This window comes from Oncorhynchus masou, unplaced genomic scaffold (assembly GCF_036934945.1).
Source record: "Oncorhynchus masou masou isolate Uvic2021 unplaced genomic scaffold, UVic_Omas_1.1 unplaced_scaffold_973, whole genome shotgun sequence".
NCBI classification, from domain to species: Eukaryota; Metazoa; Chordata; class Actinopteri; order Salmoniformes; family Salmonidae; genus Oncorhynchus; species Oncorhynchus masou.
In genome coordinates, this window is record NW_027016239.1 from 88,884 (window position 1) to 160,972 (window position 72,089).

At 42.8% G+C, this 72,089-nt stretch overlaps 2 protein-coding genes and 2 long non-coding RNA genes across 4 annotated transcripts; all 4 read right to left on the minus strand.

The window, feature by feature from the left end:
- Positions 1–8,108: 8,108 nt before the first annotated feature.
- LOC135538488 (uncharacterized) lies at positions 8,109–11,776 on the minus strand. The gene is made up of 4 exons (XR_010455428.1): positions 11,709–11,776; positions 11,044–11,111; positions 10,070–10,192; positions 8,109–9,920 (listed from the first exon to the last, which is right to left on the minus strand). It is a non-coding gene; the product is annotated as an uncharacterized LOC135538488 (long non-coding RNA).
- A 4,504-nt stretch (positions 11,777–16,280) lies between these two features.
- Positions 16,281–21,796, minus strand: LOC135538494 (uncharacterized). The gene is made up of 10 exons (XM_064964383.1): positions 21,742–21,796; positions 21,594–21,654; positions 18,203–18,264; positions 18,051–18,125; positions 17,880–17,918; positions 17,694–17,768; positions 17,311–17,415; positions 17,086–17,220; positions 16,625–16,906; positions 16,281–16,494 (listed from the first exon to the last, which is right to left on the minus strand). The coding sequence occupies exons 3-10, from the start codon at positions 18,254–18,256 to the stop codon at positions 16,348–16,350; spliced, it is 912 nt and encodes a 303-aa protein (XP_064820455.1). The 5' UTR covers positions 18,257–18,264; positions 21,594–21,654; positions 21,742–21,796; the 3' UTR covers positions 16,281–16,347.
- An 11,373-nt stretch (positions 21,797–33,169) lies between these two features.
- LOC135538500 (uncharacterized) lies at positions 33,170–35,170 on the minus strand. The gene is made up of 4 exons (XR_010455435.1): positions 35,103–35,170; positions 34,441–34,508; positions 33,458–33,580; positions 33,170–33,308 (listed from the first exon to the last, which is right to left on the minus strand). It is a non-coding gene; the product is annotated as an uncharacterized LOC135538500 (long non-coding RNA).
- Positions 35,171–61,801: 26,631 nt separating this feature from the next.
- LOC135538486 (uncharacterized) lies at positions 61,802–65,956 on the minus strand. The gene is made up of 8 exons (XM_064964374.1): positions 65,852–65,956; positions 65,151–65,212; positions 64,999–65,073; positions 64,258–64,362; positions 64,033–64,167; positions 63,565–63,849; positions 63,266–63,408; positions 61,802–62,551 (listed from the first exon to the last, which is right to left on the minus strand). The coding sequence occupies exons 2-8, from the start codon at positions 65,202–65,204 to the stop codon at positions 62,506–62,508; spliced, it is 843 nt and encodes a 280-aa protein (XP_064820446.1). The 5' UTR covers positions 65,205–65,212; positions 65,852–65,956; the 3' UTR covers positions 61,802–62,505.
- Positions 65,957–72,089: the final 6,133 nt, after the last annotated feature.

Sequence of the window (72,089 nt, forward strand, 5' to 3'; positions counted from 1 at the left end):
TTATTGGAAATGCACGTTTCAAACAGCAAATTCAAGTACAGATGAGTGTAGCTAAATCAGATACAAGCTAATTTAGTTTAAATGTGATGTATTCCTCCAGTCCCAGTTCATTTCTACTATTTTGACATGCTTCAGACCAGATGCATGCTTTCACAATGGTCCTGAATTTGCTTCAGTGACCAGTAATCTCTTTGGTCTTTCATCTGGCCCCTCAAAACTCTTCACTTTGGCCAAAGGAGACCAGTAAGACCCCCCCAATACCAGTGACACTGCCCTAAGGTTGGTGCTGTCCTTTGGTGAGACTGTGGAGACAGAGGTCTTATCTCTCTGTGGTTACTAAAGATGTCATGGCACTTATGGCATGAGTAGAGGTGTTGACCCTGCTTCTCCTGGCTATATTTCCAAGCCTAAGAATGTGAAAGCGCTTCTAAGCACTATGTAAATCCAACTCATTATCATAAGCCACCTGGGTAGGCAGTATGGGGACCAATATCTTTTTTTTCTTAAGAATGATGCATGTCTCAAAATATAAGAACGAGACCAATATAAGTATTTGCTAATCATAGTTCCTGTCTCTGAAATTACATTTGTGTGTGTTGTAGGAGTAACAAATACTCAAAATCTGTGTGTGTTTTACAACAGACCATATACCACGGGTATGACAAAACATTATTTTTACTGCTCTAATTGCGTTGGTATCCAGTTAATAACAGTATTAAGGCACCTCAGATAGCTGCTCTTTCTCTGCTACCTCATTCTATTTCTATAATTTTCTAGTCTCATATTCCCTGGTTATGTTCCACTTCTCCCTCTATTTCCTCACCTCTTCTTTTCCTCTTTCTTGTCCTCCTTACTTCCTCCAACATTTTCCATCTGTTGCATCTTACCGGCCTTCTTTTGCTTCACTACTTTTTTGGCCTTGCACTTCTTTTTCTTATTGACCTTCCCTTCCCGAATATTTTTGACAAGGAGATAAAGTAATGTAGGCTTATGGGTTATCTTCTCTTGAGCTACTATACCTAGAGCTATACTATACTAGAGAAGGACTTACGGGACTTTTACCACTTGATTACCACAGTGGTAATGACTTTCACCACTTGATCAAGTTGTTTATGCAAAATAGCTATTTGTAAATAAACAGTATAACTTGAAGACATGTAATTGTAAATAAATAATAATTGTTGATTTGCTATACTTAGACTAGGGAGTAATTTATGGCTTCTCTTTACTGTGCACAACGACCAATTAATTATAAAAATGTTTTGGTGCTTTTAAATTTTTTTTTGTGACATCCAATTGGTAGTTACAGTCTGTCCCATCGCTGCAACTCCTCTACGGACTTGAGAAAGGCAATGGTCGAGAGCAATGCGTCCTCCGAAACACAACCCTGCCAAGCCACACTGCTTCTATACACAGAAGCCAGCCGCAGCAAAGTGTTGGGAGGAAACTGGCGCTGCAGAGTGCATCAGTTATTTGGAGTAAGGATACAGATCCTGCCTTGTGATGATGACATTGCAGAGTAAGACAGTGTGTGGGACCAAAAATGTTATGAGCAGAAACAGCCAGGGCAGGGCAAACATGGGTACGCTGACCCCCAAAAGAAAGCCCTTAACCATAAGTGAGTACACTGTGGCCATACCCATAAGGGAGGGGGACACAGGGACAAACCCCTCCACTTGATTCTGGGCAGATGTACCAAACACTACCAGCCCCAGAATTGTGTACAACACCCCTGTGCTGATAGAGAGCAGCTGAAACATGAGGAGGAACCAAACAGTGCCCACACTCTTCTCAATCCCACCACAGAGGAGCACCAGAAGCCCGATGCTGAGGAGTATCTGGGTCACTGTCTTGTGGTGGAAGGGGTATGTGATGAGCTTGTGTCACTCAGCCCCTCCTTGCTAACTTACCATGCCCATTGCCAAAAACTGTAGTTCCAAGACTGAAGGCATCCTTTGATAACCTGAGACATGTATTGACAATAAACAAAACAAATGACATGATAATAACAGGATCAATGCCACTCGTTAGCCTCAACTCAGGAGTAAAACTCTTGAACCTCTGAACTACAGTTGTGGAAAATTCTATTCAAAGACTAAGGCAGGGTTTACTTACTGACTTTATTGTCCCCATGGGGAAATTTTGTTGCAGTGTCATGTACACGTTTAAAGTGGCGTTTAAATACAAAACAAAATTTACAATACAACTTTCATAACAGTTACATACCAATAAAACATTTAAAAAATGACTAGCCTGCTGGCCTTACTGATTCGATAGGAACATCAGCCCGAGCTATTTAGGAGGGATATCACACCTGGCACAAATGATTGTTTTGTTCTGTTTTTCTTGCTGAGGGGTGCCCTGTACCTGTGCCCAGTGGGGAGAAGTTCAAAGCCCGGGTAAAAGGGGTGGCTTGGGTCTAAAATGATTTTGTGAGACTTGCGGAGGGCCCTGAGCTTAAAGATCTCATCCAGGCCTGTCTGTTTGACTCCAAGTACTTTGTTTGCTGTGGTGATAATTCTATATTTAACAATGTAATAAACATATTTAATACAAGCAGCTGCAGAGGAGAGCCACCTGTAATTTCACAGCAAGGATGAAATGGTTACATTTCCCTTATATAGTGGGAGGTGATAATACTATCATATTGTATTCACACAAGTGTTTTCTATAAATCAATAGTTCCGGAACACAATGGCCTTGTGTTAGGAAGCAGACATACCAGTAGTCTATGAAACGCATAACACCACAGTCCAACACAGAACATATTCCTTGAGAAGTTACAACAGCTCACCCCACATTCTTCCACCACATCTTTCAAAACTGATTTTTGATGCTCAGTACATATGTCAAACTAATACCAGTGGATAATCAAGCACAATACAAAAATGTCAGTTACGACACCTGTCCTCCAATATTGCACAACACTTTAACTAAGACAGGGTAGATCGAATGCTAAACCAAAGCAAATGTAATGGATTTCCGCATTTTTATTAAATCACGTTCACAACCAAAGTTATTTGATGCGCAGATCATGAAGTGCACTAAGGCAGTGATGCATTTAAAGACACTGCCACCTGCTGGCTTGTGCCTGAAATGTGATGATCAGACTTCTGAACAGCCCATTTGAGTGAGAAAGATATATTTGACAGTTTAGTAAAAAAAATAAAACTGTTTAATAAAATAAAACGTGTCAGGGACAACGCAATAAAATCAACGAATTCCATTGTGGTCCCTTAGTGCTTGTTACTCAATGTGCAAAATTGTTTTTTTGGGGGCAAGGAATGGTTTCTTTCTATTGATATCCTGTTAGCCTATCTATGTAAAAAAAAACATCCAACCAACCATCGATACAACCATTACTCAGTCAGTAGGAAATATACACATCACTTTCGTTATTCAGCTAGCGACAACCAGTGAGAAGACAATACCACTAGTTAGGCTCCAAACAAGCCTTTCTCTTGCGATGTATTATGTGCAGTCATAAAGCTGTGACGTATTATGACGAAACCAAGCATTAATTCCCTACATACACACTGTTCAGATTTGATTTCATCTGTATAATCTCTTTCTTCACTCAGGTTGTTGCAGGTAACCTTTGGCCTTTTGGTGCACAGCCTTCCCAACCTGTATACAGGGTACCACATACACTCAGAGCTCTGGAAAGAATTAACAAATGCTTCTGTAATCAGCATCTCTACATGTATGGCAGAAATTCCATTCCAGTGTCTGTTGATTTCCAACACAGGCACACCTCATTCTACTGAATGGGGTACTGATTAGGTGATCACCTGAACCAAATCTTATTTAATGAGGAAAAGTATAAAAACCACTGCTGTGGTCATCACTATCCTCTTGCAATAGGACCAGCTGGATGTTTAAATCAGTGCTAGTAGTACCTCAAAAGTAATTGGGAATCAAAAAATAACCATTAACCATGCCAGAAGACTTGAAAAGGAAAATTTTGAGTGAGGAAAAGAAGGGCTTCACTGGCAGAGGGATGCAGGATGCTTCCATCCTTAAAATGTCAAAGACAGCAGTTCATTGGGGTGGCAGGTAGCCTTGTGGTTAAGAGCGTTGGACGAGAAACCAATAGGTTTCAAGATCGAATCCCAGAGTTGATAAGGTAAAAATCTGTCATTCTGCCCCTGAACAAGGCAGTTAACCTACAAAAAAAATGGCAAATGCAGCTGAGGTGAAGTGCACGGTGAGGATGGTTTGAAACAGGCTCCTAGGGGCAGGGCTGAAGTTGTGCAAAGCTCGAAAAAAAGCCCTTCATCAATGAGAAGCAAAGAAGTGCCAGGCTGAGGTTTTCAAAAGACCATAGTAGAGGACTGGAGTAAGGTCATCTTCCCCAATGAGTCCAATTTTCAGCTTTGCCCAACACCTGGTCGTCTAATGGTTAGACGGAGACCTGGAAAGGCCTACAAGCCAGTGTTAAATTTGGTGGAGGATGGAATCGGGCAGATTTATCTTTGTGAAGGACGCATGATTCAAGCCACGTACAAGGTTGTCCTGGAAGAAAACTTGCTTCCTTCTGCTCTGACAATGTTCACCAACTCTGAGGATTGGTTTTTCCAGTAGAACAATGCTCCATGTCACACAGTCAAGTCAATCAAGGTGTGGATGGAGGACCATCAGATCAAGACCCTGTCACGGCCAGCCCAGTCTCCAGACCTGAACCCCATTGAAAACTTCTGGAATGTGATCAAGAGGAAGATGGATGGTCACAAGCCATCAAACAAAGCCAAGCTGCTTGAATTTTTGAGCCAGGATGGCATAAAGTCACCCAACACCAACGTAAAAGACTGGTGGCCAAGACGCATGAAAGCTGTGATTGAAAATCAGGGTTATTCCACCAAATAATGATTTCAGAACTCTTCCTAAGTTAAAATATTAGTATTATTCGAGGTCTGACAACACCGCGTCGGTTTTTGTTATTTTGATCAGCAAATAAATGCTCTAAATGACAATATTTGAATTTGGAATTTGGGAGAAATGCCAGTAGTTTATAGAATAAAACAAAAATGTACATTTTACCCAAACACATACCTATAAATAGTAAACCCAGAGAAACGGATCATTTTGCAGTGGTCTCTTAATGTTATACAAATCTGTGTATATACACACTCACACATATATATATATTATATATATATTCATACAATATTGATGGAAATGTTTCCCCCAGAAAGCAATGGATCGTAATAATGAAAGAATCAAAAGAGCTTTAAGACACAGCCCTTACGTGGTAAATATACAATACATGTCTGTTTTGTCCTGTTTTTGTTATATTATCACCTTTTAAATTGAGTGATGTGTTGACGGATGAATCCAATGAGGGTAAACACCCCTGATTCTGTGATGTGGTCAACCGGCAAGGTGCACAGAAGAACAAAGCCTATAAGTCATTTCGAACTGAAATCAGTAACATATGCACATTAGTTATACATTCTGCAATGAGCAAAGCAGTGTATAATTAATTATTTACTGTTTATAGCCAATCATTGTGAGCTGTGGGCAGGACCAGACATCTAGGGACGGATGGAACATCAATCCAGAGCCTCTCAGCCAGGTCATCTCTGCTGTTCCATTAGACACAACAGTTAGATCAATCTGTTGATTCATATGGCCATTTTGATTGGCTTGGTTGAATTGACAATCATCCATTCGAGATGCTAAAGAATCCTATACTATGGAAGGTCTTTAGCCCCACCCCTAATGTTATGCGAGTTTTCAGTTACCCATGTATTATTCACTACTTGTACAACCATGTTGGATTGCCTACATACTCTATATTTCCTTGAGGGTCAATGCCAGTGTATTCTATGGCTGCCATGAGTACATGCCTTTCTCTGTCTCCTCAGTCTGGAAGGGTGACTCGGATAATAGAGAGAGAATATCATGACGTGATCTCATCCTCCATTTCTGATGACTTTTCCATCTACTCCTCCACTGTGAATCGGAGGAAGAAGAGTTGTACCCTACCGTACATGTCTGTTGAGTGACATCACTGTTAGGAGGATGGTCTCTGACATGTTGACTGATACACAGTGTGATGATGAGGATCATGAAAAGAGGACACCACCGCTGAAAGTTGAGGATGAAAAAGTGACAAGTTTGAAGTGAGGGAAATGGACGAGGATGATGACCTGTCTATCTCCTCTTCCCCACTTACACATTTTTGAGTAACTCTTTCACTGAATGTGGAGAATGGACTATGACCAGCTAGCTCTCTGACACACAGCTTGATGATGGCAATGATGCCTCTACTGAGGACAGTCCAGAGCCTCCAAAGGAACCACAAGGACCACTGAAGGACCATCAACTGGTAGGCATCTTTTAAATTTGTGTGTGTGCGTGTCACATCTCAGTGGTTTGACCCTATATCTGTTGAGAGTATTGTGGCCAAGCCCAACATCCTCCTCCCTGCCTCTGTGAGTGACCTGAAGAAGGTGTCACACCAGATGGAGGTGGTCCCCACTGTCCGGCCCTGCAGGCAGCAGCTGGACAAGAAGACACAGTGGACCAACACCAACGAGGAGAGTCTGAGGAGGATCAAAGAGAACCTGACCTCAATAGAACTCAACCTGGAGGAAGGTCTGAAGACGCACAATGACGGTCAGGACATCAATCAAGAGGCAGAAGAAGAATGAGGGGTGCTGTAGAGGATGGATTGCGAAGTGAATGGGGAGGAGAAAGGAGAGACTGAGGGATGAAGACGTGGCTAGGGAGGTCAAGAGGATGGGCGAGCAGGTGAGGGCACTGATCCAAGTGATGAAGAGAAACTGCAGTGAAGATGATCTTAAGGCAGTAGACCTGGACAGTTGGCTGAATGACTTGGAGGTTGAAAGTGGCATTCAAGAAATGCACTGGAGAGATGGCTGAAATTATAGACAGCATGGCAAAAATACAGACCAGTATAGTCGAGAACAGGCTCCTCAAGTCATAAAAAAATAACAATGTCCAGAGCTTTGTAAGTTACTCCTACTTATTGAGTGTAGTCATGTATCTGCAATGTGTATAGAGTAGTTATAAAGTATATCTACAGATTGTTTTTAACATAGCCCTTTCCTGATATTTTACTTTACTTTCTGGTCCTACAAAGCCCAGGGAAGGTCTCTGGTCCTGTGTCTGGCAAGACTAGCCTCTCTGCTCGTGACCTCAGCACCCTGGACCCTGGCTGAAGCCCTACAGGCCCTGCCCTCTGCTGTGGCCCCTCCCTCCCCAGAGAATGTCCCAAGGCCTCGGACTCCTCTCAGCTCTGTCATTATCACTCCGTCCGCTACAGAGAACTTCCAATACCGCCACATGCCTCACCTGGCCCCCATCACCAACCTGAGCCAGACCGGCAGGAAACGGCTCCAGGAAATGGCAGTAGTGGCCCCACAGGTGGGAGGAAATACAAGAAGGGTATATTGGCCACATGTCCTTCTACAGAATCGCAAAGCTCTAGATTTTGCAGATCAAGAGAAGAGAATCCATAAACTTACAATCCTTTATCTCCTTGTCCAAAGAATTCAGGAAGGGAAGGTCAAAAAGACAAAGGGCAAAGCCAAAAAGTAGTGAAGCAAGAGAAGGCCAGTAAGATACAACAGATGGAAAATGTTGGAGAAAGTAAGGAGGAGGAAAAGAAAGAGGAAAAGAAGAGTCTGAGGAAGATGTGAGGAAATAGAGGAGGGAGAATTGAAACATAACCAGGGAATACTAGACCAGAGAATTAGAGAAATAGAATGAGGTAGCAGAGAAAGAGCATCTATCTGATGTGTACATGGACATATTGTACTTTTCATAATAACAAGTATGTTAATTGTCAAAACTATTTAGTTATCGATTTTACATTCCCTCTCCCAGTCGCAGCTTGATGTTTGTCATGAATATTGCCCTGGAGGCAGAAATTTCTCAAGATATGGCAGATGCAAAGCCAAAATTGGCAAGATTGTAAATATTTGTGGAAAATAATTGTTTTTTATGGACTTAATTTAAGGTAAGGATTAGCAGTGTGGTTAGGGTTAAGGTTAGGTTTAAAATCATATATTACTTTATGCCTGTGCCAGCTTGTGACCACTTTGCAGAACTGCTGACAGGGCAAGATTCATGACAATAAATGCCAAACTGCATCCCAGTCATCCTCTCCCTATCTCTAAAAGGCTGCAGAACATGCAAGCTAGTGATGCGGGGATTGTCTCATAACCCACAGTCCCCAGGCGGGTGGGTTGCAGGCAGGTTCAATAAAGTGACAACAATAGGCTACATAACAAAACCCATAAATGAATAATTATTGTACAATTTACACTAAGTGTACAAAACATTAAGGACACCTGCTATTTCCATGACAGACTGACCAGGTGAATCAAAGTGAAAGCTATGATCCCTTATTGATGTCACTTGTAGATGAAGGGGACAGGACAGGTTAAAGAATGATTTCTAAGCCTGGGGACAATTGAGACATGGATAGTGTATGTGTGCCATTCAGAGGGTGAACAGGCAAGACAAAAGATGTGTCTTTGAACGGAGTATGGTAGTAGGTGCCAGGCACACCGGTTTGTGTCAAGAACTGCAACACTGATGGTTTTTTCACGCTCCGTTCCACCAACCAAAGGACATCCAGCCAACTTGGCAACTGTGGGAAGCATTGGCTTCAACATGGGACTGCATCCCTGTGGAACGCATTCAACACCTTGTAGAATCCATGTTCTGAGGACAAAATGGGGTGGGGGGCTAACTAGATATTAGGAAGGTGTCCTTACTATTTTGTACACTCAGTGTATAACCTATAGGCTACACTGCGCAGTTAGGGGCCGTCTGTAAAGGTACTATCTTTACCAGCATCATAAAAGCTGATATTATTTCATGGGCCTATTGCAACGAAGATTGGCCACTAGAATATTGCCAGTTTATATTCATAACTAAAAGTTCACCTAATTGTATCTTCTGTTATAAAGACCATATTCAAATGAATAAAAACAAAAATAGAAAATGGTTTCCCATCTCAAGAGATTAAACAAAAAAATGACCACAATAAGTGCCTATTAAGTAAAGGCTGACCATAACAGGGTTTCATATGATATTTTTTTGTTATTTTTTTTTCTTTTAACCCCTTTATCTCCCCAATGTTCGTGGTATCCAATTGGTAGTTATAGTCTTGTCTCATTGCCGCAACTCCCTACGGACTCGGGAGAGGCGAAGGTAGAGAGCCATGCGTCCTCCCCGAAACACGACCCTGCCAAGCTACACTGCTTCCTGACAATGCCCGCTTAATCCGGAAGCCAGCCACACCAATGTGTCGGAGGAAACATCATACACTTGTCGACCGTGTCAGCATGCATGCGCCCGGCCCGCCACAGGAGTTGCTACAGCGCAGTGGGACAAGGACATCCCTGCCAGACAAACCCTCTCCTAACCGACGCTGGGACAATTGTGCGCCAACCCAAGGGGAATGGAAGCTTTTGAATTGGACGTTTCAGACAAAAAATACAATTTCTAAAAAATGTCTAGCCCCTTTATCTATTGGTAACAGGGTTGACGTATTATGCTCAACACACTAAGTTTTCCACCACAAAACAAAAACATGAGAAAAGAGCAGAACCAGCTCACGAGCTCAACTAGCACCTGCATTTTGGAGCTATGTCTAAAAAGCGTTTTGTCTTTTACAACTCTCCCATTCACCTGTGTGAACTTCATCTTCGTTGCATGCTAGCCTTTTACCGGCTGCGGAGAGCCTTTTCTGTTTGCATTTTGTTGTGCACCAGGTTTTCATGTCTTTTCATGTTCTGTTTGTGAGAGCTGGCTCTGACCCATAACAGTCAATCCTCTTTGCCGGGAACCTTCTTTAGCACTTTACATTTTCCCAAATGCTTCCAAACTGATGCTTTCTCACAGCTGCTCTTAGTCTTGGGTTGAGAAGTCATTCTCCAAACCTAATCGCAAACAAAGAAAAGATTAAAACACATGACGGTCCAACACAATAGGGGAGGGGGGCATAGGGAAGGTATAGGAGAGGAGATAAAAAGAAAAGACTTCCTCCGTGTCAGGTAAGCAGTCTCGAAGTGTACCCTCACCAACTTACCGGACTGAGTGAGTTCTGAACATCCCTCGCTGTCCTCTGTTCCTGCGTCCAAGTCTTCTTGGGCCTCTTTCTGGTGTCTGTCTTGACTCTTAATACGTTTTCTCAGTTCTTTCCCAGGCTTGCCTGAAAAACACAAAAGGATGGAACATACATAAGAGTAACAACAAATCCACATATTAGCAAGCAACGACATTACATTTTTGTTCAGAACTCACTCAGCCTGGTAAGTTTGACGGTAGACTGCGGATGTTCCCTTGCTTACGAAAGCAGCCGGTGTCTACCGTCACAGAATTACCAGGCTGTGTGAGTTCTGAACACCTGTCACTCGAGCTTTCGCTGTCAGGTTCATACTCACCGATGCAACCGGTGTCACTCAACTGGTGTTTTGTATCATATTTGTATAACAGCTGATGAAACTATGAATAAATGTTATCAGTGTAACTTCCTGAAAGTTGCCGATTGAAAATACAATCTACATAAGACATTCTAAATCAGCAGGTTTTGCATTGGTGGAGTTTTGGCTTGCTTGGTGACATCACCAGGTGGTCTAAGTTAATAGACCAATTAAAAAGAGTTTGGAATCTCTCTGCCAATAACAGCTCATTTTGAGGCTACATTTCCCTCTCATTAGTGGATTGATCCATGTTTAACCATATTGTTTTGAGGCTATATAGTGTTTGTTTACATGTACTTTGTTTACCCACATTGAAGTAAAACAAGCTTATATGCTGAGTTCTGATGGGGTACAACTGTTGAACTAAGCTCATGAAGCATTTATAAGTTATATTCTTCAAGAATCAATGAGTATATATCATTCAATTGCAGGTTCAAAAATGGATTTTGCAACTGCAGATTGCAACTTTAAAATGAAGGAAATGAGGGGGTGGTTGACGGTTGGCTACATACCTTGGCACTAGAGATTCCTGCTTTTAGATTACAATTTTAAAACAATTAATTAACAAATGACAGATTACCTATGACAGCAACAACTGTCTCTCCAAATCAAACCTTCCCTTCACGCACCGCACTGTCTCTGCCAGTCCTGCAGCAAATAAAACATGTTTTCACAAAAAAAAAGAAATGTAATTGGACCATCCGGATATCCATATTGATTAGTGAAATATTCCTAATGCCTTTCCCTAGCTGCCATTTCAAAATACAATCACCTCTAAACAAAATGTCTCACATTGTGACTTGCGCAAATAACTCAGCATGCCACAGGAAAGCAACCGAGCTTGGACCACATTTGCATTACAATGTAGGTACCAGTAGCTAGTTTAACATTACTCCTATGGAGTTATTTAACATTATGCACAACACAACATTCTTCCATTTGAGAACATCTTAGACATCATAGCAAAGATAAACAATGCAATAATAATCCATTCCGAAATGTATTAATGTCTACTCCAGCAACCTTTAGCAGCTAGCTGGCTAATTAACCTATCAGTATAGCCAGGAAAAATGGCTCGCTAGCTAACTGCTAGCAAGCTAACAAAATGCTACAACAGAGCTAATACTTCCATGCGTCTACGAAATGTAGCCCGCTACAGCTACATTGGCCGAGTAATTGTTGAATAATAACGAAGCTAGGTAAATTCGTTTAAAATAATATCGCTAGTAACTGCAAAATACTTACAGCTGAAATACACTGCTGTTTTCTTTATGAGCATGGTGAACTGAGGAAGCCGCATCCACGTGTCGTGTTGTAGGGGAGGGGACAAGTTCCCCAAATAGACCCTGGCTTTGGATCAGATTTGAATTCCCCCCGCTAATGGTCCGTGTTAGGTTTGGGGAGGGGAAGCTGATCCTAGATCTGTATTTAGGGGAAACTTCGCCCCAGCACATGCAAAGAAAGAGAGTTGAGGAGAAGGGGAGGAGAGAGAGCGTCGCTCTCAGGATGGACAGATCATGTTCAAAATATACCAGTAAGAAATTGGTTTCAGAATATAATATATTGCCTTTAGCAGTTCTAATGTCTTCATTTGCCCCATTTCATTAGTCTTGTTGATTGATTGCTGATATCTAGTTTCACAGAAAAGATGGTGTTGATGAAGAGCATCCATCCATGTATAGACATATAGTTCATACTAGTGGTCCTACCCATTACCCACTTCACTCCATTAACCCTAAACTTGCTGCTCACATGGTGGTTAAATGTATTTGACTTTAGGTTAGTTAAGGTTAAGAAGGTAAAGATTGTGTTTTGCTGTGTTGGGAGCACTAGTGGCAATGCTGCCTCACCCAGATCACAAATTACCCTATATAGGTATATATTGTAGCAAGCTTAACCCAACACTTACCAACCACCTTCTGATCTCTTGGTGCAATGAATAAGGTGTTGGCTTGCTTGTCGCTGGAGTCCCAGTTGGAGCTACCCCCAAGTTTGTTGCATAGGTATCAGAAGTAGGATAGTGCCTGTGAAGCCATCAAAGATGTGTGTACACGTGAGAGACTTGCTATAAAGAAGTGTGGCCGGCATGCTCTCCCCAAGGAAGGAGGTCTCAGCTGACTCACGTTCTGTAGCAACTTTAATCCAACACCGAGCGAACACATCGAGAGGTTTGGACATATTGGAGTAGGACTTAAGGTGTTGGCTTGACAGGACCCATTAAATGGACCCATTAAACAATGCCCACGTTAATTTCCCCGTCTCATGTCCTGTCCTTATATTAGTTGTATAAGTAATACAGTGTGCTATACAACAGGAAGCTTATAAGAAATCCCACTATGCCCTCCTACGAACCATCAAACAGGCAAAATGTCAATACAGGACTAAGATCTAATCGTACTACACCGGCTCTGACGCCTGGCCTGTAGGGCTCCTTGCCTTTGTTGAAGTCCGGTTTGATGGTAACCACTCCATTTCCATCTGCTCTTATCGTGCAGACAAGCATTCCTTCTCCTTTTGGCCAAGTCTGAGAAATACAATAATAAAATGCCACTTTTCAATGCCTGAATTGGAATCTACTTCAAAGTTATTACATACAAAGCAATGTAATAAGTGTATAGGCTACATAGTGGTTTTTCCCCTTGTGGTACTCACTTGCCCGCTCGTCCCAGGTTCCCCATGATGTGCAGGTTGGTCTTCACAAAGTCCTCTGAGGGGTCCCAGGTAATCAGCCTGGACTTGGGGATGGTGCGGTCACTGCAGACCAACAGAATACCACAAACACATTTTGCATACAAGGGTATGGTGTAATGTGAACATACCGGTACACTGTTTGTCTTCAAAGCAGTACGACGCATCAATGCTGCTTCAATTACATTCACTTTAATAATAATTCACTTTGGTGAGTAACAGGGACCTACACTGGGCGTCTGTCCTGTCGTCTGTGTCTGACATTGGCCATCCTATGTGCCAGTAAGGTAGGATTGGACATGACCTGCGTCACCATACTCTGGGAATGCTGTCGTGAGTATATCAAAAACAGCTTTAAAACACTAACGTTTCTTTTGGACAGAAAATAGGTAAATGCTTTGTTTTGAATAATGAAATTGTCACGTCTGCTCCAGCTCCCTCTCTTTGGCGCTTGAGGTCGCCAGGCTGCTCATCATTACGCACACCCGTCACCATTTTTATGCGCACCAGCACTTCATCGGACTCACCTGGACTCCATCACGTGATTGATTACCTCCCCTATATCTGTCACTTCCTCAGTTTCATTCCCATGTCTGCATCGATGTTGTTTTGTTTCTCTTGTCCAGACACTGTTCGTCTTTAGTTTCATGTCTATTTATGAATAAATCCTCCCCCTATACTTGCTTCCCGTCTCCGAGCGTCTTTGGTTACAGAACCGTTACAGAAATGGAAATTCTGTTGAAAACCACCCCTTCCAAATTGGTGGAGCAGTCATAATCGGTGTAGGTGAAAATCCTGCAGTTCCATATGCCCCTGGTCCGCTCCTGAGCCATGATCTATGTGTGGTATTGTCTCTCCAGCGGAGTCTGGCATACTGACTCACTCTGGAACAAAACCACTTCATATTGTGCACACACACCTTACTATGCAACATCAAACTATCCTAAACAGCAAATTCTTATTTGTTATAAGGACACTGACTGAACAGCTTCTCCTGCCAGACTACCACAAACTCCTCCTCATCATTTCTGGCTGAAACAAAACCAAGATGTTGTGGTCCATATCTAGTCACCACAAAAATGACATCTACTCAACTAAGAAGCATCTGACATCTTTCTGTTTCAAAACATCTAACATCATCTTCATGTTTCAAAACTGTGTTAACACCTGATTGAGTCTGTGAGTTGAGGGTGGCCAGCTCAATGCCTCCCCTCTCCTGTTGAGTCCAAACCTGCTGCTGAAGGTGTTGGGAGAGGGCTGCTGTGGAGGTGACTCTCTGAATACGAATCCTGTAAACACCATTGTAAATATAAACAAAGTAAACAGGATTCTAGCTAGCTGAATGCCATGTTTTCATGGCAAACTCAGGGATCAGGTCAAGAAATATACTGGGTGTTTATCATCATCTGCTTTGAGAGCTAACGACAGTGTCTTGCTTGTAATGGCAATGCAAGGACTAAAAGCCACACAAACGCCAACTGCAACTTACTTAATTGTAAGGTTTTTGACAGCATATTTATTGGTTCACTACCACCACCTACCGTGGGATACAGTCCAGAGCAACAGAACAAACCCCCCCCCCCCCCCACTGATAACAGGTAAGATAATATCAGTATAATAATATTCCCTTGATGTAAAAGTTTAAGAACCCCTGATGTAATTAATTAAGACAAAAATCTGTCTGACACAAATAACTGCAATTTAGAAATCTTTATTGGAAATGCACGTTTCAAACAGCACAATTCAAGTACAGATGAGTGTAGCTAAATCAGATACATGCTAATTTAGTTTAAATGTGATGTATTCCTCCAGTCCCAGTTCATTTCTACTCTTTTGACATGCTTCAGACCAGATGCATGCTTCACGTCAGTGTACAATGGTCCAACATTTGCATATCACAGTGTTTGAAGCTTTTAAGTTCTGCATCTCTCTGCTGTCTTTCATCTGAATCCATATCCTCCAAGGTCTAAACAGGTGTAGATTTCCATCTCTGTGTGGGAGACCAGATATTGCAAGGAGACCAGTAAGGGGCCCTCAACTCTTCACTTTGGCCAAAGGAGACCGAAGACCCCAATACCAGTGACACTGCCCTAAGGTTGGTGATGTCCTTTGCATGAGACTGTGGAGACAGAGGTCTTATCTCTCTGTGGTTACTAAAGATGTCATGGCACTTATGGCATGAGTAGAGGTGTTGACCCTGCTTCTCCTGGCTATATTTCCAAGGCTAAGCATGTAAATCCAACTCATTATCATAGGCTGTATGGGGATCAATATATATATATATATATTTAATAACGCTGCATGTCTCAAAATATAAGAATGAGACCAATATATGTATTTTGCTAATCATAGTTCTTGTCTCTGAAATTACGTTTGTGTGTGTTGTAGGAATAACCAATACTCAAAATCTGTGTGTGTGTGTGTGTAGAAGTAATAGTTGGCCATTATTTCTTTGAACATCTCAATTTGGACAGCAGCCACTGAAGAAACCTGTCAATCAAAAACCACAGGAGAATTAATAGTATTATAAACTGGGTGGTTCGATCCCTGAATGCTGATTGGCTGAAATCCGTGGTATATTTAAGCAATAAGGCACGCGGGGGTGTGGTATATGGCCAATATACCACAGCTAAGGACTGTTCTTATGCACAACACAACACGGAGTGCCTGGATACAGCCCTAAGCCATGGTATATTGACCATATACCACACACCCCCAAGGTTTCTTATTGCTATTATGAATTGGTGAACAACGTAATGAGAGCAGTAAAATTAAATAATTTGTCATATGGTATACGGTCTGATATACCACGGCTGTCAGCCAATCAGCATTCAGGGCTTGAACCACCCAGTTTATAACAGACCGTATACCACGGGTTTGACAAAATATTTATTTTTACTGCTCTAATTAAGGTGGTAACCAGTTAATAATAGCAATAAGGTACCTTGGGGGTTTGTGGTATATGGCCAATATACCACGGCTAAGGGCTGTATCCAGGCACTCCGTGTTGTGTCGTGCTTAAGAACAGCCCTTAGCCGTGATATATTGGCCATATATCACACCTCCTCGTGCCTTATTGCTTAAGTTTGCACTTACACATCAGATAGCTGCTCTTTCTCTGCTACCTCATTCTATTTCTATAATTCTCTAGTCTAGTATTCCCTGGTTATGTTCCACTTCTCTCTCCTCTATTTCCTCACCTCTTCCTCAGACTCTTCTTTTCCTCTTTCTTGTCCTCCTCCTTACTTTCTCCAACATTTCCCATCTGTTGCATCTTACTGGCCTTCTCTTGCTTCAATTCTTTTTTGGCCTTGCCCTTCTTTTTCTTATTGAACTTCCCTTCCTGAATATTTTGGACAAGCAGATAAATGTAAGTTTATGGGTTTTCTCTTCTCTTGAGCTACTATACCTACAGCTATACTATACTATAGAAGGACTTATGGCCAATATTCCCTTCTTGTATTTCCTCTCACCTGTGGGGCCACTCCAGCCATTTCCTGGAGCAGCTTCCTGCCGGTCTCGCTCAGGTTGGTGATGGGAGCCAGGCGAGGGCAGTGGCGGTATGGGAAGTTCTCTGTTCGGGGCGGAGCGACAGGGTTGAGAGGAGTCCGAGGCCTTGGAACATTTACTGGGTAGGGAGAGCCTACAGCAGAGGGCAGGGCCCGTAGGGTTTCAGCCAGTGTCCAGTGTGCTGAGGTTACAAGAGGAGAGAGGCCATTCTTGACAGATACAGGACCTGAGACCTCCCCTGGGCTCTGTAGGACCAGAAAGTAAAGTAACATATCAGGAAAGTGCTATGTTCAACACAGTCTGTAGAAATATTTTATAACTACTTTATACACATTGCAGATACATGACTACACTCAATAAGTAATTGTCTGCATAATTTCCAATCCCCCATGTATATATAAAATATTTAATATGCAGAACTTACCAGGAAGTCTGACTCATCAAAGGAGTGGAGAGACAGATCATCATCCTTGTCCATATCCCTCACATCAAGCTTTGTCACCTTTCCATTCTCAACTTTCAGCTTTGATGTCCTCCTTTCATGATCCTCATCATCACACTGTGTATCAGAGTCAACTAATCAGAGACCATCCTCCTCCCAGTGATGTCACTCAACAAAGACATGGACGGTAGGGTACAACTCTTTTACCTCAGATTCACAGTCAGTGAAGGAGTAGATGGAAAAGTCATCAGAACTGGAGGATGAGATCACGTCATGATATTTTCTCTCTATTAGCCGAGTCACTCTTCCAGACTGAGGAGACAGAGAAAGGCATGTACTCATGGCAGCCATAGAATACATAGAATATGTAGGCAATCCAACATGGTTGTACAAGTAGTGAGTAATACATGGGTAACTGAAAATGCAATAAATGCAACTCCCATAACATTAGGGGTGGGGCAAAAGATCTTCCATAGTACAGGATTCTTTAGCATCTCGAATGGATAATTGTCAATTCAACCAAGCCAACCAAAATGGCCATATGAATCAACAGATTGGTCTATCTGTTGTATGGGAACAGCAGAGATGACCTGGCTGAGAGGCTCTGGATTGATGCTCCATCCATCCCCAGATGTCTGGTCCTGCCCATAGCTCACAATGATTGGCTGTTAACAGTAAAGAATGAATTCAACACTGCTTTGCTCATATTGGCCTTGAATTGTGTATCAATAAATAATATAAGGACTGTTATGTGGTTGAATTTGAATGTGACTTACAGGCCTTTTGTGGATCTGAGGGGTCTGCACTGAATTAGACTGTCAAGACAGCATTCAATGAAGTTAGATAGGGATATCTGCATTTGCTTTAATTCTGAGAACTGCAGTTTGTACATGCAGAATGCATAACTAATGTGTATGTGTTTTTGTTTCAGGTCAGATATGACTTACAGGCTTTGGCCTTCTGTGCACCTTGCCGGTTGGCCACAACACGGAATCAGGGGTGTTCACCCTAACTGGTTTCAACTGTGAACACAACACTCAATTTAAAATGTGATAATATAACAAAAACAGGACAAAACAAACAAATATTTGATATTTACCACATAAGGGCGGCGTCTTAAAGCTCTTTTGATTCTCTCATCATTACGATCCATCTTTCTTTCTGAGGGAAACATTTCCATCAATTAATAGACACAAAACACATCCTGACTCACACACAGACACACACACACACAAAGATGGCATCCCAAATGGCACCCTATTCCCTATATATGTATATATATGTTGGGAAGGAGGTGCCCCAAAAGGCCAAAGATTACCTGCAACAACCTGAGTGAAGAAAACTATTGAACAGATTAAATCAAATCTGAACACCGTTTATGTAGTGAATTAATGCATGGTTACGTCATTTTGGGTCACAGCTTTATGACTGCGCTTAATACGTCACAAGAAAAACGCTTGTTTGGAGCCGGACTGGTGGTATCATATTTTCACTGGTTGTAGCTCAATAACGAACGTGATGTGCTTTTTATATCTTACTGACTGAGTAATGGTTGTATCGCTGGTTGGTTGGACGTTTTACATAGATAGACCAACATGATATCAATAGGAAGAAACCATTCCTTGACAAATATTTTGTTGTATTATTGTTTTACTTTGAGTAACATTAAGGGACCACAATAGAAACCGTTTACTTTATTGTGTTGTCCCTGGCATGACACGTTTTATTTAATTAAACGGGTTTTATTATTTTATTAAACTGTCCAATCAAATATATCTAACTTTCTATCTAACTCACATGAGCTGTTGAGGACTCCTTGGTCATCACATTTCAGGCACAAGCCAGCAGGTGGAAGGAAGTGTCTTTAAATGCAGCACTGCCTTTAACGCACTTCATGGTCTGCGCAACAGTATCTTTGTGGTTGTGAAAGTGATTAATCCAAATGCGGAAGTTCAGTACATTTGTTTTGGTTTAGCAAGCTAGCTTCTCAAGTCTTGGCTAAAGTGTTGTGCAATATTGGAGGAAAAGTGTCGTTACTGACATTTTGTATTGTGCTTGATTATCCTCTAGTAGTTTGACAAGTTTGTACTGAGCATCAACATGATCACCCGAATAGTTTAGAAAGATGTGGTTCAGAGGTTCAAGAGTTTGACTCCTGAGTTCAGGCTAACAAGTGGCATTGTTGCTGTCATTATAGTATTGTAATGAAACAGACAGGGAGCAGGTCTCGAACCCTCGGACCTTCTAGCCCGAGGTCCGGCGCGCTATCGACTGTGCCGCAAAAGCATGCTCGTGCGACAGAGTCCATTTCCGCGCTTATAAACCCAGGTTCGTTACAGTATCATCAGTTTTGTTCAGTCACTACATATTTCGGTTTATCAGAAGATGTCTAAAGTCTTGGAACTACAGTTTTTGCCAATGGGCATGGTACCTTAGCAAGGAGGGGTTGAGTGACTCAAGAATCATGCCCAGTAGCAAGCTAGCCACTTTGAATGGGTCTGTTGTAACGTTATCTAGCGTGCTACAACGTGTAGCTAACGTTAATGACGTAACATATTGTGCCAGTCGGCTTCAGCAGCAAGCTTGAGCACAACACATCAATGCCGCTGATGTCTGTCAACCCGATAATATCCGTTTAATCCTCTCCTCTTCCAAGCTCATCACATACTCCTTCCACCACCAGACAGAGACCCAGATACTCCTCAGCATTGGGGTTCTGGTGATCCTCTGTGGTGGGATTGAGAAGAGTGTGGGCACTGTTTGGTTCCTCCTCATGTTTCAGCTGCTCTCTATCAACACAGGGGTGTTGTACACAACCGTGGGCCTGGTACTGTTTGGTGCATCTGCCCAGAATCAAGTGGAGGGGTTAGTTCCTGTATCCCCCTCCCTTATGGGTATGGCCACAGTGTACTCACTTATGGTTAAGGGCTTTCTTTTTGGGGTCAGTGTACCCATGTTAGCCCTGGCCTGGCTGTTTCTGGTCATAGTAACACTTTTGGTCCCACACTCTCTTCCTCTGCAACCCCATCATAGCAGGGGGATCTCTATCCTTACTCCAACCTTATTGTGGTTGAAAATAACTGTGATACACTGCAGTATGTCACAGCTTTAAGTGGGCTTAATAGTGTAGTTAAGTGGTAATATGTTTATGTGCGGCGCTGTGGTCTAAGGCACTGCATCTCAGTCTACAGTCCCTGGTTCGAATCCAGGCTGTATCACATTTGGCCGTTATTGGGAATCCCATAGGGCGGTGCACAATTGGCCCAGCTCTGTCCGGGTTTGGCCAGGGTAGGCCATCATTGTAAATAAGAATTTGTTCTTAACTGACTTGCCTAGTTAAATAAAGGTTCAATTAAAATAAATAATATGCTTGAAATGTGTGTTGAGTCCTCATGCTGAACATAAGACCACTCGGGATGTTTTGTTTGGAAAATCTACCATCACTGTGTCACACATTCTGCTTATCTTGCTCTGGTGAAACATACGGAAGGGGCTGGAACCCACTTCTAGACATGTCTGATGCTGGAGCATCAGTCCTAGATAAGAAGATGCCTTTCAGGCTGCTGAGGGACAGCTTTGGTTTTAGAAGTGTTTTCTTTCCCATCCGGTCAGATAAATAGTCCAAACAACCAACCCATCCGCGTCCTCATGGCCCTAAAACACACTTTTGCCTCGTTTTGTATCACCTTTCAATGATACATCTGGGGGGGACAAAAATGTAGTTTCAGAATGGGGGGGGGGGGGGGGGATGTCTCCCTGTCCCCAGTGAAAGTTGTGCCCCTTAACATTGATGTCCTGTATGACCCTACATCAATAGAGAAGGAAGACGGTCCACCCACCCTGAGTACTGAGAAAGCACCTCAAGCATAGCTTTGGGTAACGTCACGAACATGAACACAGCTGCAGCCACAGTCAAGGCCATGGACATAGTCACGGACACAGTCATTGGCAGACATCTGCCTCTCAAACCAGCAGTCACTGGGCTCCAGTGGCTCAACATCTACATTCTCAACATTCTCTCCAGTCTGTCTGTCAATGCCCCCCAGAGTTTCACAGCAAACATGACCGAGTCTGATGGTTCACCCAGGGGCACCAGTGTCTTCATTGACAGATTGATAACATAGAAAACTCATTGAATGACAGAGCTCTCTCATTTGTTATACGTTGAAATGTAATATACTTGGACATGGGGTTTGAGGTAGTGCTTAAAAGGTACACGGTTTCTTCACTGATGCTTTTGGTTTGAAGAGTCAATAAAACTCTGAAAGTTCAGGGTCAAATCAATGCAAGAAGGTTTAGATTGTCAGTTGGATGTAAGACCACTCATTTTGGCTTGTACTTTGTGTTGTTCTACACATACGGTAGACATAGCTCTTGGCACTCTTGATTTATACAACCTTTATAAATCAGGCAATTTATATTACACTGATGTATTCAGTTTTTCTTTCCTTAACTACTTACAGCAATGAAATGAATTAGCATCCACTCACCAGTAAATTAGATCCATTATATGCAGTTTGTTGGGCAATGCATCATTCAACATTGTAAATTCTGGAGCAGGGAGCAGTGGTTGAGGTTTTCAAGTGTGTGGGCTACAAGGGCAGATGATGATGTCATCTTTAGAAACTACATGCATACCATTTCAGTCCTGGCCAACCAAGCTGTTGAGGTAGTCTTTATGACGTACATAACGCTGAAAGGAGGAAAAGAGAGGAGAGGTCATCCTCATAGAAAAGACTCTAACCTGCCTGAAAGACTATAATAATATTTCATCAGTGTACTGTATGTACATGCATAAGGACAAATCTGACATGAGGCCACTTTGGGATACAAAAACATCTTCCAAGTTTTGATTTTGGGATGAACTATAATACAAGTATTGTTACAGTGCACCAACAGTGTCTGACATTGGCCTTCCTATGTGCCAGTAAGGTAGGATAGGACTTGACCTGCGTCACCATACTCTGGGAGTGCTGTAGTGAGGATATCAAAAACAGCTTTAAAACACTAACGTTTCTTTTGGACAGAAAATAGGTAAATGCTTTGTTTTGAATAATGAAATTGTCACGTTTGCTCCAGCTCCCCCTATACTTGCTTCCCGTCTCCCAGAGTCTTTGGTTACAGAACTGTTACAGAAATGGAGATTCTGTTGAAAAACCACCCCTTCCCAATTGGTGTCGCAGTCAGAATCGGTGTAGGTGAAAATCCTGCAGTTCCATCTGCCCCTGGTCCGCTCCTGAGCCATGATCTCTGTGTGGTATTGTCTCTCCAGCGGAGTCTGGCATACTGACTCACTCTGGAACAAAACCACTTCATATTGTGCACACACACACACCTTACTATGCAACAACCTATCTTAAACAGTAAATTCTTATTTGTTATAAGGGCACTGACTGAACAGCTTCTCCTGCCAGCCTACCACTAACTCTCCGGATGAAAACAAAACCAAGATGTTGTGGTCCATATCTAGCCGCCACGAAAATAACATCTACTCAACTAAGAAGCATCTAACATCTTTCTGTTTCAAAACAGTGTTAACACCTGATTGAGACGGAGTTGGGGGTGTCCAGCTCAATGCCTCCCCTCTCCTGTTGAGTCAAAACCTGCTGCTGAAGGTGTTGGGAGAGGGCTGCTGTGGAGGTGACTCTCTGAATACGAATCCTGTAAACACCATTGCAAATATAATCAAAGTAAACAGGATTCTAGCGAGCTAAATGCCATGTTTTCATGGCAAACTCAGGGATCAGGTCAAGAAATATACTGGGTGTTTATCATCGTCTGCTTTGAGAGCTAACCTTAGCTAACGGCAGTGTATTGCTTGTAATGGCAATGCAAGGACTGAAAGCAACACAAACGCCAACTGCAACTTACTTAATTGTAAGGTTTTTGACAGCATCCCGGGAACGATAGACAGCTTCTCCCGTGTCGGCGCTCCAGCCGTCTGCCATGTTGTAACATTGGGAACTTTATTGATGGCGAGCTAACTAGCTAGGTTAGCAACATACACACACACGTGAGCTATGTATACAGCAGCAGGCAATTTTGCCAATTTTGTAGCTAGTATTTTCGCAAGCGTTTGCTCGTTGCATGGGAACAACTGTCTGCCATCCTGGTTGGGTTTCTGGCGAGCAATACAACTATTTATTGGTTCACTACCGCCACCTACCGTGGGATACAGTCCAGAGCAACAGAACAAACCCCCCCCACTGATAACAGGTAAGATAATATCAGTATAATAATATTCCATGACAGTATAATAATCTGTCTGACACAAATAACTGCAATTTAGAAATCTTTATTGGAAATGCACGTTTCAAACAGCACAATTCAAGTACAGATGAGTGTAGCTAAATCAGATACAAGCTAATTTAGTTTAAATGTGATGTATTCCTCCAGTCCCAGTTCATTTCTACTCTTTTGACATGCTTCAGACCAGATGCATGCTTCACTTCACTTCAGTGACCAGTAAGGGGCCCTCAACTCTTCACTTTGGCCAAAGGAGACCGAAGACCCCAATACCAGTGACACTGCCCTAAGGTTGGTGCTGTCCTTTGGTGAGACTGTGGAGACAGAGGTCTTATCTCTCTGTGGTTACTAAAGATGTCATGGCACTTATGGCATGAGTAGAGGTGTTGACCCTGCTTCTCCTGGCTATATTTCCAAGCCTAAGAATGTGAAAGCGCTTCTAAGCACTATGTAAATCCAACTCATTATCATAAGCCACCTGGGTAGGCAGTATGGGGACCAATATCTTTTTTTTCTTAAGAATGATGCATGTCTCAAAATATAAGAACGAGACCAATATAAGTATTTGCTAATCATAGTTCCTGTCTCTGAAATTACATTTGTGTGTGTTGTAGGAGTAACAAATACTCAAAATCTGTGTGTGTGTTTACAACAGACCATATACCACGGGTATGACAAAACATTATTTTTACTGCTCTAATTGCGTTGGTATCCAGTTAATAACAGTATTAAGGCACCTCAGATAGCTGCTCTTTCTCTGCTACCTCATTCTATTTCTATAATTTTCTCGTCTCATATTCCCTGGTTATGTTCCACTTCTCCCTCTATTTCCTCAGACTCTTCTTTTCCTCTTTCTTGTCCTCCTCCTTACTTCCTCCAACATTTTCCATCTGTTGCATCTTACCGGCCTTCTTTTGCTTCACTACTTTTTTGGCCTTGCACTTCTTTTTCTTATTGACCTTCCCTTCCCGAATATTTTTGACAAGGAGATAAAGTAATGTAGGCTTATGGGTTCTCTTCTCTTGAGCTACTATACCTAGAGCTATACTATACTAGAGAAGGACTTACGGGACTTTTACCACTTGATTACCACAGTGGTAATGACTTTCACCACTTGATCAAGTTGTTTATGCAAAATAGCTATTTGTAAATAAACAGTATAACTTGAAGACATGTAATTGTAAATAAATAATAATTGTTGATTTGCTATACTTAGACTAGGGAGTAATTTATGGCTTCTCTTTACTGTGCACAACGACCAATTAATTATAAAAATGTTTTGGTGCTTTTAATTTTTTTTTTGACATCCAATTGGTAGTTACAGTCTGTCCCATCGCTGCAACTCCTCTACGGACTTGAGAAAGGCAAAGGTCGAGAGCAATGCGTCCTCCGAAACACAACCCTGCCAAGCCACACTGCTTCTATACACAGAAGCCAGCCGCAGCAATGTGTTGGGAGGAAACTGGCGCTGCAGAGTGCATCAGTTATTTGGAGTAAGGATACAGATCCTGCCCTGTGATGATGACGTTGTAGAGTAAGACAGCGTGTGGGACCAAAAATGTTATGAGCAGAAACAGCCAGGGCAGGGCAAACATGGGTACACTGACCCCCAAAAGAAAGCCCTTAACCATAAGTGAGTACACTGTGGCCATACCCATAAGGGAGGGGGATACAGGGACAAACCCCTCCACTTGATTCTGGGCAGATGTACCAAACACTACCAGCCCCACGGTTGTGTACAACACCCCTGTGCTGATAGAGAGCAGCTGAAACATGAGTAGGAACCAAACAGTGCCCACACTCTTCTCAATCCCACCACAGAGGAGCACCAGAAGCCCGATGCTGAGGAGTATCTGGGTCACTGTCTTGTGGTGGAAGGGGTATGTGATGAGCTTGTGTCACTCAGCCCCTCCTTGCTAACTTACCATGCACATTGCCAAAAACTGTAGTTCCAAGACTGAAGGCATCCTTTGATAACCTGAGACATGTATTGACAATAAACAAAACAAATGACATGATAATAACAGGATCAATGCCACTCGTTAGCCTCAACTCAGGAGTAAAACTCTTGAACCTCTGAACTACAGTTGTGGAAAATTCTATTCAAAGACTAAGGCAGGGTTTACTTACTGACTTTATTGTCCCCATGGGGAAATTTTGTTGCAGTGTCATGTACACGTTTAAAGTGGCGTTTAAATACAAAACAAAATTTACAATACAACTTTCATAACAGTTACATACCAATAAAACATTTAAAAAATGACTAGCCTGCTGGCCTTACTGATTCGATAGGAACATCAGCCCGAGCTATTTAGGAGGGATATCACACCTGGCACAAATGATTGTTTTGTTCTGTTTTTCTTGCTGAGGGGTGCCCTGTACCTGTGCCCAGTGGGGAGAAGTTCAAAGCCCGGGTAAAAGGGGTGGCTTGGGTCTAAAATGATTTTGTGAGACTTGCGGAGGGCCCTGAGCTTAAAGATCTCATCCAGGCCTGTCTGTTTGACTCCAAGTACTTTGTTTGCTGTGGTGATAATTCTATATTTAACAATGTAATAAACATATTTAATACAAGCAGCTGCAGAGGAGAGCCACCTGTAATTTCACAGCAAGGATGAAATGGTTACATTTCCCTTATATAGTGGGAGGTGATAATACTATCATATTGTATTCACACAAGTGTTTTCTATAAATCAATAGTTCCGGAACACAATGGCCTTGTGTTAGGACGCAGACATACCAGTAGTCTATGAAACGCATAACACCACAGTCCAACACAGAACATATTCCTTGAGAAGTTACAACAGCTCACCCCACATTCTTCCACCACATCTTTCAAAACTGATTTTTGATGCTCAGTACATATGTCAAACTAATACCAGTGGATAATCAAGCACAATACAAAAATGTCAGTTACGACACCTGTCCTCCAATATTGCACAACACTTTAACTAAGACAGGGTAGATCGAATGCTAAACCAAAGCAAATGTAATGGATTTCCGCATTTTTATTAAATCACGTTCACAACCAAAGTTATTTGATGCGCAGATCATGAAGTGCACTAAGGCAGTGATGCATTTAAAGACACTGCCACCTGCTGGCTTGTGCCTGAAATGTGATGATCAGAGTTCTCAACAGCCCATTTGAGTTAGATAGATATATTTGACAGTTTAGTAAAAAAAATAAAACTGTTTAATAAAATAAAACGTGTCAGGGACAACGCAATAAAATCAACGAATTCCATTGTGGTCCCTTAGTGCTTGTTACTCAATGTGCAAAATTGTTTTTTTGGGGGGCAAGGAATGGTTTCTTTCTATTGATGTCCTGTTAGCCTATCTATGTAAAAAAAAACATCCAACCAACCATCGATACAACCATTACTCAGTCAGTAGGAAATATGCACATCACTTTCGTTATTCAGCTAGCGACAACCAGTGAGAAGACAATACCACTAGTTAGGCTCCAAACAAGCCTTTCTCTTGCGATGTATTATGTGCAGTCATAAAGCTGTGACGTATTATGACGAAACCAAGCATTAATTCCCTACATACACACTGTTCAGATTTGATTTCATCTGTATAATCTCTTTCTTCACTCAGGTTGTTGCAGGTAACCTTTGGCCTTTTGGTGCACAGCCTTCCCAACCTGTATACAGGGTACCACATACACTCAGAGCTCTGGAAAGAATTAACAAATGCTTCTGTAATCAGCATCTCTACATGTATGGCAGAAATTCCATTCCAGTGTCTGTTGATTTCCAACACAGGCACACCTCATTCTACTGAATGGGGTACTGATTAGGTGATCACCTGAACCAAATCTTATTTAATGAGGAAAAGTATAAAAACCACTGCTGTGGTCATCACTATCCTCTTGCAATAGGACCAGCTGGATGTTTAAATCAGTGCTAGTAGTACCTCAAAAGTAATTGGGAATCAAAAAATAACCATTAACCATGCCAGAAGACTTGAAAAGGAAAATTTTGAGTGAGGAAAAGAAGGGCTTCACTGGCAGAGGGATGCAGGATGCTTCCATCCTTAAAATGTCAAAGACAGCAGTTCATTGGGGTGGCAGGTAGCCTTGTGGTTAAGAGCGTTGGACGAGAAACCAATAGGTTTCAAGATCGAATCCCAGAGTTGATAAGGTAAAAATCTGTCATTCTGCCCCTGAACAAGGCAGTTAACCTACAAAAAAAATGGCAAATGCAGCTGAGGTGAAGTGCACGGTGAGGATGGTTTGAAACAGGCTCCTAGGGGCAGGGCTGAAGTTGTGCAAAGCTCGAAAAAGCCCTTCATCAATGAGAAGCAAAGAAGTGCCAGGCTGAGGTTTTCAAAAGACCATAGTAGAGGACTGGAGTAAGGTCATCTTCCCCAATGAGTCCAATTTTCAGCTTTGCCCAACACCTGGTCGTCTAATGGTTAGACGGAGACCTGGAAAGGCCTACAAGCCAGTGTTAAATTTGGTGGAGGATGGAATCGGGCAGATTTATCTTTGTGAAGGACGCATGATTCAAGCCACGTACAAGGTTGTCCTGGAAGAAAACTTGCTTCCTTCTGCTCTGACAATGTTCACCAACTCTGAGGATTGGTTTTTCCAGTAGAACAATGCTCCATGTCACACAGTCAAGTCAATCAAGGTGTGGATGGAGGACCACCAGATCAAGACCCTGTCACGGCCAGCCCAGTCTCCAGACCTGAACCCCATTGAAAACTTCTGGAATGTGATCAAGAGGAAGATGGATGGTCACAAGCCATCAAAAAAAGCCAAGCTGCTTGAATTTTTGAGCCAGGATGGCATAAAGTCACCCAACACCAACGTAAAAGACTGGTGGCCAAGACGCATGAAAGCTGTGATTGAAAATCAGGGTTATTCCACCAAATAATGATTTCAGAACTCTTCCTAAGTTAAAATATTAGTATTATTCGAGGTCTGACAACACCGCGTCGGTTTTTGTTATTTTGATCAGCAAATAAATGCTCTAAATGACAATATTTGAATTTGCAATTTGGGAGAAATGCCAGTAGTTTATAGAATAAAACAAAAATGTACATTTTACCCAAACACATACCTATAAATAGTAAACCCAGAGAAACGGATCATTTTGCAGTGGTCTCTTAATGTTATACAAATCTGTGTATATACACACTCACACATATATATATTATATATATATATTCATACAATATTGATGGAAATGTTTCCCCCAGAAAGCAATGGATCGTAATAATGAAAGAATCAAAAGAGCTTTAAGACACAGCCCTTACGTGGTAAATATACAATACATGTCTGTTTTGTCCTGTTTTTGTTATATTATCACCTTTTAAATTGAGTGATGTGTTGACGGATGAATCCAATGAGGGTAAACACCCCTGATTCTGTGATGTGGTCAACCGGCAAGGTGCACAGAAGAACAAAGCCTATAAGTCATTTCGAACTGAAATCAGTAACATATGCACATTAGTTATACATTCTGCAATGAGCAAAGCAGTGTATAATTAATTATTTACTGTTTATAGCCAATCATTGTGAGCTGTGGGCAGGACCAGACATCTAGGGACGGATGGAACATCAATCCAGAGCCTCTCAGCCAGGTCATCTCTGCTGTTCCATTAGACACAACAGTTAGATCAATCTGTTGATTCATATGGCCATTTTGATTGGCTTGGTTGAATTGACAATCATCCATTCGAGATGCTAAAGAATCCTATACTATGGAAGGTCTTTAGCCCCACCCCTAATGTTATGCGAGTTTTCAGTTACCCATGTGACTGCATTTTCAGTTACCCATGTATTATTCACTACTTGTACAACCATGTTGGATTGCCTACATACTCTATATTTCCTTGAGGGTCAATGCCAGTGTATTCTATGGCTGCCATGAGTACATGCCTTTCTCTGTCTCCTCAGTCTGGAAGGGTGACTCGGATAATAGAGAGAGAATATCATGACGTGATCTCATCCTCCATTTCTGATGACTTTTCCATCTACTCCTTCACTGTGAATCGGAGGAAGAAGAGTTGTACCCTACCGTACATGTCTGTTGAGTGACATCACTGTTAGGAGGATGGTCTCTGACATGTTGACTGATACACAGTGTGATGATGAGGATCATGAAAAGAGGACACCACCGCTGAAAGTTGAGGATGAAAAAGTGACAAGTTTGAAGTGAGGGAAATGGACGAGGATGATGACCTGTTTGTCTCCTCCCCCCCACTTACACATTTTTGAGTAACTCTTTCACTGAATGTGGAGAATGGACTATGACCAGCTAGCTCTCTGACACACAGCTTGATGATGGCAATGATGCCTCTACTGAGGACAGTCCAGAGCCTCCAAAGGAACCACAAGGACCACTGAAGGACCATCAACTGGTAGGCATCTTTTAAATTTGTGTGTGTGCGTGTCACATCTCAGTGGTTTGACCCTATATCTGTTGAGAGTATTGTGGCCAAGCCCAACATCCTCCTCCCTGCCTCTGTGAGTGACCTGAAGAAGGTGTCACACCAGATGGAGGTGGTCCCCACTGTCCGGCCCTGCAGGCAGCAGCTGGACAAGAAGACACAGTGGACCAACACCAACGAGGAGAGTCTGAGGAGGATCAAAGAGAACCTGACCTCAATAGAACTCAACCTGGAGGAAGGTCTGAAGACGCACAATGACGGTCAGGACATCAATCAAGAGGCAGAAGAAGAATGAGGGGTGCTGTAGAGGATGGATTGCGAAGTGAATGGGGAGGAGAAAGGAGAGACTGAGGGATGAAGACGTGGCTAGGGAGGTCAAGAGGATGGGCGAGCAGGTGAGGGCACTGATCCAAGTGATGAAGAGAAACTGCAGTGAAGATGATCTTAAGGCAGTAGACCTGGACAGTTGGCTGAATGACTTGGAGGTTGAAAGTGGCATTCAAGAAATGCACTGGAGAGATGGCTGAAATTATAGACAGCATGGCAGAAATACAGACCAGTATAGTCGAGAACAGGCTCCTCAGGTCATAAAAAAATAACAATGTCCAGAGCTTTGTAAGTTACTCCTACTTATTGAGTGTAGTCATGTATCTGCAATGTGTATAGAGTAGTTATAAAGTATATCTACAGATTGTTTTTAACATAGCCTTTTCCTGATATTTTACTTTACTTTCTGGTCCTACAAAGCCCAGGGAAGGTCTCTGGTCCTGTGTCTGGCAAGACTAGCCTCTCTGCTCGTGACCTCAGCACCCTGGACCCTGGCTGAAGCCCTACAGGCCCTGCCCTCTGCTGTGGCCCCTCCCTCCCCAGAGAATGTCCCAAGGCCTCGGACTCCTCTCAGCTCTGTCATTATCACTCCGTCCGCTACAGAGAACTTCCAATACCGCCACATGCCTCACCTGGCCCCCATCACCAACCTGAGCCAGACCGGCAGGAAACGGCTCCAGGAAATGGCAGTAGTGGCCCCACAGGTGGGAGGAAATACAAGAAGGGTATATTGGCCACATGTCCTTCTACAGAATCGCAAAGCTCTAGATTTTGCAGATCAAGAGAAGAGAATCCATAAACTTACAATCCTTTATCTCCTTGTCCAAAGAATTCAGGAAGGGAAGGTCAAAAAGACAAAGGGCAAAGCCAAAAAAGTAGTGAAGCAAGAGAAGGCCAGTAAGATACAACAGATGGAAAATGTTGGAGAAAGTAAGGAGGAGGAAAAGAAAGAGGAAAAGAAGAGTCTGAGGAAGATGTGAGGAAATAGAGGAGGGAGAATTGAAACATAACCAGGGAATACTAGACCAGAGAATTAGAGAAATAGAATGAGGTAGCAGAGAAAGAGCATCTATCTGATGTGTACATGGACATATTGTACTTTTCATAATAACAAGTATGTTAATTGTCAAAACTATTTAGTTATCGATTTTACATTCCCTCTCCCAGTCGCAGCTTGATGTTTGTCATGAATATTGCCCTGGAGGCAGAAATTTCTCAAGATATGGCAGATGCAAAGCCAAAATTGGCAAGATTGTAAATATTTGTGGAAAATAATTGTTTTTTATGGACTTAATTTAAGGTAAGGATTAGCAGTGTGGTTAGGGTTAAGGTTAGGTTTAAAATCATATATTACTTTATGCCTGTGCCAGCTTGTGACCACTTTGCAGAACTGCTGACAGGGCAAGATTCATGACAATAAATGCCAAACTGCATCCCAGTCATCCTCTCCCTATCTCTAAAAGGCTGCAGAACATGCAAGCTAGTGATGCGGGGATTGTCTCATAACCCACAGTCCCCAGGCGGGTGGGTTGCAGGCAGGTTCAATAAAGTGACAACAATAGGCTACATAACAAAACCCATAAATGTATAATTATTGTGCAATTTACACTAAGTGTACAAAACATTAAGGACACCTGCTATTTCCATGACAGACTGACCAGGTGAATCCAAGTGAAAGCTATGATCCCTTATTGATGTCACTTGTAGATGAAGGGGACAGGACAGGTTAAAGAATGATTTCTAAGCCTGGGGACAATTGAGACATGGATAGTGTATGTGTGCCATTCAGAGGGTGAACAGGCAAGACAAAAGATGTGTCTTTGAACGGAGTATGGTAGTAGGTGCCAGGCACACCGGTTTGTGTCAAGAACTGCAACACTGATGGTTTTTTCACGCTCCGTTCCACCAACCAAAGGACATCCAGCCAACTTGGCAACTGTGGGAAGCATTGGCTTCAACATGGGACTGCATCCCTGTGGAACGCATTCAACACCTTGTAGAATCCATGTTCTGAGGACAAAATGGGGTGGGGGGCTAACTAGATATTAGGAAGGTGTCCTTACTATTTTGTACACTCAGTGTATAACCTATAGGCTACACTGCGCAGTTAGGGGCCGTCTGTAAAGGTACTATCTTTACCAGCATCATAAAAGCTGATATTATTTCATGGGCCTATTGCAACGAAGATTGGCCACTAGAATATTGCCAGTTTATATTCATAACTAAAAGTTCACCTAATTGTATCTTCTGTTATAAAGACCATATTCAAATGAATAAAAACAAAAATAGAAAATGGTTTCCCATCTCAAGAGATTAAACAAAAAAATGACCACAATAAGTGCCTATTAAGTAAAGGCTGACCATAACAGGGTTTCATATGATATTTTTTTGTTATTTTTTTCTTTTTTAACCCCTTTATCTCCCCAATGTTCGTGGTATCCAATTGGTAGTTATAGTCTTGTCTCATTGCCGCAACTCCCTACGGACTCGGGAGAGGCGAAGGTAGAGAGCCATGCGTCCTCCCCGAAACACGACCCTGCCAAGCTACACTGCTTCCTGACAATGCCCGCTTAATCCGGAAGCCAGCCACACCAATGTGTCGGAGGAAACATCATACACCTGTCGACCGTGTCAGCATGCATGCGCCCGGCCCGCCACAGGAGTTGCTACAGCGCAGTGGGACAAGGACATCCCTGCCAGACAAACCCTCTCCTAACCGACGCTGGGACAATTGTGCGCCAACCCAAGGGGAATGGAAGCTTTTGAATTGGACGTTTCAGACAAAAAATACAATTTCTAAAAAATGTCTAGCCCCTTTATCTATTGGTAACAGGGTTGACGTATTATGCTCAACACACTAAGTTTTCCACCACAAAACAAAAACATGAGAAAAGAGCAGAACCAGCTCACGAGCTCAACTAGCACCTGCATTTTGGAGCTATGTCTAAAAAGCGTTTTGTCTTTTACAACTCTCCCATTCACCTGTGTGAACTTCATCTTCGTTGCATGCTAGCCTTTTACCGGCTGCGGAGAGCCTTTTCTGTTTGCATTTTGTTGTGCACCAGGTTTTCACGTCTTTCCATGTTCTGTTTGTGAGAGCTGGCTCTGACCCATAACAGTCAATCCTCTTTGCCGGGAACCTTCTTTAGCACTTTACATTTTCCCAAATGCTTCCAAACTGATGCTTTCTCACAGCTGCTCTTAGTCTTGGGTTGAGAAGTCATTCTCCAAACCTAATCGCAAACAAAGAAAAGATTAAAACACATGACGGTCCAACACAATAGGGGAGGGGGGCATAGGGAAGGTATAGGAGAGGAGATAAAAAGAAAAGACTTCCTCCGTGTCAGGTAAGCAGTCTCGAAGTGTACCCTCACCAACTTACCGGACTGAGTGAGTTCTGAACATCCCTCGCTGTCCTCTGTTCCTGCGTCCAAGTCTTCTTGGGCCTCTTTCTGGTGTCTGTCTTGACTCTTAATACGTTTTCTCAGTTCTTTCCCAGGCTTGCCTGAAAAACACAAAAGGATGGAACATACATAAGAGTAACAACAAATCCACATATTAGCAAGCAACGACATTACATTTTTGTTCAGAACTCACTCAGCCTGGTAAGTTTGACGGTAGACTGCGGATGTTCCCTTGCTTACGAAAGCAGCCGGTGTCTACCGTCACAGAATTACCAGGCTGTGTGAGTTCTGAACACCTGTCACTCGAGCTTTCGCTGTCAGGTTCATACTCACCGATGCAACCGGTGTCACTCAACTGGTGTTTTGTATCATATTTGTATAACAGCTGATGAAACTATGAATAAATGTTATCAGTGTAACTTCCTGAAAGTTGCCGATTGAAAATACAATCTACATAAGACATTCTAAATCAGCAGGTTTTGCATTGGTGGAGTTTTGGCTTGCTTGGTGACATCACCAGGTGGTCTAAGTTAATAGACCAATTAAAAAGAGTTTGGAATCTCTCTGCCAATAACAGCTCATTTTGAGGCTACATTTCCCTCTCATTAGTGGATTGATCCATGTTTAACCATATTGTTTTGAGGCTATATAGTGTTTGTTTACATGTACTTTGTTTACCCACATTGAAGTAAAACAAGCTTATATGCTGAGTTCTGATGGGGTACAACTGTTGAACTAAGCTCATGAAGCATTTATAAGTTATATTCTTCAAGAATCAATGAGTATATATCATTCAATTGCAGGTTCAAAAATGGATTTTGCAACTGCAGATTGCAACTTTAAAATGAAGGAAATGAGGGGGTGGTTGACGGTTGGCTACATACCTTGGCACTAGAGATTCCTGCTTTTAGATTACAATTTTAAAACAATTAATTAACAAATGTATAGTATGACAGATTACCTATGACAGCAACAACTGTCTCTCCAAATCAAACCTTCCCTTCACGCACCGCACTGTCTCTGCCAGTCCTGCAGCAAATAAAACATGTTTTCACAAAAAAAAAGAAATGTAATTGGACCATCCGGATATCCATATTGATTAGTGAAATATTCCTGATGCCTTTCCCTAGCTGCCATTTCAAAATACAATCACCTCGAAACAAAATGTCTCACATTGTGACTTGCGCAAATAACTCAGCATGCCACAGGAAAGCAACCGAGCTTGGACCACATTTGCATTACAATGTAGGTACCAGTAGCTAGTTTAACATTACTCCTATGGAGTTATTTAACATTATGCACAACACAACATTCTTCCATTTGAGAACATCTTAGACGTAGCAAAGATAAACAATGCAATAATAATCCATTCCGAAATGTATTAATGTCTACTCCAGCAACCTTTAGCAGCTAGCTGGCTAATTAACCTATCAGTATAGCCAGGAAAAATGGCTCGCTAGCTAACTGCTAGCAAGCTAACAAAATGCTACAACAGAGCTAATACTTCCATGCGTCTACGAAATGTAGCCCGCTACAGCTACATTGGCCGAGTAATTGTTGAATAATAACGAAGCTAGGTAAATTCGTTTAAAATAATATCGCTAGTAACTGCAAAATACTTACAGCTGAAATACACTGCTGTTTTCTTTATGAGCATGGTGAACTGAGGAAGCCGCATCCACGTGTCGTGTTGTAGGGGAGGGGACAAGTTCCCCAAATAGACCCTGGCTTTGGATCAGATTTGAATTCCCCCCGCTAATGGTCCGTGTTAGGTTTGGGGAGGGGAAGCTGATCCTAGATCTGTATTTAGGGGAAACTTCGCCCCAGCACATGCAAAGAAAGAGAGTTGAGGAGAAGGGGAGGAGAGAGAGCGTCGCTCTCAGGATGGACAGATCATGTTCAAAATGTACCAGTAAGAAATTGGTTTCAGAATATAATATATTGCCTTTAGCAGTTCTAATGTCTTCATTTGCCCCATTTCATTAGTCTTGTTGATTGATTGCTGATATCTAGTTTCACAGAAAAGATGGTGTTGATGAAGAGCATCCATCCATGTATAGACATATAGTTCATACTAGTGGTCCTACCCATTACCCACTTCACTCCATTAACCCTAAACTTGCTGCTCACATGGTGGTTAAATGTATTTGACTTTAGGTTAGTTAAGGTTAAGAAGGTAAAGATTGTGTTTTGCTGTGTTGGGAGCACTAGTGGCAATGCTGCCTCATCCAGATCACAAATTACCCTATATAGGTATATATTGTAGCAAGCTTAACCCAACACTTACCAACCACCTTCTGATCTCTTGGTGCAATGAATAAGGTGTTGGCTTGCTTGTCGCTGGAGTCCCAGTTGGAGCTACCCCCAAGTTTGTTGCATAGGTATCAGAAGTAGGATAGTGCCTGTGAAGCCATCAAAGATGTGTGTACACGTGAGAGACTTGCTATAAAGAAGTGTGGCCGGCATGCTCTCCCCAAGGAAGGAGGTCTCAGCTGACTCACGTTCTGTAGCAACTTTAATCCAACACCGAGCGAACACATCGAGAGGTTTGGACATATTGGAGTAGGACTTAAGGTGTTGGCTTGACAGGACCCATTAAATGGACCCATTAAACAATGCCCACGTTAATTTCCCCGTCTCATGTCCTGTCCTTATATTAGTTGTATAAGTAATACAGTGTGCTATACAACAGGAAGCTTATAAGAAATCCCACTATGCCCTCCTACGAACCATCAAACAGGCAAAATGTCAATACAGGACTAAGATCTAATCGTACTACACCGGCTCTGACGCCTGGCCTGTAGGGCTCCTTGCCTTTGTTGAAGTCCGGTTTGATGGTAACCACTCCATTTCCATCTGCTCTTATCGTGCAGACAAGCATTCCTTCTCCTTTTGGCCAAGTCTGAGAAATACAATAATAAAATGCCACTTTTCAATGCCTGAATTGGAATCTACTTCAAAGTTATTACATACAAAGCAATGTAATAAGTGTATAGGCTACATAGTGGTTTTCCCCTTGTGGTACTCACTTGCCCGCTCGTCCCAGGTTCCCCATGATGTGCAGGTTGGTCTTCACAAAGTCCTCTGAGGGGTCCCAGGTAATCAGCCTGGACTTGGGGATGGTGCGGTCACTGCAGACCAACAGAATACCACAAACACATTTTGCATACAAGGGTATGGTGTAATGTGAACATACCGGTACACTGTTTGTCTTCAAAGCAGTACGACGCATCAATGCTGCTTCAATTACATTCACTTTAATAATAATTCACTTTGGTGAGTAACAGGGACCTACACTGGGCGTCTGTCCTGTCGTCTGTGTCTGACATTGGCCATCCTATGTGCCAGTAAGGTAGGATTGGACATGACCTGCGTCACCATACTCTGGGAATGCTGTCGTGAGTATATCAAAAACAGCTTTAAAACACTAACGTTTCTTTTGGACAGAAAATAGGTAAATGCTTTGTTTTGAATAATGAAATTGTCACGTCTGCTCCAGCTCCCTCTCTTTGGCGCTTGAGGTCGCCAGGCTGCTCATCATTACGCACACCCGTCACCATTTTTATGCGCACCAGCACTTCATCGGACTCACCTGGACTCCATCACGTGATTGATTACCTCCCCTATATCTGTCACTTCCTCAGTTTCATTCCCATGTCTGCATCGATGTTGTTTTGTTTCTCTTGTCCAGACACTGTTCGTCTTTAGTTTCATGTCTATTTATGAATAAATCCTCCCCCTATACTTGCTTCCCGTCTCCGAGCGTCTTTGGTTACAGAACCGTTACAGAAATGGAAATTCTGTTGAAAACCACCCCTTCCAAATTGGTGGAGCAGTCATAATCGGTGTAGGTGAAAATCCTGCAGTTCCATATGCCCCTGGTCCGCTCCTGAGCCATGATCTATGTGTGGTATTGTCTCTCCAGCGGAGTCTGGCATACTGACTCACTCTGGAACAAAACCACTTCATATTGTGCACACACACCTTACTATGCAACATCAAACTATCCTAAACAGCAAATTCTTATTTGTTATAAGGACACTGACTGAACAGCTTCTCCTGCCAGACTACCACAAACTCCTCCTCATCATTTCTGGCTGAAACAAAACCAAGATGTTGTGGTCCATATCTAGTCACCACAAAAATGACATCTACTCAACTAAGAAGCATCTGACATCTTTCTGTTTCAAAACATCTAACATCATCTTCATGTTTCAAAACTGTGTTAACACCTGATTGAGTCTGTGAGTTGAGGGTGGCCAGCTCAATGCCTCCCCTCTCCTGTTGAGTCCAAACCTGCTGCTGAAGGTGTTGGGAGAGGGCTGCTGTGGAGGTGACTCTCTGAATACGAATCCTGTAAACACCATTGTAAATATAAACAAAGTAAACAGGATTCTAGCCAGCTGAATGCCATGTTTTCATGGCAAACTCAGGGATCAGGTCAAGAAATATACTGGGTGTTTATCATCATCTGCTTTGAGAGCTAACGACAGTGTCTTGCTTGTAATGGCAATGCAAGGACTAAAAGCCACACAAACGCCAACTGCAACTTACTTAATTGTAAGGTTTTTGACAGCATATTTATTGGTTCACTACCACCACCTACCGTGGGATACAGTCCAGAGCAACAGAACAAATCCCCCCCCCCCACTGATAACAGGTAAGATAATATCAGTATAATAATATTCCCTTGATGTAAAAGTTTAAGAACCCCTGATGTAATTAATTAAGACAAAAATCTGTCTGACACAAATAACTGCAATTTAGAAATCTTTATTGGAAATGCACGTTTCAAACAGCACAATTCAAGTACAGATGAGTGTAGCTAAATCAGATACATGCTAATTTAGTTTAAATGTGATGTATTCCTCCAGTCCCAGTTCATTTCTACTCTTTTGACATGCTTCAGACCAGATGCATGCTTCACGTCAGTGTACAATGGTCCAACATTTGCATATCACAGTGTTTGAAGCTTTTAAGTTCTGCATCTCTCTGCTGTCTTTCATCTGAATCCATATCCTCCAAGGTCTAAACAGGTGTAGATTTCCATCTCTGTGTGGGAGACCAGATATTGCAAGGAGACCAGTAAGGGGCCCTCAACTCTTCACTTTGGCCAAAGGAGACCGAAGACCCCAATACCAGTGACACTGCCCTAAGGTTGGTGATGTCCTTTGCATGAGACTGTGGAGACAGAGGTCTTATCTCTCTGTGGTTACTAAAGATGTCATGGCACTTATGGCATGAGTAGAGGTGTTGACCCTGCTTCTCCTGGCTATATTTCCAAGGCTAAGCATGTAAATCCAACTCATTATCATAGGCTGTATGGGGATCAATATATATATATATATATTTAATAACGCTGCATGTCTCAAAATATAAGAATGAGACCAATATATGTATTTTGCTAATCATAGTTCTTGTCTCTGAAATTACGTTTGTGTGTGTTGTAGGAATAACCAATACTCAAAATCTGTGTGTGTGTGTGTGGTAGAAGTAATAGTTGGCCATTATTTCTTTGAACATCTCAATTTGGACAGCAGCCACTGAAGAAACCTGTCAATCAAAAACCACAGGAGAATTAATAGTATTATAAACTGGGTGGTTCGATCCCTGAATGCTGATTGGCTGAAATCCGTGGTATATTTAAGCAATAAGGCACGCGGGGTGTGGTATATGGCCAATATACCACAGCTAAGGACTGTTCTTATGCACAACACAACACGGAGTGCCTGGATACAGCCCTAAGCCATGGTATATTGACCATATACCACACACCCCCAAGGTTTCTTATTGCTATTATGAATTGGTGAACAACGTAATGAGAGCAGTAAAATTAAATAATTCGTCATATGGTATACGGTCTGATATACCACGGCTGTCAGCCAATCAGCATTCAGGGCTTGAACCACCCAGTTTATAACAGACCGTATACCACGGGTTTGACAAAATATTTATTTTTACTGCTCTAATTAAGGTGGTAACCAGTTAATAATAGCAATAAGGTACCTTGGGGTTTGTGGTATATGGCCAATATACCACGGCTAAGGGCTGTATCCAGGCACTCCGTGTTGTGTCGTGCTTAAGAACAGCCCTTAGCCGTGATATATTGGCCATATATCACACCTCCTCGTGCCTTATTGCTTAAGTTTGCACTTACACATCAGATAGCTGCTCTTTCTCTGCTACCTCATTCTATTTCTCTAATTCTCTAGTCTAGTATTCCCTGGTTATGTTCCACTTCTCTCTCCTCTATTTCCTCACCTCTTCCTCAGACTCTTCTTTTCCTCTTTCTTGTCCTCCTCCTTACTTCCTCCAACATTTTCCATCTGTTGCATCTTACTGGCCTTCTCTTGCTTCAATTCTTTTTTGGCCTTGCCCTTCTTTTTCTTATTGACCTTCCCGAATATTTTTGACAAGGAGATAAAGTAATGTAGGCTTATGGGTTCTCTTCTCTTGAGCTACTATACCTAGAGCTATACTATACTAGAGAAGGACTTACGGGACTTTTACCACTTGATTACCACAGTGGTAATGACTTTCACCACTTGATCAAGTTGTTTATGCAAAATAGGTATTTGTAAATAAACAGTATAACTTGAAGACATGTAATTGTAAATAAATAATAATTGTTGATTTGCTATACTTAGACTAGGGAGTAATTTATGGCTTCTCTTTACTGTGCACAACGACCAATTAATTATAAAAATGTTTTGGTGCTTTTAAATTTTTTTTGGACATCCAATTGGTAGTTACAGTCTGTCCCATCGCTGCAACTCCTCTACGGACTTGAGAAAGGCAAAGGTCGAGAGCAATGCGTCCTCCGAAACACAACCCTGCCAAGCCACACTGCTTCTATACACAGAAGCCAGCCGCAGCAATGTGTTGGGAGGAAACTGGCGCTGCAGAGTGCATCAGTTATTTGGAGTAAGGATACAGATCCTGCCCTGTGATGATGACGTTGCAGAGGAAGACAGTGTGTGGGACCAAAAATGTTATGAGCAGAAACAGCCAGGGCAGGGCAAACATGGGTACACTGACCCCCAAAAGAAAGCCCTTAACCATAAGTGAGTACACTGTGGCCATACCCATAAGGGAGGGGGATACAGGGACAAACCCCTCCACTTGATTCTGGGCAGATGTACCAAACACTACCAGCCCCACGGTTGTGTACAACACCCCTGTGCTGATAGAGAGCAGCTGAAACATGAGTAGGAACCAAACAGTGCCCACACTCTTCTCAATCCCACCACAGAGGAGCACCAGAAGCCCGATGCTGAGGAGTATCTGGGTCACTGTCTTGTGGTGGAAGGGGTATGTGATGAGCTTGTGTCACTCAGCCCCTCCTTGCTAACTTACCATGCACATTGCCAAAAACTGTAGTTCCAAGACTGAAGGCATCCTTTGATAACCTGAGACATGTATTGACAATAAACAAAACAAATGACATGATAATAACAGGATCAATGCCACTCGTTAGCCTCAACTCAGGAGTAAAACTCTTGAACCTCTGAACTACAGTTGTGGAAAATTCTATTCAAAGACTAAGGCAGGGTTTACTTACTGACTTTATTGTCCCCATGGGGAAATTTTGTTGCAGTGTCATGTACACGTTTAAAGTGGCGTTTAAATACAAAACAAAATTTACAATACAACTTTCATAACAGTTACATACCAATAAAACATTTAAAAAATGACTAGCCTGCTGGCCTTACTGATTCGATAGGAACATCAGCCCGAGCTATTTAGGAGGGATATCACACCTGGCACAAATGATTGTTTTGTTCTGTTTTTCTTGCTGAGGGGTGCCCTGTACCTGTGCCCAGTGGGGAGAAGTTCAAAGCCCGGGTAAAAGGGGTGGCTTGGGTCTAAAATGATTTTGTGAGACTTGCGGAGGGCCCTGAGCTTAAAGATCTCATCCAGGCCTGTCTGTTTGACTCCAAGTACTTTGTTTGCTGTGGTGATAATTCTATATTTAACAATGTAATAAACATATTTAATACAAGCAGCTGCAGAGGAGAGCCACCTGTAATTTCACAGCAAGGATGAAATGGTTACATTTCCCTTATATAGTGGGAGGTGATAATACTATCATATTGTATTCACACAAGTGTTTTCTATAAATCAATAGTTCCGGAACACAATGGCCTTGTGTTAGGACGCAGACATACCAGTAGTCTATGAAACGCATAACACCACAGTCCAACACAGAACATATTCCTTGAGAAGTTACAACAGCTCACCCCACATTCTTCCACCACATCTTTCAAAACTGATTTTTGATGCTCAGTACATATGTCAAACTAATACCAGTGGATAATCAAGCACAATACAAAAATGTCAGTTACGACACCTGTCCTCCAATATTGCACAACACTTTAACTAAGACAGGGTAGATCGAATGCTAAACCAAAGCAAATGTAATGGATTTCCGCATTTTTATTAAATCACGTTCACAACCAAAGTTATTTGATGCGCAGATCATGAAGTGCACTAAGGCAGTGATGCATTTAAAGACACTGCCACCTGCTGGCTTGTGCCTGAAATGTGATGATCAGAGTTCTCAACAGCCCATTTGAGTTAGATAGATATATTTGACAGTTTAGTAAAAAAAATAAAACTGTTTAATAAAATAAAACGTGTCAGGGACAACGCAATAAAATCAACGAATTCCATTGTGGTCCCTTAGTGCTTGTTACTCAATGTGCAAAATTGTTTTTTTGGGGGCAAGGAATGGTTTCTTTCTATTGATGTCCTGTTAGCCTATCTATGTAAAAAAAAACATCCAACCAACCATCGATACAACCATTACTCAGTCAGTAGGAAATATGCACATCACTTTCGTTATTCAGCTAGCGACAACCAGTGAGAAGACAATACCACTAGTTAGGCTCCAAACAAGCCTTTCTCTTGCGATGTATTATGTGCAGTCATAAAGCTGTGACGTATTATGACGAAACCAAGCATTAATTCCCTACATACACACTGTTCAGATTTGATTTCATCTGTATAATCTCTTTCTTCACTCAGGTTGTTGCAGGTAACCTTTGGCCTTTTGGTGCACAGCCTTCCCAACCTGTATACAGGGTACCACATACACTCAGAGCTCTGGAAAGAATTAACAAATGCTTCTGTAATCAGCATCTCTACATGTATGGCAGAAATTCCATTCCAGTGTCTGTTGATTTCCAACACAGGCACACCTCATTCTACTGAATGGGGTACTGATTAGGTGATCACCTGAACCAAATCTTATTTAATGAGGAAAAGTATAAAAACCACTGCTGTGGTCATCACTATCCTCTTGCAATAGGACCAGCTGGATGTTTAAATCAGTGCTAGTAGTACCTCAAAAGTAATTGGGAATCAAAAAATAACCATTAACCATGCCAGAAGACTTGAAAAGGAAAATTTTGAGTGAGGAAAAGAAGGGCTTCACTGGCAGAGGGATGCAGGATGCTTCCATCCTTAAAATGTCAAAGACAGCAGTTCATTGGGGTGGCAGGTAGCCTTGTGGTTAAGAGCGTTGGACGAGAAACCAATAGGTTTCAAGATCGAATCCCAGAGTTGATAAGGTAAAAATCTGTCATTCTGCCCCTGAACAAGGCAGTTAACCTACAAAAAAAATGGCAAATGCAGCTGAGGTGAAGTGCACGGTGAGGATGGTTTGAAACAGGCTCCTAGGGGCAGGGCTGAAGTTGTGCAAAGCTCGAAAAAAGCCCTTCATCAATGAGAAGCAAAGAAGTGCCAGGCTGAGGTTTTCAAAAGACCATAGTAGAGGACTGGAGTAAGGTCATCTTCCCCAATGAGTCCAATTTTCAGCTTTGCCCAACACCTGGTCGTCTAATGGTTAGACGGAGACCTGGAAAGGCCTACAAGCCAGTGTTAAATTTGGTGGAGGATGGAATCGGGCAGATTTATCTTTGTGAAGGACGCATGATTCAAGCCACGTACAAGGTTGTCCTGGAAGAAAACTTGCTTCCTTCTGCTCTGACAATGTTCACCAACTCTGAGGATTGGTTTTTCCAGTAGAACAATGCTCCATGTCACACAAGTCAAGTCAATCAAGGTGTGGATGGAGGACCACCAGATCAAGACCCTGTCACGGCCAGCCCAGTCTCCAGACCTGAACCCCATTGAAAACTTCTGGAATGTGATCAAGAGGAAGATGGATGGTCACAAGCCATCAAAAAAAGCCAAGCTGCTTGAATTTTTGAGCCAGGATGGCATAAAGTCACCCAACACCAACGTAAAAGACTGGTGGCCAAGACGCATGAAAGCTGTGATTGAAAATCAGGGTTATTCCACCAAATAATGATTTCAGAACTCTTCCTAAGTTAAAATATTAGTATTATTCGAGGTCTGACAACACCGCGTCGGTTTTTGTTATTTTGATCAGCAAATAAATGCTCTAAATGACAATATTTGAATTTGGAAGAAATGCCAGTAGTTTATAGAATAAAACAAAAATGTACATTTTACCCAAACACATACCTATAAATAGTAAACCCAGAGAAACGGATAATTTTGCAGTGGTCTCTTAATGTTATACAAATCTGTGTATATACACACTCACACATATATATATTATATATATATATTCATACAATATTGATGGAAATGTTTCCCCCAGAAAGCAATGGATCGTAATAATGAGAGAATCAAAAGAGCTTTAAGACACAGCCCTTACGTGGTAAATATACAATACATGTCTGTTTTGTCCTGTTTTTGTTATATTATCACCTTTTAAATTGAGTGATGTGTTGACGGATGAATCCAATGAGGGTAAACACCCCAGATTCTGTGATGTGGTCAACCGGCAAGGTGCACAGAAGAACAAAGCCTATAAGTCATTTTGAACTGAAATCAGTAACATATGCACATTAGTTATACATTCTGCAATGAGCAAAGCAGTGTATAATTAATTATTTACTGTTTATAGCCAATCATTGTGAGCTGTGGGCAGGACCAGACATCTAGGGATGGATGGAACATCAATCCAGAGCCTCTCAGCCAGGTCATCTCTGCTGTTCCATTAGACACAACAGTTAGATCAATCTGTTGATTCATATGGCCATTTTGATTGGCTTGGTTGAATTAACAATCATCCATTCGAGATGCTAAAGAATCCTATACTATGGAAGGTCTTTGGCCCCACCCCTAATGTTATGCGAGTTTTCAGTTACCCATGTGACTGCATTTTCAGTTACCCATGTATTATTCACTACTTGTACAACCATGTTGGATTGCCTACATACTCTACATTTCCTTGAGGGTCAATGCCAGTGTAATATATGGCTGCCATGAGTCCATGCCTTTCTCCATCTCCTCAGTCTGGAAGGGTGACTCGGCTGATAGAGAGAAAATATCATGACGTGATCTTATCCTCCATTTCTGATGACTTTTCCATCTACTCCTTCACTGTGAATCGGAGGAAGAAGAGTTGTACCCTACCGTACATGTCTGTTGAGTGACATCACTGTTAGGAGGATGGTCTCTGACTAGTTGACTGATACACAGTGTGATGATGAGGATCATGAAAAGAGGACACCACCGCTGAAAGTTGAGGATGAAAAAGTGACAAGTTTGAAGTGAGGGAAATGGACGAGGATGATGACCTGTCTGTCTCCTCCCCCCCACTTACACACGCACATTTTTGAGTAACTCTTTCACTGAATGTGGAGAATGGACTATGACCAGCTAGCTCTCTGACACACAGCTTGATGATGGCAATGACGCCTCTACTGAGGACAGTCCAGAGCCTCCAAAGGAACCACAAGGACCACTGAAGGACCATCGACTGGTAGGCATCTTTTAAATGTGTGTGTGTGCGTGTCACATCTCAGTGGTTTGACCCTATATCTGTTGAGAGTATTGTGGCCAAGCCCAACATCATCTTTCCATGCCTCTGTGAGTGACCTGAAGAAGGTGTCACACCAGATGGAGGTGGTCCTCACTGTCCGGCCCTGCAGGCAGCAGCTGGACAAGAAGACACAGTGGACCAACACCAACGAGGAGAGTCTGAGGAGGATCAAAGAGAACCTGACCTCAATAGAACTCAACCTGGAGGAAGGTCTGAAGACGCACAATGACGGTCAGCACATCAATCAAGAGGCAGAAGAAGAATGAGGGGTGCTGTAGAGGATGGATTGCGAAGTGAATGGGGAGGAGAAAGGAGAGACTGAGGGATGAAGACGTGGCTAGGGAGGTCAAGAGGATGGGCGAGCAGGTGAGGGCACTGATCCAAGTGATGAAGAGAAACTGCAGTGAAGGTGATCTTAAGGCAGTAGACCTGGACAGTTGGCTGAATGACTTGGAGGTTGAAAGTGGCATTCAAGAAATGCACTGGAGAGATGGCTGAAATTATAGACAGCATGGCAGAAATACAGACCAGTATAGTCGAGAACAGGCTCCTCAAGTCATAAAAAAATAACAATGTCCAGAGCTTTGTAAGTTACTCCAACTTATTGAGTGTAGTCATGTATCTACAATGTGTATAGAGTAGTTATAAAGTATTTCTACAGATTGATGAAAAACATAGCCTTTTCCTGATATTTTACTTGACTTTCTGGTCCTACAAAGCCCAGGGAAGGTCTCTGGTCCTGTGTCTGGCAAGACTAGCCTCTCTGCTCTTGTGACCTCAGCACCCTGGCTGAAGCCCTACAGGCCCTGCCCTCTGCTGTGGCCCCTCCCTCCCCATAGAATGTCCCAAGGCCTCAGACTCCTCTCAGCTCTGTCATTATCACTCCGTACGTTACAGAGAACATCCAATACCGCCACATGCCTCACCTGGCCCTCATCACCAACCTGAGCCAGACCGGCAGGAAGCGGCTCCAGGAAATGGCAGTAGTGGCCCCACAGGTGGGAGGAAATACAAGAAGGGTATATTGGCCACATGTCCTTCTACAGTATCGCAAAGCTCAAGATTTTGCAGATCAAGAGAAGAGAATCCATAAACTTACAATCCTTTATCTCATTGTCCAAAGAATTCAGGAAGGGAAGGTCAAAAAGACAAAGGGCAAAGCCAAAAAAGTAGTGAAGCAAGAGAAGGCCAGTAAGATACAACAGATGGAAAATGTTGGAGAAAGTCAGGAGGAGGAAAAGAAAGAGGAAAAGAAGAGTCTGAGGAAGAGGTGAGGAAATAGAGGAGGGAGAAGTGGAACATAACCAGGGAATACTAGACTAGAGAATTAGAGAAATAGAATGAGGTAGCAGAGAAAGAGCAGCTATCTGATGTGTACATGGACATATTGTACTTTTCATAATAAAAAGTATGTTAATTGTCAAAACTATTTAGTTATCGATTTTACATTCCCTCTCCCAGTCGCAGCTTGATGTTTGTCATGAATATTGCCCTGGAGGCAGAAATTTCTCAAGATATGGCAGATGCAAAGCCAAAATTGGCTATATTGTAAATATTTGTGGAAAATAATTGTGTTTTATGGACTTAATTTAAGGTAAGGATTAGCAGTGTGGTTAAGGTTAGGTTTAAAATCATATATTACTTTATGCCTGTGCCAGCTTGTGACCACTTTGCAGAACTGCCGCCAGGGCAAGATTCATGACAATAAATGCCAAACTGCATCCCAGTCATCCTCTCCCTATCTCTAAAAGGCTGCAGAACATGCAAGCTAGTGATGCAGGGATTGTCTCATAACCCACAGTCCCCAGGCGGGTGGGTTGCAGGCAGGTTCAATAAAGTGACAACAATAGGCTACATAACAAAATCCATAAATGTATAATTATTGTGCAATTTACACTAAGTGTACAAAACATTAAGGACACCTGCTATTTCCATGACAGACTGACCAGGTGAATCCAAGTGAAAGCTATGATCCCTTATTGATGTCACTTGTAGATGAAGGGGACAAGACAGGTTAAAGAATGATTTCTAAGCCTGGAGACAATTGAGACATGGATAGTGTATGTGTGCCATTCAGAGGGTGAACAGGCAAGACAAAAGATGTAAGTGTCTATGAACGGAGTATGGTAGTAGGTGCCAGGCACACCGGTTTGTGTCAAGAACTGCAACACTGATGGTTTTTTCACGCTCCGTTCCACCAACCAAAGGACATCCAGCCAACTTGGCAACTGTGGGAAGCATTGGCTTCAACATGGGCCTGCATCCCTGTGGAACGCATTCAACACCTTGTAGAATTCATGTTCTGAGGACAAAATGGGGTGGGGGTATAACTAGATATTAGGAAGGTGTCCTTATTATTTTGTACACTCAGTGTATAACCTATAGGCCACACTGCGCAGTTAGGGGCCGTCTGTAAAGGTACTATCTTTACCAGCATCATAAAAGCTGATATTATTTCATGGGCCTATTGCAACGACGATTGGCCACTAGAATATTGCCAGTTTATATTCATAACTAAAAGTTCACCTAATTGTATCTTCTGTTATAAAGACCATATTCAAATGAATTAAAACAAAAATAGAAAATGGTTTCCCATCTCAAGAGATTAAACAAAAAAATGACTACAATAAGTGCCTATTAAGTAAAGGCTGACCATAACAGGGTTTCATATGATATTTTTTTGTATTTTTTTTTCTTTTAACCCCTTTATCTCCCAATGTTCGTGGTATCCAATTGGTAGTTACAGTCTTGTCTCATTGCCGCAACTCCCTACGGACTCGGGAGAGGCGAAGGTAGAGAGCCATGCGTCCTCCCCGAAACACGACCCTGCCAAGCTGCACTGCTTCCTGACAATGCCCGCTTAACCCGGAAGCCAGCCACACCAATATGTCGGAGGAAACACCGTACACCTGTCGACCGTGTCAGCATGCATGCGCACGGCCCGCCACAGGAGTTGCTAGAGCGCAGTGGGACAAGGACATCCCTGCCAGACAAACCCTCTCCTAACCGACGCTGGGACAATTGTGCGCCAACCCAAGGGGAATGGAAGCTTTTGAATTGGACGTTTCAGACAAAAAATGAAATTGCTAAAAAATGTCTAGCCCCTTTATCTATTGGTAACAGGGTTGACGTATTATGCTCAACACACTAAGTTTTCCACCACAAAACAAAAAAATGAAAAAAGAGCAGAACCAGCTCACGAGCTCAACGAGCACAACAAGCACCTGCATTTTGGAGCTATGTCTAAAAAGCGTTTTGTCTTTTACAACTCTCCCATTCACCTGTGTGAACTTCATCTTCGTTGCATGCTAGCCTTTTACCGGCTGCGGAGAGCCTTTTCTGTTTGCATTTTGTTGTGCACCAGGTTTTCATGTCTTTTCATGTTCTGTTTGTGAGAGCTGGCTCTGACCCATAACAGTCAATCCTCTTTGCCGGGAACCTTCTTTAGCACTTTACATTTTCCCAAATTCTTCCAAACTGATGCTTTCTCACAGCTGCTCTTAGTCTTGGGTTGAGAAGTCATTCTCCAAACCTAATCGCAAACAAAGAAAAGATTAAAACACATGATGGTCCAACACAATAGGGGAGGGGGGCATAGGGAAGGTAAGGGAGACGAGATAAAAAGAAAATACTTCCCCAGTGTCAGGTAAGCAGTCTCGAAGTGTACCCTCACCAACTTACCGGACTGAGTGAGTTCTGAACATTCCTCGCTGTCCTCTGTTCCTTCTTGGGCCTCTTTCTGGTGTCTGTCTTGACTCTTTAGTACATTTTCTCAGGTCTTTCCCAGGCTTGCCTGAAAAACACAAAGGGATGGAACATACATAAGAGTAACAACAAATCCACATATTAGCAAGCAACGACATTACATTTTTGTTCAGAACTCACTCAGCCTGGTAAGTTTGACGGTAGACTGCGGATGTTCCCTTGCTTACGAAAGCAGCAGGTGTCTACCGTCACAGAATTACCAGGCTGTGTAAGTTCTGAACACCTGTCACTCGAGCTTTCGCTGTCAGGTTCATACTCACCGATGCAGCCGGTGTCACGCAGCCGGTGTTTTGTATCATATTTGTACAACAGCTGATGAAACTATGAATAAATGTTATCAGTGTAACTTCCTGATAGTTGCTGATTGTATTTACAATCTACATAAGACATTCTAAATCAGCAGGTTTTGTATTGGTGGAGTTTTGGCTTGCTTGGTGACATCGCCAGGTGGTCTAAGGTAATAGACCAATTACAAAGAGTTTGAAATCTCTCTGCCAATAACAGCTTATTTTGAGGCTACATTTCCCTCTCATTAGTGGATTGATCTATGTTTAACAATGTTTTGAGGCTATAGAGTGTTTGTTTACATGTACTTTGTTTACCCACATTGAAGTAAAACAAGCTTATATGATGAGTTCTGATGGGGTACAACTGTTGAACTAAGCTCATGAGGCATTTATAAGTTACATTCTTCAAGAATCAATGGGTATATATCGTTCAATTGCAGGTTCAAAAATGGATTTTGCAACTGCAGATTGCAACTTTAAAATGAAGGAAATGAGGGGGTGGTTGACGGTTGGCTACATACCTTGGCACTAGAGATTCCTGCTTTTAGATTACAATTTTAAAACAATTAATTAATAAATGTATAGTATGACAGATTACCTATGACAGCAACAACTGTCTCTCCAAATCAAACCTTCCCTTCTCGCACCGCACTGTCTCTGCCAGTCCTGCAGCAAATAAAACATGTTTTCACAAAAAAAAGAAATGTATTTAGACCATCCGGATATCCATATTGATTAGTGAAATATTCCAAATGCCTTTCCCTAGCTGCCATTTTAAAATACAATCACCTCTAAACAAAATGTCTCACATTGTGACTTGCCCAAATAACTCGGGATGCCACAGGAAAGCAACCAAGCAAGGGCCACATTTGCATTACAATGTAGGTACCAGTAGCTAGTTTAACATTACTCCTAATGAGTTATTTAACATTATGCACAACACAACATTCTTCCATTTGAGAACATCTAAGACATAATTGCAAAGATAAATAATGCAATAATAATCCATTCCGAAATGTATTAATGTCTACTCCAGCAACCTTTAGCAGCTAGCTGGCTAATTAACCTATCAGTATAGCCAGGAAAAATGGCTCGCTAGCTAGCTGCTAGCAAGCTAACAAAATGCTACAACAGAGCTAATACTTTTCCATGCGTCTACGAAATGTAGCCCGCTACAGCTACATTGGCCGAGTTATTGTTGAATAATAACGAAGCTAGGTAAATTCATTTAAAATAATATCGCTAGTAACTTCAAAATACTTACAGCTGAAATACACTGCTGTTTTCTTTATGAGCATGGTGAACTGAGGAAGCCGCATCCACGTGTCGTGTTGTGGGGGAGGGGGCAAGTTCCCCAAATAGACCCTGGCTTTGGATCAGATTTGAATTCCCCCCGCTAATGGTCCTTGTTAGGTTTGGGGAGGGGAAGCTGATCCTAGATCTGTATCTCGGGGAAACTTCGCCCCAGCACATGCAAAGAAAGAGAGTTGAGGAGAAGGGGAGGAGAGAGAGCGTAGCTCTCAGGACAGATCAAGTTCAAAATATACCAGTAAGAAATTGGTTTCAGAATATAATATATTACCTTTAGCAGTTCTAATGTCTTCATTTTCCCCATTTCATTAGTCTTGTTGATTGATTGCTGATATCTAGTTTCACAGAAAAGATGGTGTTGATGAAGAGCATCCATCCATGTATAGACATATAGTTCATACTGGTGGTCCTACCCATCACCCACTTCACTCCATTAACCCTAAACTTGCTGCTTACATGGTGGTTAAATGTATTTGACTTTAGGTTAGTTAAGGTTAAGAAGGTAAAGATTGTGTTTTGCTGTGTTGGGAGCACTAGTGGCAATGCTGCCTCACCCAGATCACAAATGACCCTATATACGTATATATTGTAGCAAGCTTAACCCAACACTTACCAACCACCTTCTGATCTCTTGGTGTAATGAATAAGGTGTTGGCTTGCTTGTCGCTGGACCGGGGTTCGAGTCACAGTTGGAGCTACCCCCAAGTTTGTTACATTGGTATCAGAAGTGGGAGAGTGCCTGTGAAGCCATCAAAGATGTATGTACACGTGAGAGACTTGCTATAAAGAAGTGTGGGGGCATGCTCTCCCCAAGGAAGGAGGTCTCAGCTGACTCACGTTCTGTAGCAACTTTAATCCAACACCGAGCGAAGACATCGAGAGGTTTGGACATATTGGAATAGGACTTAAGGTGTTGGCTTGACAGTTGATGGACCCAGGTCCAAAACCTGTTTTGGGGCGACCGCCTGAATTCACTAAAATATATTTGTTTGCCTACGGCAGTCCTTCTCAAATAGTGGGGGGGCTCGGAGCGATGCCAGGGGGCGTGTGTGATCCCGGGGAACATGCTTTTTTTTGCCGCAGGGAGTAGTTTTTTTTGCACCGAACAAAAGCACACAGTACAGAGCAGGAGATATGAAGTGCAGATAACAAACCCTTAAGAGACACCATGGAAAAATATTTAACAGGGATGAAAAGAAAGGCGGAGAGGGACGGAGATAATGAGACAAACGTAAGTCTCCCGAAAGCTAAGACGAAGCGTATGTAGTGCTTGGCTTCACTGTGACTATGGTGGGAGACGAGGAAAAACCGGTATGTTTACTGTGTCTAAAAATGTTGGCAGCGGACAGCATGAAGCCAAATAAATGAAGGCGTCACTTAAAGACATTTACACCCCAATCAAGCCGCTTGAGTTTTTTCAGCGAAAACGTGCCGAACATTGTCAACAATCGTCCCGCTTTGTGAATGCTACTTCAGTAAACCAGCGAGCACTGTTAGCATCATATAAGGTGGCATAGCAAATTGCTCAGTGAAAACAAAAACACTCCATAGCAGAGGAGCTGATACTGCCTGCAGCATTAGACATGGTCTCTGTCATGCTGGATGACGCAAGTGCTGCAAAAATAAAAACTATCCCTCTGTCCAATGACACTGTCGCCAGACGTATAAATGACATTGTTAACGATCTTAAAGAACAGCTGGTAGATAAACTCAAAGACGTTTTGCCTTACAGTTCGATGAAGCAACTGACAGCAACAAAGACTGGTTGTTTATCGCTTATGTACGTTTTGACATGACAAACTCCCTGTGAGAGGATCTACTTTTTTGTAAATATGTCAGAGACAGAGCCACAGCTGAAGAGCTATTCAAAATGCTGGACTGCTTCCTGACTGAGAAAGGGCTAAAGTGGGAGAACTGCATTGGTGTTTGCAGTGATGGTGCACAGACCATGGCAGGGATGAGAAAAGGACTTTGGGCACTCATCAAGAAGGCCTCACCTAATGCTGAGTGGACACACTGTGTTATACACAGAGAAGCACTGGCATCAAGGCACCTTTCCTCTGAATTAAGTGAGGTTATGAATGACATTGTAGGTGTAGTCAATTTTATAAAGACCAGACCATTAAAAACAAGAGTCTTCTCTGCTATCTGTGAGGAGATGGGAGCTGAACATCAAGCTGTGCTGTTTCACAGTGAAGCAAGGTGACTGTCACGTCCTGTTACAGACTAAAAAACAATGTTAATAAAGTTATTATTTGTTGTAAGTTGATCTATATTTCTTTCTTTTTTCTTTTTTTGTTTTCTTTAATGTTAATAAGGATACAATGTTATGTAGAGGTGTACTTATAACAATTTTATAGACAAATTATACTATTTACAGTCGTGGCGGAGAGTTGGAGGGCGAGAAATGTTTACTTCTTCCTAGGGGGGGCATAACAGAAAATAATTGAGAAGCACTGGCCTACGGGGAGGGAGACCCGGGTTTGAGACAAAAAGGGGCATTGCACCATTGCTGTTTGCAAAAATACACTACATTGGTGGAAGCAGTGGAATTGTGCTTTGGGAGAGGTGTGCACATTTCATGGGCAGGATCTGTACCTGGGCCTCCTATGGGAAAAAACAGTGTATTGACCATTAGACCAAGAGGTCAGTGTCTTGAGCTGAGGGTGACACTGATTTTAAAGTTGCACGCAGGACTACCTCATTACCAGATCATGAGACAGACTCATGTTTGCTACACATTGGATAGTGTAAAGGGAACTTTGCCTAGGAAGCCCATGCTAGAAGTGTTAGAAGGTGGAAGATAGAGAATTAGTCCAGTAACTGAAAGGTCACTGTTTTGAGTCCTGAGTCAGGCAACAAAACGTGTGATTTGATCTGAACTGGCAGATCTGTGACCAAGCCCTTCAGAAAAACAAATTCCCTTTGTTCCCCGTAACATGGACTAATAAAGTTGTACTGGCGACAGAGAGGATGGAAAATAAATGGGACAAACTAAAAGCACGTATATCCTACCAACCGGACATTAAGAACTGTAATATCTTATGTTTCACAGAGTCGTGGCTGAATGACATCATAACATACAGCTGGCGGGTTTTACACTATCGGCAGGATAGAAAAGCATCCTCTGGTAAGACAATGGGTGGCGGTCTATGTATATTTGTAAACAACAGCTGGTGCCCGATATCTAAGGAAGTCTCAAGGTTTTGCTCGCCTGAGCTAGAGTATCTCATGATAAGCTGCAGACCACACTATCTACCTAGAGAGTTTTCATCTGTATTTTAGGTAGCTGTCTACACATCACCACAGACCGATGCTGGCACTAAGATCGCACTCAATGAGCTGTATTCCGCCATAAGCAAACAGGAAAACGCTCATCCAGAGGCGGCACTCCTAGTGGCCGGGGAAATTAATGGAGGGAAACTTAAATCAGTTTGACCTCATTTCTACCAGCATGTTAAAATGTCCATCCAGTGGGGGAAAAAAAACTTTAGAACAACTTTACTCCACACACAGAGATGCGTACAAAGCTCTCCCTCGCCCTCCATTTGGCAAATCTGACCATAAATTTAACCTCCTGATTCCTGCTTACAAGCAAAAATTAAAGCAGGATGCATTGGCGACTCGGTCAATAAAAAAGTGCTCAGATGAAGCAGATGCTAAACTACAGGACTGTTTTGCTTGCACAGACTGGAATATGTTCCTGGGATTCTTCCGATGGCACCACATCAGTCACCGGCCTCATCAATAAGTGCATCGATGACGTCATCCCCACAATGACTGTACGTACATACCCCAACCAGAAGCCATGAATTACAGGCAACATCTGCACTGAGCTAAAGGGTAGAGCTGCCTCTTTCAACCTCTTGTGGTTTAAATGGAGGACAAAAATTCAGTAAGATATACTTATGTCTACAGATGCATGTGGACCAAGAGTCACAAGAACTGTTGACCATAGTGTCTCACAAAGGACTGTACAGGTACCGGAGGCTTCCTTTTGGAATCACCTCAGCTCCGGCCTTGTTTCAGAGAGCTATGGACCAGATACTGAGCGGGCTCACTGGGGTCCAATGTTACCTCGATGATCTACTCATCACCGGCATAGACGCGGAGGCAGGAGCACCTGAGAAACCTGAACACTACACTACAGAGATTGGAGGAGTACGGTCTGAGGGTCCGGAAGGACAAATGCAAGTTTTTCCGTCCCTCTGTTGAGTACCTGGGCCACGTCCATCGACAGTTCGGGGCTCCACAAGGCGCCATCGAAGGTGAAGGCCGTACCAAACAGTGGAAGTGGACAGACAGATGTGAGGAGGCCTTCAAGAAAGTGAAAACAGCCTTAGCTCAGTCAGAGGCCCTAACCCACTTCAACCCCAACTTGCCATTACGGTTGGCATGTGATGCATCGCCTTATGGCGTTGGTGCGGTTGTCTCACACATCATGCCATCAGGTGAAGAAAGGCCAATTGCTTTCGCATCATGGACCTTAAGTAAAGCCGAGAGCAATTATGCACAGATAGAGCATGAAGCACTTGCCATTGTGTTTGGAGTTAAGAAATGTTAACAGTTTCTGTTTGGCCAATGATTCACACTGCTGACGGACCATAGACCCCTCACCTCCATCGTTGGTCCCCACACCAGCATTCCGGCGCTTGCAACCAGCCACATGCTGCGACAGGCGTTGTTGTTATCTGCTCACCAGTACGATATCAAGTACAGAAGGTCTGAGCAGCACTGCAATGCAGACGGCCTCTCAAGACTTCCCTTACCTGTCGCACACACTGAGCACTCCCAGGCTGAAATCTTCTACTTCAAGGAAGTGACGAACGCCCCAGTTACATCTGAAAAAGTTCACCCACACTGTTCCAGTGATGTCTGAGGTCGTGGACATTGTCACTCGTGGAAAAGAAGGAGAGAGGTCGGACAGCCTACAACCTTACCTAGTGGGGATAAACGAGCTCACAGATCAGTTTGGATGCTTGCTGTGGGGTTTGAGTCATCATACCGCCGCCACTGAGAAGGCAGGTGCTTGAAGAACTCCATTCAGGGCACTGTGGCATGGTGCGAATGAAGGAGATTGTATGCAGCTACTTTTGGTGGCCAGGTCTGGACGCAGCTATCGAAGACAAGGTCAAGTCATGTTCTGCATGTCAAAAGATGATGAACATGCCTCAGCTAGCCAGCTGGCACCACTACACCCATGGGACTTCCCAGAGGGGCCTTGGCAGCGAGTCCACATAGACTATGCAGGCCCACTGGAGGATCGTATGTTCTTAGTCGTAGTTGACGCACACAGCAAATGGCCTGAGGTCTCAGTGATGAAGAGCACCTCAGCGGAGAGAACCATCGAAGAGCTACGGTCAATCTTCAGTCACTTCGGCTTGCCAACGCAACTCGTTGGTGTCTGAAGAGTTTCGGTTATTCATGGAAGCAAATGGAATTCAGCACATCAAGTCAGCGCCGTATCACCATGCAACGAATGGCCTCGCTGAAAGGTTTGTCCAAACGACGAAGCAAGCTTTAAAATCATCACAAGGGAACGGCTCCCTTAATAGGCATCTAAACACCTTCCTGTTAACCTACAGAAACACTCCCCACTCTACAACCAAAGTGGCACCCGGGTCAGCCATGAAGAAAAGATAGCTTCGCACGTGACTCGACCTCCTGGGACCTCCAAAGACGAGACAGGTTGTAAGGACACAACAGAGAGCACAGGTGGAGAGACGGAGCAAAGCAAAAGACAGAAGCTTCATAGCTGGAGAGAGAGAGTTCTTGCTCGGAACTACTGCAAAGGTCCAAATACCAGCCACAGTGGTTGCACAAACAGGACCTGTTTCCTACACAGATCAACTGTTGCCAGGAACCAACCTCAGAGATGACTCGTGTCAAGTGACAAACCAAGATCAGCTACTGGAGACCTACCATGACTACGAGCTCTCACCTGAACATCCACTGCAGCAACCTACAAATGTGGAAAGTGCTCCAGACTCACCTGAACCAGCCAGAGTGTCTACTCAGGGTACTGTTGCACCCCAGTCTGGGCATACACCATCACCACTCAGACTCAGAAATAATGTGACTGTAGACTCAACTGTATGTCGTCATTACCCTGCAAGAGAAAGAATACCCCCTGACAGATTGACTATTTAGTTCAGACTAACCTCCGACATTAGGGAAGAATACACCCCAGGGTTAAGTCTGAGGACTGAGGCAGTCTATCCTCTATCCCTAGTTTAGAAAAGGTTATTCCGAAAAGTTCATTTATTTACATTAAGATAACTTATATTAAAAAGAAAACAATAGGTAAAACAGTGAATATTTACTTTTTCCTAATAAGTCACCAGAGGCAGAGGGGGAGGAATGTGTATTGATATTCTAGTTTTGTCCCTTTCGGGAACCTGTAACCTCCCCATTCCTGACCTACGTTGAAATGCTTGGAATGTTCTTCCTGTGAAATGCATTAAACAATGCCCACGTTAATTTCTACTCCCATCTCATGTCCTGTCCTTATATTAGTTGTATAAGTAATACAGTGTGCTATACAACAGGAAGCTTATAAGAAATCCCACTATGCCCTCCGACGAACCATCAAACAGGCAAAATGTCAATACAGGACTAAGATCTAATCGTACTACACCGGCTCTGACGCTCGTCAGATGTGGCAGGGCTTGCAAACTATTACCGACTACAAAGGGAAGCACAGCCGAGAGCTGCCCAGCGACACGAGCCTACCAGACGAGCTAAATAACTAATATGCTCGCGTCGAGGCAAGTAACAATGAAACATGCATGAGAGCATCAGCTGTTCCAGACGACATTCACAAGGCCGCAGGGCCAGAAGGATTACCAGGCCATATACTCTGAGCATGCGCTGACCAACTGGCAAGTGTCTTCACTGACATGTTTAACCTCTCCCTGTCTGAGTCTGTACTACCAACATGTTTCAAGCAGACAACCATAGTCCCTGTGCCCAAGAACACTAATGTAACCTGCCGAAATGACTACCAACCCGTAGCACTCACGTCTGTTGCCATGAAGTGCTTTGAAAGGCTGGTCATGGCTCACATCAACAACATTATCCCAGAAACCCTAGATCCAATCCAATTTGCATACCGGCCCAACAGATCCACAGATGATGCAATCTCTATTGCACTCCACACTGCCATTCACACATGGACAAAAGGAGCACCTATGTGAGAATGCTATTCATTGACTACATCTCAGCGTTTAACACCATATTGCCCTCAAAGCTCATCACTAAGCTAAGGACCCTGGGACTAAATCCCTCCCTCAACAACTGGATCCTGGACTTCTTGACAGGCCGCCCCCAGGTGGTAAGGGTAGGTAACAACACATCCGCCACGCTGATCCTCAACACGGGGGCACCTCTCGGGTGCATGCTCAGTCCCGTCCTGTACTCCCTGTTTTGTCATGACTGCATGGCCAGGCACGACTCCTACACCATCATTAAGTTTGTCGGTGACAACAGTGGTAGGCCTGATCACCGACAACGACGAGAAAGACTATAAGGAGGTCAGAGACATGACAATGTGGTGCAAGGACAACAACCTCTTCCTCAATGTGATCAAGACAAAGGAGATGATTGTGAAATACGGGAAAAGTAGGACTAACCACGCCCCTATTCTCATTGACGGGGCTGTAGTGGAGCAGGTTGAGAGCGTCAAGTTCCTTGGTGTCCACATCACCAAACTATCTTGGTCCAAACATACCAAGAGTTGTGAAGAGGGCACAACTAAGCCTATTCCCCCACAAGAGACTGAAAAGATTTGTCATGGGTCCTCAGATCCTCAAAAAATTCTACAGCTGCACCATCGAGAGCATTCTGACTGGTTGAATCACTGCCTGGTATGGCAACTGGTCGGACTTTCACCGCAAAGCACTACAGAGGGCAGTGCGTACAGCCCAGTACATCACTGGATCCAAGCTTCCTGCCATCCATGACCTCTATACCAGGCGGTGTCAGAAGAAGGCCCTAAAAACTATCAAAGACTCCAGCCACCCTAGTCATAAAATGTTCTCTCCGCTACCACATGGCAAGTGGTACCGGAACGCCAAGTCTAGGTCCAAAAGACTTCTTAACTGCTTCTACCCCCAAGCCATAAGCCTCCTGAACAGCTAATCAAATGGCTACCCAGACTTTTTGCACCCCCCCACTGTTTTAAGCTGCTGCTACTCTCTGCATAGTCACTTTACCTCTACCTACATGTACATATTACCTCTATTACCTTGACTAACTGGCACCCCCGCACATTGACTCTGTACCGGTACACCCTGTATATAGCCTCGCAATTGTTATTTTACTGCTGCTCTCTAATTATTTGTTACTTTTATTTAAATAATGTATTTCTTACTTAACACTTATTTTTCTTAAACTGCATTGTTGGTTAAGGGCTTGTATATAAGCATTTCACTGTAAGGTTGTATTCGGCGCATGTGACAAATAAAATTGGATTTGAGATGACCTTTGCTGACGAAACAACTTGTGTTAAAGATCTGTCACAAACTACATGCATACCATTTCAGTCCTGGCCAACCAAGCTGTTGAGGTAGTCTTTATGACGTACATAACGCTGAAAGGAGGAAAAGAGAGGAGAGGTCATCGTCATAGAAAAGACTCTAACCTGCCTGAAAGACTATAATAATATTTCATCAGTGTACTGTATGTACATGCATAAGGACAAATCTGACATGAGGCCACTTTGGGATACAAAAACATCTTTCAAGTTTTGATTTTGGGATGAACTATAATACAAGTATTATTACAGTGCACCAACAGTGAATAACACTACACACTCAGTCACTCACGTCTATATATGCACTGTTGCTGTTCCGTCTCCTCTGGTCTGACGCCACACCTCCCTCTTCTCCCCCTCCGTCTCAACCTTGGGTGCAAACAAACAGCATCATAACACAGTAAATGGCTGGGAATGTATGAATTCTGCTACCAAGTAAGTGACCCTTACTTGAGCTAGGGGTAAAACATTTTGACTTCAGCGGGTGCGGGTCACTGGCCTGTAGGGCTCCTTGCATTTGTTGAAGTCCGGTTTGATGGTAACCACTCCATTTCCATCTGCTCTTATCGTGCAGACAAGCATTCCTTCTCCTTTAGGCCATGTCTGAGAAATACAATAATAAAATGCCACTTTTCAATGCCTGAATTGGAATCTACTTCAAAGTTATTACATACAAAGCAGTGTAATAAGTGTATAGGCTACATAGTGGTTTTCCCCCTTGTGCTACTCACTTGCCTGCTCGTCCCAGATCCCCCATGATGTGCATGGTCTGTACAGGTGTGTTGACCATGTGGCTGGTCTTCACAAAGTCCTCCGAGGGCTCCCAGGTAATCAGCCTGGACTTGGGGATGGTGCTGCCACTGCAGACCAACAGAATACCACAAACACATTTTGCATACAAGGGTATGGTGTAATGTGAACATACTGATACACTGTTTGTCTTCAAAGCAGCACGACGCATCACTGCTGCTTCAATTACATTCACTTTAATAATAATTCACTTTGGTGAGTAACAGGGACCTACACTGGGCGTCTGTCCTGTCATCTGTGTCTGCCATTGGCCATCCTATGTGCCAGTAAGGTAGGATAGGACTTGACCTGCGTCACCATACTCTGGGAGTGCTGTAGTGAGGATATCAAAAACAGCTTTAAAACACTAACGTTTCTTTTTGGACAGAAAATAGGTAAATGCTTTGTTTTGAATAATGAAATTGTCACGTTTGCTCCAGCTCCCCCTATAAAATCCTCCCCCTATACTTGCTTCCCGTCTCCCAGAGTTTTTGGTTACAGAACTGTTACAGAAATGGAGATTCTGTTGAAAAACCACCCCTTCCCAATTGGTGTCGCAGTCAGAATCGGTGTAGGTGAAAATCCTGCAGTTCCATCTGCCCCTGGTCCGCTCCTGAGCCATGATCTCTGTGTGGTATTGTCTCTCCAGCGGAGTCTGGCATACTGACTCACTCTGGAACAAAACCACTTCATATTGTGCACACACACACACCTTACTATGCAACAAACTATCCTAAACAGTAAATTCTTATTTGTTATAAGGGCACTGACTGAACAGCTTCTCCTGCCAGCCTACCACTAACTCTCCGGCTGAAAACAGAACCAAGATGTTGTGGTCCATATCTAGCCGCCACGAAAATAACATCTACTCAACTAAGAAGCATCTAACATCTTTCTGTTTCAAAACAGTGTTAACACCTGATTGAGACGGAGTTGAGGGTGTTCAGCTCAATGCCTCCCCTCTCCTGTTGAGTCCAAACCTGCTGCTGAAGGTGTTGGGAGAGGGCTGCTGTGGAGGTGACTCTCTGAATACGAATCCTGTAAACACCATTGTAAATATAATCAAAGTTAAACAGGATTCTAGCTAGCTAAATGCCATGTTTTCATGGCAAACTCAGGGATCAGGTCAAGAAATATACTGGGTGTTTATCATCATCTGCTTTGAGAGCTAACGTTAGCTAACGACAGTGTATTGCTTGAAATGGCAATGCAAGGACTAAAAGCCACACAAACGCCAACTGCAACTTACTTAATTGTAAGGTTTTTGACAGCATCCCGGGAACGATAGACAGCTTCTCCCGTGTCGGTGCTCCAGCTGTCTGCCATGTTGTAACATTGGGAACTTTATTGATGGCGAGCTAACTAGCTAGGTTAGCAACATACACACACACGTGAGCTATGTATACAGCAGCAGGCATTTTTGCCTATTTTGTTGCTAGTGCTTTTCACAAGCGTCTGCTCGTTGCATGGTAACAACTGTCTGCCAGCCTGGTTGGGTTTCTGACGAGCAATACAACTATGTATTGGTTCACTACCGCCACCTACCGTGGGATACAGTCCAGAGCAACAGAACAAACCCCCCCCCACTGATAACAGGTAAAATAATATCAGTATAATAATATTCCCTGACAGTATAATAATCTGTCTGACACAAATAACTGCAATTTAGAAATCTTTATTGGAAATGCACGTTTCAAACAGCACAATTCAAGTACAGATGAGTGGAGCTAAATCAGATACAAGCTAATTTAGTTTAAATGTTATGTATTCCTTCAGTCCCAGTTCATTTCTACTCTTTTGACATGCTTCAGACCAGATGCATGCTTCACTTCAGTGTACAATGGTCCTACATTTGCATATCACAGTGTTTGAAGCTTTTACGTTCTGCATCTCTCTGCTGTCTTTCATCTGAAGCCATATCCTCCAAGGTCTAAACAGGTGTAGATTTCCATCTCTGTGTGGGAGACCAGATATTGCAAGGAGACCAGTAAGGGGCCCTCAACTCTTCACTTTGGCCAAAGGAGACCGAAGACCCCAATACCAGTGACACTGCCCTAAGGTTGGTGATGTCCTTTGCATGAGACTGTGGAGACAGAGGTCTTATCTCTCTGTGGTTACTAAAGATGTCATGGCACTTATGGCATGAGTAGAGGTGTTGACCCTGCTTCTCCTGGCTATATTTCCAAGCCTAAGCATGTAAATCCAACTCATTATCATAGGCTGTATAGGGATCAATATCATTAAAAAAATAATAATGCTGCATGTCTCAAAATATAAGAATGAGACCAAAATATGTATTTAGCTAATCATAGTTCCTGTCTCTGAAATTACGTTTGTGTGTGTTGTAGGAATAACCAATACTCAAAATCTATGTGTGTGTGTGTGTGTGTGTGTGTGTGTGTGTGTGTGTGTGTGTGTGTGTGTGTGTGTGTGTGTGTGTGTGTGTGCGTGTGTGTGTGTGGTAGAAGTAATAGTTGGCCATTATGTCTTTGAACATCTCAGTTTGGGCAGCAGCCACTGAAGAAACCTGTCAATCAAAAACCACAGGAGAATAAATAGTATTATAAACTGGGTGGTTCGATCCCTGAATGCTGATTGGCTGAAAGCCGTGGTATGTTTAAGCAATAAGGCACGGGAGGGTGTGGTATATGGCCAATATACCACAGCTAAGGACTGTTCTTACGCACAACACAACACGGAGTGCCTGGATACAGCCCTTAGACGTGGTATATTGACCATATACCACACACCCCCAAGGTTTCTTATTGCTATTATGAATTGGTTAACAACGTAATTAGAACAGTAAAATTAAATACTTTGTCATACCTGTGGTATACGGTCTGATATACCACGGCTGTCAGCCAATCAGCATTCAGGGCTCGAACCACCCAGTTTATAACAGACCGTATACCACGGGTTTGACAAAATATTTATTTTTACTGCTCTAATTAAGTTGGTAACCAGTTAATAATAGCAATAAGGCACCTCGGGGGTTTGTGGTATATGGCCAATATACCACGGCTAAGGGCTGTATCCAGGCACTCCGTGTTGCGTCGTGCTTAAGAACAGCCCTTTGCCGTGATATATTGTCCATATATTACACCTCCTCGTGCCTTATTGCTTAAGTTTGCACTTACACATCAGATAGCTGCTCTTTCTCTGCTACCTCATTCTATTTCTCTAATTCTCTAGTCTAGTATTCCCTGGTTATGTTCCACTTCTCCCTCCTCTATTTCCTCACCTCTTCCTCAGACTCTTCTTTTCCTCTTTCTTGTCCTCCTCCTTACTTTCTCCAACATTTCTCATCTGTTGCGTCTTACTGGCCTTCTCTTGCTTCAATTCCTTTTTGGCCTTGCACTTCTTTTTCTTATTGACCTTCCCTTCCTGAATATTTTGGACAAGCAGATAAAGTAATGTACGTTTATGGGTTCTCTCTTCTCTTGACCTACTATACCTAGAGCTATACTATACCATAGAAGGACTTATGCTATACTATAGAAGCACTTACGGCCAATATTCCCTTCTTGTATTTCCTCTCACCTGTGGGGCCACTCCAGCCATTTCCTGGAGCAGCTTCCTGCCGGTCTCGCTCACATTGGTGATGGGAGCCAGGCGAGGGCTGTGGCGGTATGGGAAGTTCTCTGTTTGGAGCGGAGCGATAATGACAGGGTTGAGAGGCCGAGGCCTTGGAACATTTACTGGGTAGGGAGAGCCTACAGCAGAGGGCAGGGCCTGTAGGGCTTCAGCCAGTGTCCGGTGTGCTGAGGTTACAAGAGGAGAGAGGCCATTCTTGACAGAAACAGGACCTGAGACCTCCCCTGGGCTCTGTAGGACAAGAAAGTAAAGTAACATATCAGGGAAGTGCTATGTTCAACACAATCTGTAGAAATACTTTATAACTACTCTATACACATTGCAGATACATGACTACACTCAATAAGTCATTGTCTGCATAATTTCCAATCCCCCATGTATATATATAGAAAATATTTAATATGCAGAACTTACCAGGAAGTCTGACTCATCGAAGGAGTGGAGAGACAGATCATCATCCTCGTCCATATCCCTCACATCAAGCTTTGTCATCTTTCCATTCTCAACTTTCAGCTTTGGTGTCCTCCTTTCATGATCCTCATCATCACACTGTGTATCAGAGTCAACTAGTCAGAGACCACCCTCCTCCCAGTGATGGCACTCAACAAAGACATGGACGGTAGGGTACAACTCTTTTACCTCAGATTCACAGTCAGTGAAGGAGTAGATCGAAAAGTCATCAGAACTGGAGGATGAGATCACGTCATGATATTCTCTCTCTATCAGCCGAGTCACCCTTCCAGACTGAGGAGACAGAGAAAGGCATGTACTCATGGCAGCCATAGAATACATAGAATATGTAGGCAATCCAACATGGTTGTACAAGTAGTGAGTAATACATGGGTAACTGAAAATGCAATTAAATGCAACTCCCATAACATTAGGGGTGGGGCAAAAGATCTTCCATAGTACAGGATTCTTTAGCATCTCAAATGAATAATTGTCAATTCAACCAAGCCAACCAAAATGGCCATATGAATCAACAGATTGATCTATCTGTTGTATGGGAACAGCAGAGATGACCTGGCTGAGAGGCTCTGGATTGATGCTCCATCCATCCCCAGATGTCTGGTCCTGCCCATAGCTCACAATGATTGGCTGTTAACAGTAAAGAATGAATTCAACACTGCTTTGCTCATATTGGCCTTGAATTGTGTATCAATAAATAATATAAGGACTGTTATGTGGTTGAATTTGAATGTGACTTACAGGCCTTGTGTGGATCTGAGGGGTCTGCACTGAATTAGACTGTCAAGACAGCATTCAATGAAGTTAGATAGGGATATCTGCATTTGCTTTAATTCTGAGAACTGCAGTTTGTACATGCAGAATGCATAACTAATGTGTATGTGTTTTTGTTTCAGGTCAGATATGACTTACAGGCTTTGGCCTTCTGTGCACCTTGCCGGTTGGCCACAACACGGAATCAGGGGTGTTCACCCTAACTGGTTTCAACTGTCAACACAACACTCAATTTAAAATGTGATAATATAACAAAAACAGGACAAAACAAAGAAATATTTGATATTTACCACATAAGGGCGGCGTCTTAAAGCTCTTTTGATTCTCTCATCATTACGATCCATCTTTCTTTCTGAGGGAAACATTTCCATCAATTAATAGACACAAAACACATCCTGACTCACACACAGACACACACACACACACACAAAGATGGCATCCCAAATGGCACCTTATTCCTATATATGTATATATATGTTAGGAAGGAGGTGCCCCAAAAGGCCAAAGATTACCTGCAACAACCTGAGTGAAGAAAACTATTGAACAGATTAAATCAAATCTGAACACCGTTTATGTAGTGAATTAATGCATGGTTACGTCATTTTGGGTCACAGCTTTATGACTGCGCTTAATACGTCACAAGAAAAACGCTTGTTTGGAGCCGGACTGGTGGTATCATCTTTTCACTGGTTGTAGCTCAATAACGAACGTGATGTGCTTTTTATATCTTACTGACTGAGTAATGGTTGTATCGCTGGTTGGTTGGACGTTTTACATAGATAGACCGACATGATATCAATAGGAAGAAACCATTCCTTGACAAATAGTTTGTTGTATTATTGTTTTACTTTGAGTAACATTAAGGGACCACAATAGAAACCGTTTACTTTATTGTGTTGTCCCTGGCATGACACGTTTTATTTAATTAAACGGGTTTTATTATTTTATTAAACTGTCCAATCAAATATATCTAACTTTCTATCTAACTCACATGAGCTGTTGAGGACTCCTTGGTCATCACATTTCAGGCACAAGCCAGCAGGTGGAAGGAAGTGTCTTTAAATGCAGCACTGCCTTTAACGCACTTCATGGTCTGCGCAACAGTGTCTTTGTGGTTGTGAAAGTGATTAATCCAAATGCAGAAGTTCAGTACATTTGTTTTGGTTTAGCAAGCTAGCTTCTCAAGTCTTGGCAAAAGTGTTGTGCAATATTGGAGGGAAAGTGTCGTTACTGACATTTTGTATTGTGCTTGATTATCCTCTAGTAGTTTGACAAGTTTGTATTGAGCATCAACATGATCACCCGAATAGTTTAGAAAGATGTGGTTCAGAGGTTCAAGAGTTTGACTCCCGAGTTCAGGCTAACAAGTGGCATTGTTGCTGTCATTATAGTATTGTAATGAAACAGACAGGGAGCAGGTCTCGAACCGTGGAACCTTCTAGCCCGAGGTCCGGCGCGCTATCGACTGTGCCGCAAAAGCATGCTCGTGCGACAGAGTCCATTTCCGCGCTTATAAACCCAGGTTCGTTACAGTATCATCAGTTTTGTTCAGTCACTACATATTTCGGTTTATCAGAAGATGTCTAAAGTCTTGGAACTACAGTTTTTGCCAATGGGCATGGTACCTTAGCAAGGAGGGGTTGAGTGACTCAAGAATCATGCTCAGTAGCTAGCTAGCCACTTTGAATGGGTCTGTTGTAACGTTACCTAGCGTGCTACAACGTGTAGCTGACGTTAATGACGTAACAGATTGTGCCAGTAGGCTACAGCATCAAGCGAGAGCACAACACATCAATGCCGCTGATGTCTGTCAAACCGCTAATATCCGTTTAATCCCCTCCTCTTCCAAGCTCATCACATACTCCTTCCACCACCAGACAGAGACCCAGATACTCCTCAGCATTGGGGTTCTGGTGCTCCTCTGTGGTGGGATTGAGAAGAGTGTGGGCACTGTTTGGTTCCTCCTCATGTTTCAGCTGCTCTCTATCAACACAGGGTTGTTGTACACAACCGTGGGGCTGGTACTGATACTGGGCATCTGCCCAGAATCAAGTGGAGGGGTTAGTTCCTGTATCCCCCTCCCTTATGGGTATGGCCACAGTGTACTCACTTATGGTTAAGGGCTTTCTTTTTGGGGTCAGTGTACCCATGTTAGCCCTGGCCTGGCTGTTTCTGGTCATAGTAACACTTTTGGTTCCACACTCTCTTCCTCTGCAACCCCATCATAGCAGGGGGGATCTCTATCCTTACTCCAACCTTATTGTGGTTGAAAATAACTGTGATACACTGCAGTATGTCACAGCTTTAAGTGGGCTTAAAAGTGTAGTTAAGTGGTAATGTGTTTATGTGCTGCGCTGTGGTCTAAGGCACTGCATCTCAGTCTACAGTCCCTGGTTCAAATCCAGGCTGTATCACATTTGGCCGTTATTGGGAATCCCATAGGGCGGTGCACAATTGGCCCAGCTCTGTCCGGGTTTGGCCAGGGTTGGCCATCATTGTAAATAAGAATTTGTTCTTAACTGACTTGCCTAGTTAAATAAAGGTTCAATTAAAATAAATAATATGCTTGAAATGTGTGTTGAGTCCTCATGCTGAACATAACGGGATGTTTTGTTTGGAAAATCTACCATCACTGTGTCACACATTCTCCTTATCTTGTTCTGGTGAAACATACGGAAGGGGCTGGCACCCACTTCTAGACATGTCTGATGCTGGAGCATCAGTCCTAGATAAGAAGATGCCTTTCAGGCTGCTGAGGGACAGCTTTGGTTTTAGAAGTGTTTTCTTCCCCATCCGGTCAGATAAATAGTCCAAACAACCAACCCAACCGTGTCCTCATGGCCCTAAAACACACTTTTACCTCGTTTTGTATCACCTTTCAATGATACATCTGGGGGGGACAAAAATGCAATTTCAGATTGGGGGGGGGATCCCTGTCTCCCCGTCCCCAGTGAAAGTTGTGCCCCTGAACATTGATGTCCTGTATGACCCTACATCAATAGAGAAGAAAGACGGTCTACCCACCCTGAGTACTGAGAAAGCACCTCGACGCATTTATCCTACAAGACGAGAGGTCATTAAATTAACATGATTGCTGGGTGCAAGCCAGAGTACATGATGTACTACAGTATAATGAGCAGCTTCAATAGATGATCATCAGCTGTAATTGAATACTGTACAATAGGCACCTAGTGGTCCCCCATGATTAGTTAGAGAATCACTGTTTAGTTAGATAAGCTCTGTGTAATCTCCCCACATTCTCATTGGTTGCAGAATCATACCCAGTCCAAGCCTACGATCCAGTTTCCTCCAACCTACAGGTTACCGAGACCACACCAAAGACATTTGAAGGCTGGGCCCACTCCTACTATACACAGGGGAGGCCTGTTGAGTTCTCAGGTTATTATGTTCACAACCATGGATATGCCCTCAAGCATAGCTTTGGGTAACGTCACGAACATGAACACAGCTGCAGCCACAGTCAAGGCCATGGACATAGTCACAGACACAGTCATTGGCAGACATCTGCCTCTCAAACCAGCAGTCACTGGGCTCCAGTGGCTCAACATCTACATTCTCAACATTCTCTCCAGTCTGTCTGTCAATGCCCCCCAGAGTTTCACAGCAAACATGACCGAGTCTGATGGTTCACCCAGGGGCACCGGTGTCTTCATTGACAGATTGATAACATAGAAAACTCATTGAATGACAGAGCTCTCTCATTTGTTATACGTTGAAATGTAATATACTTGGACATGGGGTTTGAGGTAGAGCTTAAAATGTACACGGTTTCTTCACTGATGATTTTGGTTTGAAGAGTCAATCAAACTCTGAATGTTCAGGGTCAAATCAATGCAAGAAGGTTTTGATTGTCAGTTGAATGTAAGACCACTCCTTTTGGCTTGTACTTTGTGTTGTTCTACACATACGGGAGACAAATCTTTTGGCACTCTTGATTTATACAACCTTTATAAATCAGGCAATTTTATATTACACTGATGTATTCCGTTTTTCTTTCCTTAACTACTTACAGCAATGAAATGAAATAGCATCCACTCACCAGTAAATTAGATCCATTACATGCAGTTTGTTGGGCAATGCATCATTCAACATTATTGTAAATTCTGGAGGAGGGAGCAGTGGTTGATGTTATCAAGAGTGTGGGCTACAAGTGCAGATTATGATGTCATCTTTAGAAAATAAGGTAGTTGGGCCTCCCAAGTGGCGCAGCGGTCTAAGGCACTGCATCGCAGTACTTGAGGTGTCACTACAGACCTGGGTTCAATATCAGGCTGTGTCACAGCCGGCCATGACCGGGAGTCCCATGAGGCGGCGCACATATGGCCCCGCTGACTTTGGTCACCAGCTGGACGGTGTTTCCTCCAACACATTGGTGCGGCTTCCGGGTTAAGTGAGCAGTGTGTCAAGAAGCAGTGCAGCTTAGCAGGGTCCTGTTTCGGCGGATGCATGGCTCTTGACCTTCGCCTCTCCAGAGTCCATAGGGGAGTTGCAGCGATGGGACAAGACTGCAACTACCAATTGGGGAATACATTTTTCTTTAAAGTACAAAAAATATATAAATAATAAATTGGTCTTTGTGCACAGTAAAGAGAAGCCATGAATTACAACCAAGACTAAGTATTGCAAATCAATGATTATTATTTCTTTACAAATGCATGTGTACAAGTTATACTGTTTATATACAAATAGCTGTTTTGCATAAACAACTGGATCAAGTGGTAACAGGTCATGATGGAACACGTTATTCAATATCAGTAATGCAAGAGAAAAAGTTCAAAGGAACACCATTTTTACACTTTACCACGACTTAATCAAAGACCTATTTTTTAATGAACCGATGAAAAACAAAGCACAATGACTGAATAGTTACTGCAATTTAAATGTACGAATTGAACAACACATGGTACAATATGAATGTGCTACAAGTATGGATATTTTACTCTAATTTAACTCTTCTCTCTGTATTTACACAACCTTCCTAGGGCATCTGAATAGGCAGCCATGTTGAATTTTGTAAATACATTTACAGACAGCAAAAATAGAATGCTTTCAATACCTTACATTTGAAATGAGTTCATATACAAGAAGGATCTTCACAGCATGATAGATGTCCTGACGCAATATTTCATATCATAATCACCTCGGTTTTTGCCTAGTTTCACTTACAAATAATATCAAAGTGTATTTGTCACGTACGCGGATTACAACCGGTGTAGACCCAGTGAAATGCATACTTACAGGCTCTAACCAACAATGCAATTTTTAAGTTAAAAAATGTAGATTAGTAAAGAAATAAAAACAACAGTAAAAAGACAGTGAAAAATAACAGCAGCAAGGCTATATACAGGCACCGGTTAGTCGGGCTGATTGAGGTAGTATGTACATGAAGGTATGGTTAAAGTGACTATGCATATATGATAAACAGAGAGTAGCAGCAGCATAAAAGAGGGGTTGGGGGGGCACACAATGCAAATAGTCAGGGTAGCCATTTGATTAGCTGTTCAGGAGTCTTATGGTTTGGGGGAAAAACTGTTGAGAAGCCTTTTGGTCCAAGACTTGGCGCTCAGGTACCGCTTGCCATGTGGTAGTAGAGCGAACAGTCTATGACTGGGGTGGCTGGGGTCTCTGACAATTTTTAGGGCCTTCCTCTGACACCGCCTGGTGTAGTGGTCCTGGATGGCTGGCAGCTTAACCCCAGTGATGTACTGGGCCGTGTGCACTACTCTCTGTAGTGCCTTGCGGTTTGAGGCCGAGCAGTTGCCGTACCAGGCAGTGATGCAACGCTCTCGATGTTGCAGCTGTAGAACCTTTTGAGGATCTGAGGACCCATGCCAAATCTTTTTAGTTTCCTGAGGGGGAATAGGCTTTGTCATGCCCTCTTCACGACTGTCTTGGTGTGTTTGGACCATTCTAGTTTGTTGGTGATGTGGATACCAAGGAAGTTGAAGCTCTCAACCTGCTCCACTACAGCCACATTGATGAGAATGGGGGCGTGCTCGATCCTCCTTTTCCTGTAGTCCACAATCATCTCCTTAGTGTTGGTTACGTTGAGGAATAGGTTGATATTCTTGCACCACCCGTCCAGGTCTCTGACCTCCTCCCTATGGGCTGTCTCGGCGTTGTCGGTGATTTGGCCTACCACTGTTGCATCGTCTGCAATCTTAATGATGGTGTTGGAGTCGTGCATGGCCAAGCAGTCGTGGGTGAACAGGGAGTACAGGAGGGGACTGAGCACGCACCCCTGAGGGGCTCCAGTGTTGAGGATCAGCGTGTTGTACAGATGGGAAAGGGCAGTGTGGAGTGCAATAGAGATTGCAACCCCTGTGGATCTGTTTGGGCAGTATGCAAATTGGAGTGGGTCTACAAAAACAATGTGTAACATTTAATGTATATTATCTCCAACTTTTCTAATCTGATGGGAAACAACAAAGGTCTGGCTGCACTCTTAATTTTATTTTAAAAAGCTATCGGTTTATTCCAAAATAGAGAATCATTTTTTCCCCATAATAACCCCTCACCCAAATGAAATAGGTTAACATCTAGGGCAGTGGTTCCCAAACTTTTTATAGTCCCGTACCCCTTCAAATATTCAACCTCCAGCTACGTACCCCCTCTAGCATCAGGGTCAGCGCACTCTCAAATGTTGTTTTTTGCCATCATTGTGAGCCTGCCACACACACACTATACAATACATTTATTAAACATAAGAACGAGTGTGAGTTTGTCACAACTCGGCTCGTGGAAAGTGACAATGAGCTCTTATAGGACCAGGGCACAAATAAGAATATATTAATTATCAATAATTTTGCTCTTTATTTAGCTATCTTACATATAAAACTTTATTTGTTCATCAAAAATTGTGAATAACTCACCACAGGTTAATGAGAAGGGTGTGCTTGAAAGGATGCACATATCTCTGCAATGTTGGGTTGTATTGTAGAGAGTATCAGTCTTAAGTCATTTTCCACACATTCTGTGCCTGTATTTAGTGTTCATGCTAGTGAGGGATGAGAATCCACTCTCACATAGGTACGTGGTTGCAAAGTGCATCAGTCTTAACAGGAGATTTGCCAAGGCAGGATACTCTGAGCACAGCCCAATCCAGAAATCTGGCAATGGCTTCTGATTAAAATACATTTTCACAGAACCGGTTGTTGCAATTTCTCTTGTTCAGATATCAGTAACTGGACTGGAGGCAGGGCATGAAG

Bases quoted from the DNA above. Each gene is read 5' to 3' on its own strand.
- LOC135538494 (XM_064964383.1), bottom strand. From the start codon at position 18,256: ATGGATCGTAATGATGAGAGAATCAAAAGAGCTTTAAGACGCCGCCCT. The intron at 17,769-17,879 runs GTAAGTCACATT...TACTGTTAACAG, and splicing joins CTCAGATCCACAAAAGGCCT to CCAATCATTGTGAGCTATGG. The intron at 17,416-17,693 runs GTCATCTCTGCT...CTGTCTCCTCAG, and splicing joins ATCCAGAGCCTCTCAGCCAG to TCTGGAAGAGTGACTCGGCT.
- LOC135538486 (XM_064964374.1), bottom strand. From the start codon at position 65,204: ATGGATCGTAATGATGAGAGAATCAAAAGAGCTTTAAGACGCCGCCCT. The intron at 64,363-64,998 runs GTAAGTCATATC...CTGTCTCCTCAG, and splicing joins TGCACAGAAGGCCAAAGCCT to TCTGGAAGGGTGACTCGGCT. The intron at 64,168-64,257 runs GTAAAAGAGTTG...TCTGATACACAG, and splicing joins TCACTGACTGTGAATCTGAG to TGTGATGATGAGGATCATGA.